Source organism: Oryza sativa, chromosome 2 (assembly GCF_034140825.1).
Source record: "Oryza sativa Japonica Group chromosome 2, ASM3414082v1".
Taxonomy (NCBI): domain Eukaryota; kingdom Viridiplantae; phylum Streptophyta; class Magnoliopsida; order Poales; family Poaceae; genus Oryza; species Oryza sativa.
In genome coordinates, this window is record NC_089036.1 from 26,782,470 (window position 1) to 26,848,561 (window position 66,092).

The 66,092-nt window shown below is 46.2% G+C and overlaps 7 protein-coding genes, 1 long non-coding RNA gene and 2 pseudogenes across 9 annotated transcripts; 2 read left to right on the forward strand and 8 right to left on the reverse strand.

The window, feature by feature from the left end:
* Positions 1-913: 913 nt before the first annotated feature.
* On the reverse strand, positions 914-4,987 carry LOC4330174 (uncharacterized). Of its 2 annotated transcripts, none has more exons than XM_015767101.3 (9): positions 4,543-4,987; positions 4,291-4,400; positions 3,861-3,929; positions 3,202-3,317; positions 3,064-3,118; positions 2,307-2,427; positions 2,119-2,166; positions 1,555-1,649; positions 914-1,406 (listed from the first exon to the last, which is right to left on the reverse strand). In XM_015767101.3, exons 1-9 carry the CDS (start codon positions 4,634-4,636, stop codon positions 1,305-1,307), a joined length of 810 nt encoding a protein of 269 aa, XP_015622587.1. In that variant the 5' UTR covers positions 4,637-4,987; the 3' UTR covers positions 914-1,304. The 2 variants fall into 2 exon arrangements, with proteins under 2 accessions (XP_015622587.1, XP_015622588.1); XM_015767102.3 differs by having other exon boundaries at positions 914-1,471.
* A 7,411-nt stretch (positions 4,988-12,398) lies between these two features.
* LOC9270104 (vesicle-associated protein 2-1) lies at positions 12,399-19,931 on the reverse strand. Its single transcript, XM_015768724.3, has 9 exons — positions 19,761-19,931; positions 19,624-19,686; positions 19,448-19,518; positions 16,164-16,245; positions 15,900-16,015; positions 15,656-15,793; positions 15,545-15,571; positions 13,493-13,567; positions 12,399-12,902 (listed from the first exon to the last, which is right to left on the reverse strand). Exons 2-9 carry the CDS (start codon positions 19,676-19,678, stop codon positions 12,765-12,767), a joined length of 702 nt encoding a protein of 233 aa, XP_015624210.1. The 5' UTR covers positions 19,679-19,686; positions 19,761-19,931; the 3' UTR covers positions 12,399-12,764.
* Positions 19,932-20,251: 320 nt separating this feature from the next.
* Positions 20,252-20,587, reverse strand: LOC136355122 (uncharacterized). The gene is made up of 2 exons (XR_010739212.1): positions 20,525-20,587; positions 20,252-20,443 (listed from the first exon to the last, which is right to left on the reverse strand). It is a non-coding gene; the product is annotated as an uncharacterized lncRNA (long non-coding RNA).
* Positions 20,588-21,396: 809 nt separating this feature from the next.
* Positions 21,397-24,288, reverse strand: LOC9272428 (large ribosomal subunit protein bL19cy). Its single transcript, XM_015768199.3, has 4 exons — positions 23,854-24,288; positions 22,976-23,062; positions 22,763-22,893; positions 21,397-21,722 (listed from the first exon to the last, which is right to left on the reverse strand). The coding sequence occupies exons 1-4, from the start codon at positions 24,229-24,231 to the stop codon at positions 21,614-21,616; spliced, it is 705 nt and encodes a 234-aa protein (XP_015623685.1). The 5' UTR covers positions 24,232-24,288; the 3' UTR covers positions 21,397-21,613.
* Positions 24,289-25,085: 797 nt separating this feature from the next.
* On the reverse strand, positions 25,086-25,668 carry LOC136355283 (uncharacterized; annotated as a pseudogene).
* Positions 25,668-26,258, reverse strand: LOC107280123 (uncharacterized; annotated as a pseudogene).
* A 939-nt stretch (positions 26,259-27,197) lies between these two features.
* On the forward strand, positions 27,198-30,000 carry LOC4330176 (putative glycerol-3-phosphate transporter 4). The gene is made up of 3 exons (XM_015768777.3): positions 27,198-28,184; positions 28,852-29,400; positions 29,494-30,000. Exons 1-3 carry the CDS (start codon positions 27,287-27,289, stop codon positions 29,529-29,531), a joined length of 1,485 nt encoding a protein of 494 aa, XP_015624263.1. The 5' UTR covers positions 27,198-27,286; the 3' UTR covers positions 29,532-30,000.
* A 9,411-nt stretch (positions 30,001-39,411) lies between these two features.
* LOC4330177 (uncharacterized) lies at positions 39,412-41,856 on the forward strand. The gene is made up of 2 exons (XM_026023098.2): positions 39,412-39,585; positions 40,672-41,856. The coding sequence occupies exons 1-2, from the start codon at positions 39,412-39,414 to the stop codon at positions 41,509-41,511; spliced, it is 1,014 nt and encodes a 337-aa protein (XP_025878883.1). The 3' UTR covers positions 41,512-41,856.
* Positions 41,857-47,455: 5,599 nt separating this feature from the next.
* On the reverse strand, positions 47,456-49,432 carry LOC4330178 (blue copper protein). Its single transcript, XM_015768111.3, has 2 exons — positions 49,115-49,432; positions 47,456-48,078 (listed from the first exon to the last, which is right to left on the reverse strand). Exons 1-2 carry the CDS (start codon positions 49,284-49,286, stop codon positions 47,642-47,644), a joined length of 609 nt encoding a protein of 202 aa, XP_015623597.1. The 5' UTR covers positions 49,287-49,432; the 3' UTR covers positions 47,456-47,641.
* A 4,188-nt stretch (positions 49,433-53,620) lies between these two features.
* Positions 53,621-57,321, reverse strand: LOC4330180 (protein ECERIFERUM 26-like). The gene is made up of 2 exons (XM_015772211.3): positions 56,757-57,321; positions 53,621-54,622 (listed from the first exon to the last, which is right to left on the reverse strand). Exons 1-2 carry the CDS (start codon positions 57,234-57,236, stop codon positions 53,945-53,947), a joined length of 1,158 nt encoding a protein of 385 aa, XP_015627697.1. The 5' UTR covers positions 57,237-57,321; the 3' UTR covers positions 53,621-53,944.
* Positions 57,322-66,092: the final 8,771 nt, after the last annotated feature.

Here is a 66,092-nt window from a genome sequence, read left to right on the forward strand (position 1 = left end):
ATTCTGGATCAAGTCCTCGTTTTTGCAGAACATGTTCCCGGATTATCTACAGCGAACCGAATATCCAGGCTAGGAATTAGTTAACTGCTCGTATGAGGTTTGGTTGGAAGAATCGTAGAAGCATAGCCGGCACAAAGCTACTAGTAGCGCGTTTACGGTTACCAGTGCAACTATAAGCTGCTTGATCATCACTTCTGTGTTTCTTTTTCTTCCATCGAGGGTTCAGTTTTCTTTATAGCGTTCCTCTTCTAACTATGCATTTTGTTTAGTAGAAAAACGCAACATCCAGACAACAGATACGGCTTCTTTAAGTCATTTTCAGAGTGTTTTTTTTTTAACGATGAGCTAGTATTAGCAGCTGCCAGCTTTAGTGTATACGCATTCTGTCGCTCATACATTATGCTACAACAATTACATGGATGCTGGGGGACCTGTTGCTTTACCTGCAGTGTCTGGAGTCTGGACCGACCAAAGAGTAGCCACCCCTGAAGTCCTGAACGGCTGAGCCCGGCAGCAGAGGCAAGCACCACCACCCCTAGGAAGCACAGGCACGCTCCAGCTTTATGCAGGGTCATATGATATCATATCCTGACCCCTGAGAACAGAATTAAGTCACATATCAAGTTTGTTCTTCGTTGATTAGTATGGTTTGTCCACTTCCTGTTGTTGGAATCCCTTATCTTTTATCTTTTCGCTCTGCATTCATTTGTTTGAGGAGAGCAGTTCAATCCAGCAGTAGCAAGCAGCAAATGAGCACTCAGAATCCATTCAATCAAGAAAGGCGTGCTGTACCACAAAAATGGTCTGCACTATATAGGAACAAACTTCATGCCCCAGGACAACTAAGGAAACAACAGATTTGCATCATTGCGGAGCTAGCAGAAACAGCTAGCATGATTTCTGCACACTCGGAGAACTGAACACTATCAATTATGCAAATATGGTACACTACAGAAGACACTCAGATTAGCTTTCACAAGAGCCTCTTGTTTATAAAGGAAAAAGGAAAACCTAGAAGCACTTCATTTCGTGGTATGACGGGCATCAACCAAACTGCAACAAAACACCCAACCTACAAACACTCTGCCCTGGCAGCTGATCGGACACTTCAGTTACCCTACGTGGCGTGCTATGACCAAGAGACCTCTATCTTGTAATTTGGAGACAGGTTAACAGAGTACCTAAACTTGAGAGGAAACAAGTGCATCTGCGTTTTGGAATTCACACTGTTTGTGGGCACTAGTTGCAACCCTTATGCAACTCAAGCCTTGCAGCACGTAGCCATGTTATGGTTCAGTTACTAGCTAGCGGGCCAAAAGCTTGTATGATGGCATGTCCTCAATCCGCTGAATATCTTCAAGCAAGAGCTCCCTTTCTAGCTGACGTCGTGTGGACTTCATGACCGTCTGCAATTTTAGTAGCACAATTTAAGTCAAGACGGATGGGTGATTTCATCAACCATTGTCTGTCTCTGAAGATTTTCGTACAAAAAAAAGGGGGTCAATAGGGGTGAGGGTGTGACGCTACTAGAATTGGGATAGAAAGACAACGTACATTGAAGTCCATGTAAGTGGCATGCATGTCAAGCCATTGCTGATCCATCAACTTGAAGGTTATGCAGTAGAGAATGTCAAAAGCCTGATCATTTTCTGGACCAAAAATTGGTGAAATCAATTTTAGGAACACTATACTGAAATAGATTTTAGGAGCACTATAATTTGGAATCAATTTTAGTAGCACTATAATATGAAACAAATATTCAGGGAATTATTACTAAATCCTTCACCAATCTAATATATGTTGTCTGTTTCAAGAAGTATGACTAGTGTGGTATACCTTAGACCATTAAAGTGAATTTAGCAAACGTAGACTATCAATAGTCATAACACAATAGTCATCTATTTGCAAAATCAATAGAGCTGGTTTATATAACAAAAATATACTGAAACACAAATTCTTGTAGCTGCAACATCTGTACAATCATACACCCTAAAGCCTGATCACAGGTCACTAATGGAGTGCAAAGGAACAAATGCATGACTCAGTTTAGGTTCAAAAAAGAAACAAACAATAAGCATCTCCTGTAGATCCTAAGGGATTATGAAACATAGGCTTTACCAGAAAGTAGCTTTAGAAAAACTGCTCCGATGAACGACCTTGGTTTAACTGCAGAGGAAATCGAAGTGAAGTGTCAATTCAACATGAATTTCTAGCACGTTTCAACAACTCTGCAGGAACTAGTATTGTCTAATAAATAGATCCAATCATCCAATAGCTGATAAGCAAAGAACTTTTGGTCAACAAACCTGATTGAAGATCAAGCATCTGGATGAGCATGAATGTTATATTTACACCAGCCACAGCAAATGGATACTCCCAAATTGCACGGTCACCATTCTGCTTCCGAAGAAGTTCCTGAAAAGATTTCTGCATGGAAAGGTAAATTGGTTAATGGGGTAACTCTGAGTAGTAATAAACCTGAAGGTATGAATAACATTTAATATCACCCGATATATACTACTCTCTCCATCCCAAAATAAATGACCACTTTGGATTCAAAATTTGTCCCAAATTAAGTGATCACTTTGGAGTACCACTTATGTCATTAATTACTTCTAATTCAAATTTCTTCCCATTTTACCCCCAACTACCCTCTCACGCACATACATCCCTCAATTAATAAGGGGCATCTAAGTCATTTACCTCCCCTCATAATTTAGACAATAAGTGGTAAGGTGGTTACTTATTTTGGGTCAGAGGAAGTATTTAACAGAACCATTTTCAGCACTCTGTTTTGTCGGATGTACTGTGGATTATTTATGTTTGGCCAACCAGATGCATGAAACGGTCCTCATTTCTTTTTCATAGTAAGGAGATTCTGTACAGCCAGAAATGGTGAAAATTAATTTCAGGTAAGCATTAAATGCTCTATAACCAGAAACGGATCTAGTAGATTATAGCTGTTATACTGAAACATAAGTACTGGGGTACATAAGAATCTCAACTCGTTAGTCATCATCAGTGCTGGTACAAGTATCTTTGGAATCAAGGATTCAAACTTACTGGGAAGTTCTTGGAGAAGTACACTAAGTTCTCCAAGGAGATGAAGCCTCCACCTCTGTAATGACAATACATTTCTTCTTATCTATTTTAGCCACGAAATACTGACAAAAGGGTGGAATGAAGGAGAAAAGCCAATACCTAAAATCTGTAGATGGATCTTTCCCTTGCCAGCCCATCTCTTTCCATTGTTCTGATATTAGTCCCCGAAGCTCAGCTCCAGGAAAAGAAGCACGCCAGAGGTCCTTCAATGCTTCCTGATTGAAGAAATGTGAGGTGTCACATCGAGTAGCTATTCCAACATTTTTCAAGTGTCATCTCCAAGAAGAAATGAACAATACTGGAGAATCACACATGATCTGGAGTTCTGTATTGCCATGCATAACTTCACAAAAGAGTTAAGGATTTAGTTCTCCAGGGATAAGCCACACTGAGAATAAGAGGCCTAAATAAAAAATACAAAATAAACGACCAAAGTTGTTGCATTGTAACCTCAAAAGACTGTCTACATCCTGAAAATCTATTGCCTCTACAAATATCTGAAATCAAATATATTCAGTTACTAACATCTAATATTTCCTCATAAATTCCACATATGTACGGACCTTTTTTTTAATCATACTTTTTCAGTTGAATCAATTCTGGTTATTCAACTTTAGAGAATGTTTCCAACTCATATCTTGTTCTGGACGTTAATATAAAGTTGTGGCACCCCCGCTTCATCAAAAGAGAAAAATATGGAACATCAAAAGTCCTATGTACCAACAGTTAGGTGTCGTGTATCAGCCAAAAACAAGTACCTGATGATCACTGTTTGAACTATCATACTGAACTTCTAACCGGTTCTGTAACCTCTGTAGGCACTCTTCCTGGGACAGAAAATGAAAATTGTTACTTCCACTGTTCCACTTTTTTTTTCAACTAACACATGCAAAAACTCATTATCTTGTGGCGCACATGTATGGTACGGAACAGTAAACTAATATTTGGAATACTTATGTTAAAAATAGAATTGAAGCCATTTAAGCGAGCATGGAAAATGTAGGCAGGACATGCCTGATAAAACGCGAGAATCAGAGTAAGGATAGTAATTCGGAGATGAATTCGGCGATGACCAGAAGCAACTTTCAAAATTTGTGAACAGAACCCAGAACTCAACACAGTATTATTAGCACCATGGAAGCAGAACTGTGGGGATCAAATCACACAGAAGGGAAAAGCCATCATCACCTGAACTGGCGTCAAATCGAAGGAGAGGCGCGCGTCGCTGTCCCTCCTCTGGGCGCACACGCAAGACAGCCCCTTCCCGATCCACGCCGTCGACCCCGTCACGACCTCCGCTGCACCGACGAGCGCGCGCGAAGCAGCAACAGCAGCAGCAGCAGCACAAAACCATGGTGAGCTTCCGCGCTACCACGAGCCACAATTCGGGCATGGAGACAGCCAAATCGGAGAAGGGAGGTAGTAGTAGTAGTAGAGTACCCGAAGACGAGTGGTGGAAGGCGGCCGCTCCCGCGGCGCGCTCGGAGCCGGCGAGCCGGCGGACGGCGACGAATGAGCCCGCGTTCGCGTCCATCTACCTCCCCCCACAAGCTCCTTGCTCGAGCAGGACGCCTCTCCTCCCGGAACCCGCTTCCCCCTCCCCTCCCCTCCTCCCTCCCTACTCGCCGCGATCCGCGCGACTGCGGGGATCCATGGGGACGGATGGACGGCGGCGCTCCACCCACGGCGAGATCGCACGGGCGGATCCCAAGGACGCAGGAAAGGAAAGGAAAAAAGAGAGAGAAAGAGATAGCCCCCCTCCTGATTAGGCAAGCGAGGGCCGCGAGGCGAGCGAGGCGGCTGCTTCAACTTCAAGAACTTCTTCGCTTCGCTCGCGTCCGTCAGTTGGTTTGGCTGCCTCTGCCACCGCGCCTCGCCTCGCCTCGTCTCGCCTTTCGGTTTGGTGCGAATAAATGAACAGCGCGAGTTGCTGCTGCTGCTGCTTGCTTCGCTTCGATTCGCCGCTCCCTCTCCTCTCCCCTCTTCTTTTCTTTTTTTTTTTTTCTTTTGTTCGATTTGGGGCATATGCGTTTTAATTGAGAGGATGGAATTTCTGTACAGAGATGCAGATCTGCATGATTTCGTCCTGATGTGGCAGATTAAGGGCGGGTACTTTTGAGCTGTTAGGTGTGGAGGCTGTGCATAGACAATACAAGTACTACTAATATATTGTCGACTGCATCTTGGAAAGGGCAAGTACAAGTTTTCTCAACATGGGCTATTTTTATTGCTAGTTTAAGTCTATTTTTGCACTTAAATTTTACCTGAAGTCCATTTTCCAACCTGAAGTACAAAACTGGTTGTTTTGCACCTTAACTTCGTAACTGGATAGGTAGCATCTTGCACCATTTTCTTTAATGTTTTGTTTGAAATTAAGGTGTTCTTTTTCTAGGTTATACTCTAATTTTGTTATACATGCTTTTGTTGATGATGTAGATGTCATTTAGTACATGATTGAAGTTCATAGTTCCACTATCATCATCACAAGTTCAGAAACTACCATGTAAGATGGTTTAGGGTGCTATTTTTTCCGGTTTTTAAAGTTGAAGGTGAAAATAACCGGTTTTTAAGCTCAATGTGACAAATAGATTCGAGCACAGTCGAAGGTTTACCCAGGCATCTTGTACCTTTTCCCTGTTCATGGATTGATATATTAAAGATACAAATGGCTAGTGTGTCGTTATTAATGTATTGTCCCCAATTCATAGGTCGTCTACTTCAACCACCCAAGGATCTCCTTGTAATTAAATCGGCGGGAAAAAGACGGTACCATTCGATCGATTTGAGCTGTCATTTTCTGAATCTGCTAATAAAGATCTTTTTTTTCCTACGTGTGTACCTCTTCAGCTTACTCAGCTGTCGCCATTGCATCATGCTAGCTTTGAGGTTACAGTTTGGTTTCGAATTCCATTATTCAATATTTGGTTCAGTGGATCTGCACCGAACGAAAACGCGAATCATATGCTCGCTGTGTCGCGCCCGCGCGCTGCCCACTGTCCTCCAACCCCATCCACCTTTTCTTCATCGGAAAGGCAGCTCTGGTCGCCGAACAAACACCTCGATCGATTCTCAGCAACCGGCATCGCTCATCTACTCTGGTCTCTTGCTTTGAATCCGTGCTTCGTGGCCATCTTTACCCCCGTGGTGGATTGGATTTTGGATGGTACGTGACGAACTGCTGTAATCTACAACGCACGTAAACAACGGATCATGTCCTACCATTGCAGCGATGCCAACTCCACAAATGGTTACAGTAACATGATCAGCGTTCGAGGTTATCGTAAGCATTGATTGAAAGCTGGAAAAAACGGGTACAGAGAAGAGAAAGAAAAGTGTACAGTTACAGGCTTACAGCTCAGAGAACAGGGGTCGCGGCATGTGATGTGGTGAGACGTCCCAGTCCACGGTTAGGCGCGACCCGGTGGGAAAAAGAGGGCGGTCGCTCGGGTAGTCGGGTCGATCGGCCGCGGCCGGCGGGCGGGCGGGCGGGCGCGTGGGGCAAAACATGGCCCGACACCGCCTCGCTGGGCTCGGCCTGCCTCCGCTTTCCGCGGCCGCGTCTTTTCTCCCCCGGGGAGAGGAGAAAAAAAGACGGCCAGAAAACGATGGATTTCCGCGGTTCGGACGGGCGGCGTCGCGTGCGCGCCGTGGCGACGCGCGGGTGGGCGGCTCTCTCCCGTCCCGTGCGAGGTGGGAGTGGGACACCAAACCGGTTGCTGGTGTGGTGGTGTTGGAGTGGAGTGGATTGGGTTTGGATGGGGGGATGCGCACCCCGGCGCTGTGTGCGCTGCACCTGCCGCCACGGTGGTCGGGAGTGGATGTGATGTGTGTGTTGTTGGCCCGGTGCATGGTGGGTGTAGCACGTACGTAGTCGGTGTCGGGGTCATCTGGGACGTCTCAGGAAGTCAGGATAGCGTTTTGTGGTTTGGAACGGAATATAACTAGAAGAGCTGTAGCTCGCGTCTCGCGATAAGTAGAAGGGTTAGTGTCCGTGCTGAATTCGCGTCAATCTGTGTTAGTGCTGGCCGGCCCATGCTTGGATGGACGTTTATGTCCGTGTTTGTTTAACTTGGCTAGTTTTTTTTTAATCTTTTAAATTGTTAATTAATCTGCTGACATGGCAAAATAACACTACCTCACCGGTCTGGCTAGTGTGACAATGTTATTTGGCCACACCGGTCTAATTAGCGTTGCGGGATAAAACAAATTTTATAAGGGTTTAAAATTATAAAATTTTAAAAATGTTGTGGCATGATAGGGTTCAAATTTTAAAAATAAATTATATAAGGGTTTATCTAACATTAAAAATTAAAAGGGTTTTGAAAATAATTAGAAAATTCAGTTTTTTGGGTACTGGTACAGCCATTTTTGTTCAAAAAAAGAACATTGGATGACGATCATGTAAACTTAGCAAAGAAAGCTGGAAAACATGATGGCTCATCATAATTTGGACCACAATCAACGTATATACCTCAACAGATGATGCTTGCTTGTGCGTTGTTGATTGCTAGCTTAGCACCACGCTTATGGACTTTTGGTTTTGGTTCGATCGTTTAGGTGTGATATACAACAACTCAGGTACTTCCCTTTTCCAAAAGGGAAAACAATAACTCAAGTACGTAGCTTGAGCATGCGAGGACTATTGCCTTTAAGTATAGTTTAATGGTGACTTTAGAACTTTAAACAATGATCATGCATAGGTAGCGTGGGTGTGATATAAGTTCATCAAAAGGGGCGCCGTCAAATATTAATAACGAGCTTGTTAAAGTTCTCCTACTTAATCCTCATATGATGGTCTCCTACCGTCCTACGTAGGATCTAATAATGTTGATTTACCCTTTCTGTGATGCCCTTTTCACTAACGAACCCAAATCAACATGCAGGGCAATTAAGCACCGTCACCTAATCAATCAAGTCGTATCTATAAACTTCTTGTGCCATTCTCAACAATGAACACATCTTTTTCAGATAACAACACTAAATTATCTTGTACTACTAGAACAATTGAGCAAATCCTCTTTCAGATATCTACACCTTTCACTTCCCTCTGCTCTGGAGCAGAGAGCCTCCGGTCCGGTATACTTCGCACGTGTATCCTCATATAACAAAGTAAAGAAAGTACCGTCTGATCTTTTAACTGATTGTTGTCACTGCCCTAATGGCTAACGCCTAAGTCCTAACGCTCCGATTTTACCGGAGAATCATGTGAAATTGTGCGCCTAAAACCTTTAATTTACTACTTGATCAGCGACAGCATGAAACATCAAAGTTGTAACATGGCATTACTACTATTAATCTGCAGAGACTTTGGTCACATATGCTGACCACCTAGATCTCGGTAGGGGTTCGTGCTCCAAAAGATTCTTGGCCTAAAATCCGTGACAAGGCCGGCGTAAATTATTGCTCCCGGCTGAGTCATCAAGGGCATAGGAATGTGGCGCGATGCACATGCGATGCGAGGCAAATGCTAGGCGTGGCCGCTCGCCGTGCAAGCAAGTGTACATAAGCTGTGTTTAGATTTAAAGTTTATATTCAAACTTTTAATTTTTCCTATCACATTAACCTGTCATACACACGTAAACTTTCAATCATATCGTTTCAATTTTCAACCAACTTCTAACTTCACCGTAAACTAAACACCATAGGCAACCTTACCTTCTTTCCATGCGTGCCACCGACGTGTCGAGGACATAGGCATAGGCATGGCAGAGTGTAATCAACAGCGGATATGGATAGATATCAATCACATCACAACCAGAGAGCGGCTTACATTTTCAGATTTCGGGTCACATGGCGCGGCATGCTTCTTCTGAATATGATGATCCTTGTCGTACTGCGTGGCAGTCGTCGTGGTCATCCGAGAGATGATGCACTGGAAGCACACAGAAGAAGAAGAAGAAGAAGAAAAGCTCGGTGGAGCTCGGTGAAGACTTGAGAGTAGCGATGAGCTCGCGCCTTGCGCCCTGGTGATCGTACGTGTTTGACTCTAAAAATCTAGATGATTTGATTATTCCCGTGCGTGCGCGCGTGCGTTCGTGCGGCCGCGGCACGGTCAGGTTACTGACGTACTCACTCAGGTGTTCGGCCTTTGGCAGTTTCGCGGCTTCGTCCTCTCCTTTCTCCGGTTCCTGAATGGCGGATGCTGCTTGCATTGTGCGTAGGGATGGCAACGGGGTGGGACGGGACCGAGTTGGGCAAGAACGGCCCCGGCCCCGCTCCCCGCATTTGCCCCCCGCCCCGCATTGCTTGTCGGGTGAAGAACCCCACCCGCCCTAGGCCCTGCAAGGGACTCGCCAGGTGAGCGGGGAGCCGGGGACCCACAGCATCAGGCTAGGGACAGGTGTGGACGGTGAGTCGGTGACGATGGAGTTGGGACTGGCCACCGACGCCAGCTAGGTGCCGGCTAGGGGAGACGATGGCGGGCTGGCCACCGGCGCTAGCGATGGACGACGACAATGCAACACCAGCTAGGAGCGGCAGTGGCTAGGATGGTGTCGGCTTGGGGAGGCGAAGGCAGGCCACCGACACTGGCTAGCGGCGGCGATGGATGGGACGACGACGGCTGCCGTCAAGTCACTGCTGGGCGACACCTGGGAGAGGACCGACGAGGAGACGAGACAGCATGGCGCAAACGACGAAGCATCAGGGCGGCATGGTGGCTTAGCGGCGGCTGCTAGTGTTGAGCCTGGGAAAGGGTTGTGGAGCGAGGGCGTGACCTGGGAAAGGTGTTTGGCGGATCACGGCCTCATGCTGGTGGCGACGTTGGCGGCGGCGCGGCGCACGGCCTCTTGCTGAGAGATAATTTGGGGATCGATCAAATCATCTGGCTGCTCGTGACTTCATCTACGGTTTTCTTTGTTGTACGCATCCATCGAATTGGGCTGCAACTGAGCTAGATGTGGCCTTCTTTATGAAGGGCTTGGTGTCCACCGAAAGGAATAAGTTCACTTTGACTCTCTTAACTAGTGGCCGAATCTGATTCGTATCCCTGAACCACAATACTGGGTATCTCAACACCCCTAACTATTAAAATCGCTGTAATTTGACTTCCTCGGTGGTTTTGAAGAACGGTTTTGTTGACGTGGCGTCTATGTGGCGTTGTTGACCTGGTATCTGTTCCACGTGACGCTGACGTGGCGCTTAGGTGTCATTCAAACAAACATATATGTGCGGGACCCATTTGTCATTCAGACAAAAAAAAAATTTATGGGGCCTACATATCATCTCTCTCCATTTCTTCCTCCTCTCTCTCCCCCCTTCTCTTCGGTCTTTACATTGGCCCGTATGCGGGGAGCGGGCGCCGAATCGGCGGCGGCGGCGGGCGCTGGAGCGGCAGCGGCGTGTGAGAGGAGGCGGAGCGAGAGGGCGGGGACTGGGGATGAGGAGCGTGCGGGAGTTATAGGGAATTGCTAAAAAAGTATCGTAAGCTTTTTCAGTAGAAAACTTTCGAATGCAACTATAGGAATGACATCAAGATTGAAAATTTTAGATCCGTGCCAGAAAGTTTTAGATATTCATACTTGTGTTGGGTTCACAGTTCGTTCGAGAGAGATTATGAGGTTTTAATTCAGAGATTATGAGCTTGGAGACGAGACGACGCGAAGCTTTTTGCGTCATCGTCGCTCGGCGAGCTGGAACGTGCGCTTCAGAAACTGGCTGGCGACCTCGTCGTCGCGGTGGCAGAGCACGCGGAGGATCGTGTTCGGGTCGGCGGCGTCCCACCGCCTCGATGTCGGCGGCACCGGCGCCACGCCGCCGTAGCCGCCGTTGCCGTCGTCACCGTGCCCCACCAACGTCCTGCTCGACAAGGACGGCGCCGCCTGTGTCGCCAACTTCAACCTGGCACTCCTTAGCCCGCGCACGCCACTGCCCGCCTCGGAGGCTACATGGCGCCGGAGCAGGAGGACAACAAGCGGCTGTCACAGCCTCACAGGAGGCCGACGTGTACAGACGATACGCTCACCGGCAAGGTGCCGGCGCAGTACCTGCAGTCGTCGCCGGTCGCTGCCTCCTCCTGCACGCCGCCGCCCCTCCAGCCCCCGCCGCCTATTCGGCGCCCGCTCCCTGCATACGGGCCAACGTGAAGACCGAAGAGAAAGGGAGAGAGAGGAGGAAGGAAACGAGAGAGATGGCATATGGGCCCACATGTCAATGGGTCCCACAAATATATTTTTATTTGAATGCCACCTAAGCGCCACGTCAACACTACAAAGAACAAATACTTCGGTCAACAACGCCACATAGGCGTCACGTTAGCAAAACCATCCTCCAAAACCATCGAGAGAGTCAAATTGCACCGGTTTTAATAGTTGAGGGTGTCGAGATATCCGGTATTGTGGTTTAGAGATACGAATCAGATTCGGCCATTAGTTAAGGGAGTCAAAGTGAACTTATTCCCCACCGAAACTAAGCTACCTCCAGATTATTTGTTTTAATGGGCCACCTTCTATGCATTGTGTACTTTAGGGGCCCACGAGTAACCAGCGGGTAATTTTTCAACCCCGCTCCCACCCCTGAAAATGAGCGGGGCCCCGCCCCGCCGCACCCGCGGGTTAGAATTTCCACCTACCACCGCCCCTATAGGGGTGGGTCCCCGGCCCCACAAGGGAAATCGCCACCCCTAGTTGCACGCTTGGGCCTTCAACAAGCTGGGCATCTAGCCTGAAGTCTAGAAAAGTGGACATTGGGGACCTGTTTAGATTGTAGTCAAAATAAACCTTATCAAATTTTGGCAATGCTAAAATTTTAGCAAGATAGCAATATTGACAAAATGGCAGAATTTCTTATGTACTGAGCAAATTTGGCAACAAACTAAACATATATATTTTTCTGGCAACTTTACCAAAAAAGATATGGTTAGAAATAACATTAAAGTGAACAAGTCTTAGGTTTTTTGGGAGAAGCAGAGAACCCAATACGCTGTTTTTTCTTTCAGTTCATCAGTACATTTTTTAACTTTTTTTTCTCCTACCCAAATGATTCACAATCCAGCCCACATGTTAGTGAGCAGTACTACTACAGAGGACCCTCAATGATTCATCGGTTTCAAAAATAAAAAGGCGATTCTCAGATGCAAGCGGAGATGACTTGCAGAGGCATACCTGATACCATCACCACCGAAGCAGAGAATAGAATGTGACGTAGATCGAAGATTTCCAAGCATTCCAGCTCTTTTGCCATGTGAAAAATTAGGGGTGAGTATAGAGCTAGATATTGAGCTGTTTCCCCTTTGATTTATTTAAAAGGTTTTTTTTTTCGTACTATAAAGTTAGGATTGATGCTGCGATCATGAAACATCCTAAAAGCGCTAACTTGACGTCCTTTTAGATTTCCAACCGGTAAAAGCATACAGCTTCTTCCTGATATATATGCCAAACTAATTATACAGAGAGATTACATAGGAGGAACAGATAAAAAACTAAGGAACGTGGGGGTGAAACATTGCGACCCTTTTATGATTTTGACGCATATTAACTACAATGGAAAGAACAAAAGAATAATTGTGGAGACTAAAGTAGAATTTTCCATATGTTTTTTTTCTCCCCAGAGCAGCTCACTCGACTCTTAACCTAGCTAAGCTTGTTTGACTGATATTGACCTGTGCGCATCACATTTTTTAGCATTAAGCTGAACACTATATCTCTTGATTGCGACCATGGCATTTAAGCAGCAGGCTGCGGGGAAGAGAAGATTAGGCTCATCAGAAGCCCAACCAAGAGACCTATGAGCCCAACAAAAGCAGCAAACGTTAAGGAGAAACCCGTATCGCTTTTGCGGCTTCTACGCCTCCTAATCACATCCTGAAAAATATATAATGCAAATTATATGTGGAGAAATTCAATATAAGGGAGCAAAGGGGTATACAAACGAATCATCTTGAAAACTTACTAACGAGGATATTCCACATTCATGAAATGCTAGTAGCAATGGGATTTTTATGCACATTTGTCATTCCCACTTTCATACTTTTTTAGACAAATCAAATCGACAACTACTCATTTTGAACTGTAAAATAGTAGGACTAGAATATGGTTTTCTTTTATTTCCTTGACAACATTTGTTTCCACAACCCATCAGAAGAAATAAATACCAAGCAAACAAACTTTGCATTTTTAATGAAGAACTGATCGATCACAATTATAGAAATATAAATAATTGCTATCCACCCAGGGCGAAGAATTTCTTTTGCATTTTGCTCAAAGCCAGATATTTTTAATCGAAACTAATTATTTTTTCTCCATACTATACATTTTTTATGACGGGTTCAAACAATAAAACGGCAGTATAAGGTTCACAGTTCAGATGTTAATATCATTGAGTAACATAAGGGCTACGGTGAAATAAAGTGGTGAGCATAAAACAAAATGAATTGCAAAAAAATAAGGCTGACCAATTCACGTTGCATTTGCTGATTTTGCTGCAGCATGTTATCTCTTTCATCTTTCAAGCGTTGTATTGTCTGTATCTGAATAGAAGAAAATGAGGTGCTAATTAAGAAAAAAACGATAACAGAACATATCACAAAGATGTTTCTTTGTTCAGGCAAATTTAGTTAAAATTGTATAGAATTACCATCAGCTAGGGCACATTTAATGAGGCAAACTCTTTAGGAAACCAAAAAAATTATCCAAATTCTTTATTTGGATTTTGGAATATGTCAGTCAAGATAAAGAAAACTATTACTTTCATAATGGACGAAAGGACAATGGATTCTAAGGGTGTGTTTAAGGAGAAGGGGATTGAGGAGATTGGGGAGATACGCAAAACGAGATGAGCCATTAGCTCATGATTAATTGAGTATTAACTATTTTAATATTTAAAAATGGATTAATATAATTTTTTAAAGCAACTTTCCTATAGAAATTTTTTGCAAAAAAAGCACCGTTTAGTAGTTTGAAAAACGTGCACGCGGAAAACGAGAATCAATCTCCCCTATCTTCCCATAACGAACAGAGCCTACGTTCTGGTCCCAGTGCACTGTTAAGAAATGCAAAGGCAACCTGCTCATAGGCCTCTAGGGCCTCACTTCTGTGGTTCTACCCTCAATTATGGATAGTTTTTCTCAAGTTCAACTTTATGATCATTTCAACCATCTTATATCGTTGCTTCATTTTTCTATACTATTTTAAATGTTGGTAGTGCTGGTGGCGACATACCACTCTTATCACTGACATGTGAACTCCTCTTTGGCAGTGAAAAATTTAAACCTCCTTGCCTCTTGCTATCAGAGCTGAGAGATAGAGAGATTTGGGCTAACTATCATAGAGCCTTTTTTTTTCCAACCGTAGGTAGATAGACTGATCTTTTCTTTTCCAAACTTGGGTCTTTGGAGTGATGAGAATGATTAAAATAATCAATCGTCACACCCACGATAAAGTCACAGTGATTATTATTTTTACATACATCTAATTAATACTCATATACTCTATATTTAATTAAAAATTACAACGATAAGCAATATAATTTTTCCACAACATTTGATTTTTCTTTTAATCCTGTAACAAAGTACTGGCATTCTGCTAGTTTTCCAAATTCCAACACTTACACTTTCAGATGATCATGTTTTTCTCATTAAAAAGGCGTTTATAACTGTAGAGGAACATAAGGTAACATTACAAAGCAATGAATCATGGTAATGCCCAAAATAGCATGATAATTTCTTGCCAGAATTAGGGATGAAAAAGGCTCAGAACAGACGGAAACCACCCTATGTAGTTTTCATTTCAATGTTTTTTTTTAAATAATAAATTAAAATTGGAAACCCCAAATATGAAAATAAAATCGAATGCGAACATAGAGAATATGATAACGGATATTTATCGGAGTATAAAACCCCCCTCAAATTAAACTTCTGAAATCAATGAAAAGGTGTAGCTCATTATTTTTTCTAAAACAACAAATCGACATTTCTAACTTTTTATCAATTAACAATAACACGACTAGTTGTAAAGAGAACAAGAACTATATTTATCTAATATGGCATGGCCTAACAAAAACAAAACAAAACAAATCTAAAGCACCGGACTAAAAAAATATATCTCCATTGAACTAACGACCTCAATATTCATTAAAATCTGAATATCTTAGAGTAGAGAAGGCTGAAACAAATCAACAGCATATAAAAATATTCCGTTTCTGATCTCGAAAAAAAAATCTAAATTTGTTTCCAGGAATAAATTCGTCTCCGAAAAGTTTCCGACCGATTCTGGTTTCCGACGGACAGTAGCCTTTGCATATTCGATTCTGTTTCCGAGAAAAAAAAAATCCAAATTTGTTTTTGTTTCTGAAAATTTCCGAAAAAAATTCCGATCGACGTTTTCTATTTCCGAAAACATGTCCGGAAATCAGAAATTTTCCTTCAATGGAGAGATATTTATTGTGATATTATTTAGGTGTAGTTCCCTGATAAAATGAGAGATGCCTTTAGGATCAGTTGCATTACCTCTTCAATGCTTGCATTCTTCAGCATCTGCATGTAGTACAGTGCAAAACATGAGTCCTTTGCACATAAGTTTGGTCAGCGTCATACAAGTTTCCAACATAGTACTCTCACCGTGAAATCGTCAGACAACGATTTGAAGCTCCTGCTTCCTAAAGATGTAATACCAGAGTCGTCGGAACTTCCACTAGGCACTGTATAAACAACCTTAAGCTTTATTTCCTCAATCACCTTATCAACTTCCTTGTTGAACTGGACACACAAAAATGGCATATAGTTTGTAGGTTAGAAGTCATGTCATTTTAACAATAATGCATCACTAAAGCTTGAAAATCATATATTTGCATTTTATGCTCACCGTATCAGGAGGAATCTCGTCCATGTCAGTACTGGCAGCTACCCTAGTGCTCTGAATCAAGAACTTATCCTTGCATTGCATATCTTGTGGGTACTCTTTCTGCGCCTGGAGCGTAACTACACCAACAAACAAGAATGCAGATATCCAAATATCAAGACGAAACAAGAAGCCTAAAGAGAACCACTGCTTGGCATACTAGAAAATGGCAAAACTGGAAACATGTATTTACTTGTTATTGTGCAAGAATTGGAAACATGTATTTACTTGTTATTGTGCAAGAATCCCATGGCTGGACGATGTTCGCGTTCGGCCGGACGAAATACTTCCTTGGTGATGTTGTTTTGACCTGAATGGAAAAAGAACAAATTTGCATCAAATCTTCTTGCCAGGTTTCAGAAAATCTGGGAGGTTTCTGTCAAGAAATATTGTAACATTTTTTTGGGCGCAAGAGATTTGTGCATCATTTTATTAAGAGAGAGTAAAGTTTCCTGGTTACAACCAAAGAGAAAAGAAAGACAAAAAAGATGAGGAGCTAAGAGGAAAATAAAAGGACTACAACTCAAGTTCTATTCTCACAACCGATGTGGCTACGAGCAGAGCTGCAGAACCTCCTTTTTGGCAAGACTATCGGGTGTGGCTAATGGGCGATCGATCCCCATCCCCCCATACACTCCTCTCCCCCCTTCCTCCTCCCCTTCTTCTCTTCCTACTACATCATAATTTTTTTTTAAAAAAATAAAGTTGGAAAAATTTATGTATAGAAATACTATATATAAAAAATATTTGAATTCAAATTCAAATTTGAAACAGGTATGTAAACTTTTAACTTATAAACTTTTGGTCTATAAACTAATATTTGAATTCAAATTCAAATTTGAATCGGGTATGTAAACTTTTGACTTATAAATTTTGGGTCTATAAACTTTAGATGTATAGAAATACTATATATAAAAAATATTTGAATTCAAATTCAAATTTGAATCAAATATAATTCAAATTCAAATTTGAATTGGGTATATAAACTTTTGACTTATAAACTTTTGGTCTATAAACTTTAGGTGTATAAACTTTAAATGTATATAAATACTATATTAAAAAATATTTGAATTTAAATTCAAATTTGAATCGGATATATAAACTTTTGATTTATAAATTTTGGGTCTCTAAACTTTAGATGTGTAAACTTGAGATGTACAAAGTTTAGGTGCATAAATTTACTAAAATAGGAAAGTAATGCGGTGCCAAAAAAAGGAAACCACGTGGAGAAGAGGGGGGCGATCGATCAAGAATCCTAATGAGCGATCGCTCGCGTCACGGAGTGGAGAGCGATCGGTCCTCATCACGGGGTGGTGGGCCTCTCTCCCCACGTTGCTTTCTTTTTTTCCGCACCGCATTACTTTTCTGTTTTAGTAAGTTTATACATCTTAAGTTTACTCATCTAAAGTTTATACATCTAAAGTTTGTATTGTTAAAGTTTATACACATAAATTTTATATACCCTATTTGAATTTGAATTCAAATTTAAATATCTTAAGTTTACTCATCTAAAGTTTATACTTCTAAAATTTGTATTGTTAAAGTTTTCCTGGTCAAAAAAAATTGTATTGTTAAAGTTTATACACATAAAGTTTATACGGTGAAAGTTTATATACCCGATTTAAATTTGAATTCAAATTTAAATATATTTTGTATAAAATATTTATATACATATAGTCTATATGTACAAAGTTAGCAATGTATATGTTTATATATATAAAGTGTATGTACATGAATATATTTTAGTGTAATATATTTATTTATTCTCTTTCTTTTTTTCACACTTATTTTCAAATTGATTTTAAATTTATGAAGAACCCACATCGTATGCAGACAGTCACGAGTGAGGTTGAGAAAAGAAAAAACGTGTAGTACTCCTTGATCTGATCGCGTGAAGTGACCCCTAGTGACTAATTGCGTATTAGACGGATCTGCGATCGATCGCCCATTAGAAGCTTCGTCTTTTTGACAAGACTATCGCGCGACCTAATCAGCGACCACAACTACAACTACAGGTATTCCAAAATAGTATGGATCCCAAGTACATCTTGAGGGCTCCTTTGCAGCTCGGGATCCCGGACAAATCCTAGGAAGCTGGTCCACGGGGAAAATTTCCACGGGTCAATTTTGTTAGCTCCATTTGTAAGCTCACAGGACGGGGATTTTCCGGCCCAATCACAGGGATCCCAAGGAAAAGTATCCTGAATGTCCGTGATCCTGCAATGGAGCATAGAATTTAACTATCTGTCACTTTACCTTACATATAGCTATTCTTTAAATGTCTTCCTAATGTATATAATTTTTCTTACCACTATAACAGGCACAACGGGTGAATCAAATTGAGTAGGTACATCGGGAAATGTGTTCTAAAAATAATAGACTAAAATATATGGCCAATCCTTAAACTTGATAGTGGGTGTCACTTAGTTCCGTAAACTTAAAACTTGCACATTTAGGTCTACCATCTTGATTTAATGAACCATAGTCGGTCCAAACCTTGTTTGACAGGAGCTGACCGCCGACGTGGCATTCCACGTAGACAATACATTTATAGCTAACCTATTACAGCAGCGAAGAGTGATGGAAGAATTGCAATTTGCCCCTTCATGCTATAGTACCATCCCGAAACCCACAAAATCCCATTTCGCCTTCGTCATCGCTATTTCGTACTTCACCGTCGCCAACCCTCCCTCATTACTATACCCCGTACTTCACCATCTCAGTCGCTAATCCAAGCCATTGGGAGAAGGCGAGGGATTTTGTGGGTTTCAGGGTGTCCCTGTAGCGGGAAGGGGCAAAATATAATTCTTCCACCACTCTTCGCTATAAAGGGGGCTAGTTATAAATGTGTTATCTACGTGGAATGCCATGTTGGCGGTCAGCTTCAGTCAAACGAGGTTTGGACTGGCTATGATTTATTAAACCAAGATGGTGAACCTAGATGTGTAATTTTAGTTTATGGATGTAAATGACACACACTCTTAAGTTTGTATATTACTCGTAAAAGTAAATCCGGTAGATAGTGGTATTTGGAGAGTAGCTATCAGTATGAGTAGCAAAAATAGTTAAATCCCCATGGAGTCCCCCGCAGCAGCAGGACGCGAGGACGAGGTGGCCGCTGCGGCCGCAACGGCCGCCGCCGCCGCCGGCTAGGCGGCCGGCGTTGGGTGGAGGCGCAACGACCAGGGCATCCCGCGAGGGGCCCTCCACCCCCAGGAACCGCATTGCCCGACCTGGCCGGCTCCGCCGCCGCCGCAGCCTCATCGACCTCGGGCGCCGCCGGACTCCCTCTCCAACCGCGCTCCAGTGAGGACATCGTTCGAGAATCGAGAGTACCGCGGGCCCGAGGAGGAAGAACCTTCGTTCGACATGGGAGAAGTCGAGAAGAGGGGGGAAGGAGAGGAGGAGGAGGCAGGTGGGAGGTGTGGCCGCCGGGGACCGGAGTGGTCGCCGGCGCACGGCGCTCTCGTCTCTCAGCTCTCAGCGGTGAGTTCGCGAGTTTCGATAGATACCTTGAATGCAACATGATGCTCGCTGTTGTTCACCACCTTGAGATTGCAATAGCACGGTTTGTCCAGCTCAACTGCACGCGAGAATTCAACGGAGAGAAGAAACCACGGATGGTTAAGGCTAAATTAACCGCTCGTAAATGTTGTTAGGATAATCTCAAGAACTCCTCTGAACTTACATAGGAAAGTGAGGTCCTCGGGGTAGATGGAGATCAGCGTTCCGCCGCCACCCATTGCCACACCTGATCAAACAAATTGAACTGAAAGGACGCCCAAATATGCATAATTCGCTGCATTACAGAAGAGATGATATTACCTTTCCCTTCGTTGTCTTCGTTCAGAGTAAAATCCGGCCTTTCTTTCCAGGAACTGAATTGAACTGAAAGAAATTTGCATGAGGAATTGGAAGAGCAGGAGCTAGGAGCGAAGGAAGAGAAAGAGAGAGAAACGAATGGGTTTGGGTTTGCCTTTTCTTGGCTTCTCGGCGACAATGACGGGGCAGCACTCACTTCTTGGGCCCGTGGCAGTTGCCTTTTCCCCCATTTTTTTCGAGTGAACAGCAAAGCTCTTTTTTTTATTTAATTGGTGGTTGATGATTTATGTTACTATTTACTATTCGGTGCATCTTTTCCAAGAATAGAAACTCATGGCACTTGGAAGTTACTCTCTCATCGTTTTGCTAGTAATTTTCATGAGCATGCTTAGTCTGGATGCCATTGAATACTCAAATGCGATAACATATAAGCATTTTCTGTTCACCCTGTTTAGTCTAAATCATAACCAAAAAATCGGTTTTCAACAGAGCAATGAGATCATGCTGTGCCATTCAATTTCTTTTTCCTAAAATGATTCAATTCTGACATAAAGTGCAAACTGAAAGGAACACATAAGAAAAAAAAAAGGATCTGAGGAATATTCTTGTCTGCTCAGGGTGTTTACCCGTTAAACAAACATTAGCCATTTTGCTCTATATTTTCCTCAATGAATCATTGGAGCATCCTAGCAAAAAAGAATGGAAAATAGTTGGTGTCTATGTAACTGTTCTCTACTGATGGAAGTAGCTCTACAGTTTTTAAATACCTGGCAGATGAGGTTCCAATCATTTTGCCCACTATGAGACATGGAATAACCTACAAAGCAAAAAGGTTATGAAGAGTGTCACTCAATTGTTGCTTAAAGAAACTAAAGCCAAAACTTAACTTCAACTGGAACTAGTGTAATCAAGTAGGGTACAATTCAGGACAGACTGCACAAAATGATTAAGTCTTCAGTTATAAAATGTCAAACCAGTAAATAACATCTTCAGCAGGATGCTTCAGTAAAGAATAACTGTTTTTTTTTACATAAGAAGGTAGAGCCAGCTCTACTTATAGCCATTTCATTGATAGAAATTATAAGTTACATTGTTACATGAGTAAGGGGGAGATGAGAGAACAAAGAAGAGGAAAATGGATATAGAGGTAAGGGAATGTACTAAAGTGAAAAAAAAAACTGTAGAATGGCCTCAGCAGATTAGTTCAGTAAGAATAACTAGAACTTTACACTAAATGTAAACCATTAACAGCAATTCTCGCCTTTGGGAGTTTATATTTAGTTATTAACAGCATCAATTTGGGAAAGTAGTTTGAATTCCAGTGGCAGCCGTGCCAAGACCAAATAAACATCTAATGTCGTGTAGTGTAGGCCCTGGAGACAACACAACTCTTCCAACACAAGAGTATAAATGGATACGGTCGATGGCTCATCAAACCAACCAGTGCTGCTGGAAACTTCAGTTATAATTTATTACCCGTCAATTCAACTACTGATCCATAAAAAATGCAGATGTACTACTCCACTTAACCAGAAGTTAGCAACTTTCCATTCATGATAGTAGTGTACGTGCTTATTAACCATCAGTTAGATAGGCAGCTGAGAAGCCAAATTTCAAGAGAAGGATGTCAACAAATTCATAACAAAATGCTAGTAGGAACTTTATACAAAGCGAAGAAAGTACATTTCCACAGAAAGACAAAAATATATGCCAAACAGAAAAGGTGTAGATATTACACATTTGAAATTTAGTGATTACAGTGAAAAGCATAGGTTTGAACAAAAAAATAAAAAAGCATTTGCTAGAGAAAGTAACAATGCTAGTGAGAGAAGCTCTTCTGCCAGCATATCTAATTTTTACTTGAAAGTTGAAAAGCGGGGAAGCTTGTGCTTCAAATAATATAACTTTGCTCTTCTCACTTTCTTGTGCCTGATTACTTTAATTTCCTTGATCCTGGGTGAATATCTGGAATGGAAGATACCAGCTGCATTATTAACATATTATAGAGAACACTACCCGACATGTTATTGCAGAAGCTGTGAATGATGCCAATCATGAACGAACTGTTATTCTTGCATTTTTATCCCCAGATATACAAGAAGCAAAACATCATCTTTATCGTGAGCTTAAATCCTAGCAATGTTTCTGTATCAGGAAGTAGGGGATCTATCTCCTTTTGTGAAAGGAATTATAACAGACATCCACGTGGAAGGATAATAGTTGCTTTTTTATTACCAAAAATATAATTACATGCAGCAATAAGGAGCATATTAAAATAGAGCTTTCAACTTCATTTTGCTAAAGGCAGTTATGAGCAAAAGGCAAATAAAAGAGGACACAGACTCTGTAGAGCTAACTCTGAAGCTTCAAATAAAAAAATGAGGTAATGTAATTAATTGAATGAGACACACCTAGTTGATAGATTCAATCTTGCTGTTGCTGATAAAGTTTGAACTACTGAAATAGCAACCTTAAAAAAAAATGAAATACTCCTAAGCTGTAAGACAGTATGTTCTGACTTCTAAGTTACAGGCTTACAGCAACTATACCGGTTCTGTAAATCTGCATAAGTGATGGTAGATAAACTTGGATTTTGCACTAGAATGCTTAAAACCTAACTCAACTATTAATTTAGTACCTCAAACTGAAAAATAATCATTAAATAGTAAATCAACATATAAAAAATACACAGGAAGTTTTATAAATAGTGAATTATCTATAAAAACACATCAATCCAGCTTAAAGCAAATGACAGAAACCTGGTATATCCTATTCCTACTATCAGTTTACATGAAGGAACAAAGGCACATAAAGCTGCATGATTCATTATTACTATTTATATTTGAATGATAAGCATGTCCCACATTTATTGTAGTTATATAGAAGTATGGACATGGAATTTTATGTTTCAAGATTTCAGTATGAGTTCAGTGTCATCATGTGATACCAGGTGCAATATCCACATTGCATAGAAAAAAAAAATGAAACCAACAACTCTGACTTACATAGGGAAGGTAATCTCAACTCCGACACCAGCAATAATCCTTCTGACACGGATTGTGGTGTGAACACCAGATTTGTGTTTTGCTATAATTATGCCCTTAAAGAGCGACAATCTCCTCTTGTTGGGCCGTTGCTGTAATAGCATTTGCTTCATATGTCAATAGCTTTCAAATTGGGAGCATAAGAAAAACATTCAAGAGTAGCGAAAACCTCACCATTCTAAGCTCAATGATGTCACCAGGCCTAAGATCTGGTAAAGTCTTCACCTTTTCAGCCTCCTCAATGAACTGTTTGTTCAGAATCTACAGCACAAAACAATTCAAGTAAAATCGTGTCACATGTAAACAAGTCCAAAATTGCCATGGATGTAGCTGTGAAAAAAAATGAAATTCTTGTTACGGGACAAATAGTGATTGCACAGAATCTCAAGAAACCACCAAATCCAATCGAGACACGCTCATGAGAGCATACAAGAACAACAAAGAATTAAAAGGGAGTCACAAAAGAATGGTGGCTCCCAGAGGCCTCTACTGACTTATCTGCCACCAAACTGAAGTGAACCCATGTTGAGAAAAATCAATCCCCAATTCCGTTTACTAAATAGGTTACCCTTTCCATTTACGAGAAAAATCAATCCCCAATTCAGTTTACTAACTACTTCATCCGTTTCACAATGTAAGTCATTCTAGCATTTCCCACATTCATATTGATGTTAATGAATTTATATATGTCTAGATTCATTAACATCAATATGAATGTGGAAAATGCTAGAATGACTTACATTGTGAAACGGAGGGAGTAGATACTTTCCATTTATTGAGTAGCAGACTATGTAGTAACTAACTAATTCTGCCATAAGTGTTACACACAATGAGTTGCTATTTCAGCACCTGCACTGTCAACAACTCAACAGAACAGAGAATTTATGTTCTGCAAACAAAAGAAATGCTACTCATATAGTCATAGATAAATTGTTGCATTCTCCCCTAATAAAAATATGGTTAGCTGATGTTTTTCTCACCTGCATTGCTCCACCACCGATAACCCAATGTCATGAGCAGTTTATAAGAAGATTACGCAAGGAAATGCTCACCCCAATGATCTCCCCGAACTTAACCGGGGGCTTGCTCGGCGGCGGAGGCTCATCTTCTTCCTCCTGCTCTTCCTCCGCCACCGCGACAGCCGCCTCCGCCTCACCCTCCTCCACCTCAGCGTCAGTCGAGGCAGCAACAGCCTCAGCCTCAGCCTCAGCGGCGGGCTCCGGTTCTCCCGCTTCTGCGCTGGCGTCCGCGCGAGGGACCAGGCGGCTGGCCCGGCGAGGGGAGGCGGTCAGGGAGAGGCGGCGGAATGAGGAGGACACCGCGAGGAGCTGCGGCCGCGGCGGCAAGCGGTGGCATGCGACGGCGTGGGGGAGTAACGCACCGGAGATGGCGGCGGTGGCGGAGGCGGCGGCGGCGGCGGCGGCGGCCATCGGAAGGTTTACTTACGGCGGGTCGACGGAGGAGCCGCGCGCCGGACGGGGGGGAGTGGGGGATGAACGCTATCCGCCTATCTTTTTGAGGCAGGAGCTGTGCCGCTGTAAAGTGGGTCCCACCTCCTATCCGAAGGTTGCGAGCAATCTGAACCGTAGATTCGGTGAGTTGTGAAGGCAGAGAAGGCTTTCTTTTTCCCCCATTTTTGCTTGTAATATGGAACAGTAGTGTTTTTCTAATGAAAAAAAATCCAAATACTCCCCTAAATTTTGGATGGAAGTTTATCTAGCATATTTAACTTTAAAACCGGATATCTAACCCCCTAAAATTCATAAAATCGTTCATATTTCCTCTTAAGGTGTTTTTAGATGGTGATTTTGCATATTTTAAAAGTTTAAACGAACAACATAAATAACTAATATGACATATTTCAATGACATCGGTAGTAAGTCATAAATTTATACTTATACAATGATACCATACTACTATTATGTTGATACTTGTTTGTAAGTGAGAGCTAATAAGAAAACGGAAAGATTTAAGTGGAGATTTTAATATATATTTCTAATGTATAGGTCACGTGATCAAATTTATTCAATTTATATACAAATTAGATGAAACCATTATACAATAACACATGCTTGGCTTAAATCTGAAATTATGTAATCTATTCGACATTATCATCTAATAAGATAAATATGTATCTCTTTATACTCGACTATTATTGATCATGCTAATGCTGAAGTTTGTCTACTTTAGAAACTCTGGAAACTTGCCACACAATGCTTTTTTTTAACGACTCGCACGAGACGGTACGAAGTTCTATTGATAGAGCAGAAAAAAAATTATAAGATTACAACCCTGGAGGGTCGTAACCAGGAAAAAGGAATAACTATACCACCACCCATACATCGACAGCTTCAACACACAATCCGGGAGAAGGCTAGCACCGAATCGGCCGCCGCTAAGCGTGATCGACCGCTGCTAGACCAACAAAGAAACACAGACGAACATCGCCCTCTAGGGGATACCAAAACGACGTCTTCAAAAAGAGAAGCGACGGAAAACCGTTGCCGCCGTCCGTCGGGGCCCAAGGAGCCAAGACTGGGCTTACGCCCAGCAACCTGCGAATCCACGGCTGACGCATCGATGCTCCACCACCACTCAAGCTCTGCCGACATGTGGGACCCCTGTACCGGCGTCCCCCGCTGGCCAGCCTTCGTGCGTCGAAGACCGCGCTACACCCACCGGCAGCTTCTCACACAGAGGTCGCCTCATCCACCGCCGGCCGCGCCTCTTGTGCCAAGCCAGCCTCCTCCACCGGACGCGCCTCTCGCACCAATCCGGCCTCCCTCCATCGGCTGCGCCTCTCGCGCCAAGCCGGCCTCCATCTCCGCCGCCCGTGCCTCTCGCGCCGAGCCGGCCTTCGCTGCCATCGGCTGCACCTCTACGCCAAGCCGGTCTCCGATCCCTCCTCCAAACGATGCCATGCCGGCCAGATGCAACCGTCTGCCACGCCCTCGGCTAGCCGTCCGAAGCCGCCATGCCTCCAATGACCGCAGTCACCACCATCGCAGCCGCTGCTGCCAAATGCCCAGCCACCTCGCCATCGCCATCCTCACCTCCTCCGCCGCAGCCACGTCCACGGTCGCCACGGCCATCGCCGCAAGCCGTCCGCTGTCGTAGCCTGCAGCCACCAGCACCCGCTGTCGCTGCCCGCGAGCTCCATGTCGCCGGCCGCGACTCCACACTCCCGCCGGTCTCCATGACGCCCTCCCGCTGCCGCACAACGCTGGCCTCCACGACAGCCACACGTCGCCGGCCTCCACGACGCCTGCACGGCAGGCCTCGCCGCCCACGAGGCCGCGCGACCGCCTCCACGATGCCTCGACCACCACGGCCGCTGCCTCGCCAGCCAGTCGCCACAGTCGATGCCGCCACAGCCGCCGCCCGTCACTGCCGCCGTCGGCAGCCACAACCACCGCCAGCCAGATTTGACTAGAGGCGTCGTTGCCTCCTCCTGCATCGCCGGCGTCACCACCGGCTCTCGCCGCACCTCCACCGCCGCATCTGTCGTCCGGCCGCGCATCCGTGCTCGGTACCGGAGGCAGCTCCGGCAGCGTCTCCCGCTAGGTCGCCACCGCGCCAGGTCGCCGCCGCCCAAAACCACCGCCAAACCTCGCCGCCGAGCTGCCAGGACGCCACCGCCTGTCGCTGGGGGACCGGATTCGGCCACCACGGCACCGGATCCGGTCGGCGCCGACGCCATGCCCTGAGCTCGTGCCGTGCCGACGTCCCGACCGTCTTGGCCGCGAGTGAGGGAAAGAGAGCCCCGTCGCCGCCGTCCTTGCAGCCGCCCGGCTTTGCCGGCGGCGGCGAGGCTGGGGAGGGGAGGAGAAAGGCGGGGACGGCGCGGCTTGTTCGCCGCCTGCGTCGCCCCCGGGATAGGGCGACCGGGCGAGGTTTTCCAGTCCTTACCGACGTTTTCAAAAGAGAAAAGATGCCACGCAATGCTGAAAACGAGGAGAATAGAGAAGAAACGAGACAAGAAACAAGACACACAAAAAAAATATTACCTCCAGCCTAAAATAAGTGCAGCCGTGGATATCTGTGTCCAACGTTTGACCGTCCGACTTATTTAAAAAATTTGTGAAAAGTTTAAAAATATTTAGTCACACATAAAGTACTATTCAAGTTTTATCATCTAATAGCAATAAAAATATTAATCTAAAAAAATTTCAAATAAGACAAACAGTCAAACGTTGAACGTGAATAGTGCAAAACTACACTTATTTTGGGACGGAGTGAGTATTCTTTTTTAAAAAAAAGTTCCCGCAGTGAAAAGTCGATCACAAACACAAACTCGCATAACCGCCCCGCCGCGTGTCGTCTCCCCGGGCCGGCTGACCCGCTGACCCCGCCACGTCCTCCCTCCTGCGCCCCCCCCCCCCCCCCCCCCACCCCCACACACACACACTTCCTCCGCCTCCGCCCCCTCCCCGCGAAAGCCTCCGCCACCCGTTACCGGCCGCAACCCCCGCTCCGCTACCGCCCATGGCGAAGCCACCGCCGGCGCCTCACCGCGCCAACCGCGCGCCGCCGGGCCTCTGCGCCCTGCCGGCCATCTCCTACAACTCCCACCGGGGCCTCGTCCTGGGCCTCACCTTCGTCGCCTACGCGCTCTACCACGCCTCCCGCAAGCCGCCCAGCATCGTCAAGCGCGCGCTATCCGAGGCGTGGCCGCCCTTCCACGACCCGGCGCTCCTCGGCGAGACCGACGTCGCGTTCCTCGCCTTCTACTCCCTCGGCATGTTCGTCGCGGGCCACCTCGGCGACCGCCTCGACCTCCGCCTCTTCCTCGCCGTCGGCATGATCGGGAGCGGCACCGCCGTCGCGCTCTTCGGCGTCGGGTACTTCCTCTCCCTCCACTCCCTCGCCTTCTACCTCGCCGCCCAGGTGATCGCCGGATTGCTCCAGTCCACCGGCTGGCCCTCCGTCGTCGCCATCGTCGGCAACTGGTTCCGTGGGCGGAGGCGCGGCCTCATCATGGGGATATGGAACGCGCACACCTCCATCGGGAACATCAGCGGCTCCCTCATCGCCGCCGCCGTGCTCCGCTACGGGTGGGGGTGGTCGTTCATCGTGCCGGGCCTGCTCATCGCGTTCGGTGGCGTTCTCGTGTTCTTCTTCCTCGCGCCTTACCCGGAGGACCTTGGCTTCTCTCCGACGACGCTGCCCAAGGCAGTGAGTGAGGCGAGCACCGACGAGGAGGACAGCAGCAGCAGCGCGAGCGCCGCCGGTGGCGCCGGGAAGGAGGAGAGGAGGGACGCCGTGGGGATGTGGAAGGCGTTCGCGATTCCTGGCGTCATCACCTTCGCGCTCTGCCTCTTCTTCGCGAAGCTGGTCGCCTACACGTTCTTGTACTGGCTTCCTTTCTACCTGAGCCAGACGGGTATGCACAGGGATTTATTTTTCACTAGTTCATTTTGATTGACAGTAATTGGCCACAGCGATACACATTATCACACTGAATTGATATCACTTGTCTGCTTGAAGATTTATTTGTCCTGTGGTGGATTGGCATTTCTTTTTTCAGTACTGTCAAAAACACTTTCTTGCAATCGAATTTTGCTTGCAGACTCTTACCTTAGATTATCACAGTTTGTTGTAGTACATTAGCAATTGACTATGATAGGGTGTGATATTGTGCATTTTGGTATATATGATTAGAATACAGGAGATAGCCACATGATAAGCAAAATGTAGTGGGAAATTAGTGGTCTGCTGGTTTATCAGGTTGTACATATCCGGTGTTCCCTGTGTTCTGTGTGTGGGTATCTAGAGAGTATCATTGTTTTAATACATTTAATTAATAATAGAATACTGCTAATATATATGGCCCATATTGTTATGTTATGCTATCTGATTGCGGCAACATGTGTTCTTCATGTCAAATGGTACATTGTGTTGTGCATACTGCACAAGAAATTTGACAGGACGATTCGTCTCCAACTATTTTGGACACTTCCGATCATACAAGAAATTGTAGTTTTACTATATTTTTCGTATTTTTATCATTTCAGTTAATCATTCGATCACTTTGTTTTGGCATTTTCCAGCTATTGGAGGCAAGGAAATGTCAGTCACGTCTGCTGGGTATCTCTCAGCTTTGTTTGATGTAGGTGGAATCATTGGTGGAATTCTTGCTGGGTTCATATCTGATCATCTCAATGCAAGGGCCACCACGGCAGCAATCTTCATGTACTTGGCTATTCCATCTCTTTACGCCTTCCATGCATATGGCAGTACTTCAGAAGTGGCAAACATTGGCTTGATGATGATCAGTGGCTTGTTTGTTAATGGACCTTATGCTCTCATAACAACTGCAGTTTCTGCCGATCTGGGAACCCACAAATCTCTTAAGGGGGATTCCCGTGCGTTGGCCACCGTCACATCAATTATAGATGGAACAGGATCGCTTGGTGCTGCCTTAGGTCCATTCATTACAGGTTTTATTTCAAAACGTGGATGGGATTCAGTTTTCACAATGCTTATATTTTGTGCATTAGCTGCCGGCGTCTTATTGTCACGTATTGTGAAGTCTGAAATTGTTCATATCATTCAGAATCGGAGAAATCACACACTTGACATGCATAACAGAACTGCAGGTGAGGACTTAAAACACACTAATGTTGCATCTTTCTCCATTTTGGATATGTCAAACAATGGTCTGCTAATGTTTTCCTTCCTGTTCCTCATAGATTCTGGTGCTCAACCACTTTTAGAAGGAGACACTTGAAGTCGAGGCAGTTCATATGAGCTGGTGGTGTGGAATACAGTTTTGCAATGCTGCCGTGATTGGGATATGCAACAGTTGATTCTAGAGAAAGGCAAACTAGATCGAGCTTATGATCTCAGTTTCTACAGCTTGGTGCTTACGATCACAGCAAGCAACATGATCGCGGTGGCATTTGTAGGTTTTGTTTCGTCAGAGGAAAATATAGTCATCGGTTCATTATCCATGGTGACATTCTTTTAGTATGCAAATGTGTTGTAGTAACCATGTTCTTTTTTCCTCGTATCACGGTTTAGGTGCTAGATGAACATAGATATACACCAATATCTGCCTCTCCCAAGTACTGGTCCTGAAGGCTGTGTACATAATGTTTACTGCTATTCGTATCGCGGTCATCAACATCGGTGAAGAGAGATCCTGATGTAGCGCCTCTGCTTATGTATTAAGTATTTCAGGTTACTCTTTTGAAAAATCTCTCAGGTCAGAACTCTGAAGTCCCGATTTTTCTGCAGTTAAATTGAAAATGACTTTGTTCTAAATGAAAAATGCGATGCACCAAAGTTTTCCCCTGCATGCGGAATACTCCAGGTTGCAGCTGCACCACAGCAGTATGACAGGCGGAATCCGCCGAAGAATTAGAAACGTTTAGCAGTTTCAGATAAGTGAAGCCAGAAATACCTCGTAAGCCTTTGCAGTTTGCACCTCAGAAACAGAAAGCTTCCACTACCGTTCCTGGCCTCCGGCGATCACTACCACTAACAGGAGGCATCGGTTGAGGAAGAAGAGGCGCCGCCGGTCAGGTCAGGTCGGCCGCCGCAGCACACAACTCAACCTTAGGATAGCGGCGGTCGGTGGGTGGAAAAAGTATTAAGTTTACATTGACTCCCTCAAATATTGCTTTAATCTAATTCTTATCCCTAAACCGTAATATTGGATATTGTAATATCGGAGAGTCGGCGGGGCGCCTCCACATCACCGCCAAGGCCAGTGCGCCTCCACATCACCATCAAGGCCGCCGACAGCATAGCGTACAAGCACGACGCTCTGCGCAGCGACGGCGAAGCAGCGGCGGTCGTGATGGGAATGCATGGGGTGGCCACCGAGTCCCCTAGAGAGGAGAGAGAATGAGAGAAGAAAGGGGTAGGAAGAAGAAAATGTGACGTTGACATGTGGATTCAACATGCTGCATTAGCTGGTTGGACCGAGTCAAAGTGACACGTTGGTGAAACCGTCCTCCAAAACTGCTAAGAGTGTTAAATTACATCGGTTTTAGTAGATGGGGATCAAAATATCCGGCAGTACAGATCAGATATACGAATTAGATTTTGGATATATATTGAGAGATTCAAAGTGCTCTTGTTCCACTGAAAAACGTGCAGCCGAAATGTGCAGCCCAATAAAGTGGCCCAGAACGGGGATGAATCAATGCGGTCCGTGAGGCCCATACATATTAGGCCGGAACGGGAGTGTCGGCCGGAAAGGAATGCGGCCTACTTGAGGCCCATAAATGTTCGCTGGGCCATACGTGTTGGGAGGGTCCGACTGTACCTGCCTGCCCTCGGGCCGAGGCCTCTCAGCCTCTCAGGCTAGCTTTAGGGTGAGCAAACTTTTACTCTCTTCAGCGTGCTACCACGGCCCACGACAGATGGCAGCGTGGCTCTCCCAGCTGCGAGTTTAGCGTGATCTTCCGGCACAATCGCATGATAAGGAGCTGAGTTACGTGTGACACGGTTCAGGCAGATGAGTACATATACTGGTGTTTGGCTCTCTTATCGCGAAGTTATAGCAAAAGTAGTTAAATTGAGTTCATATGAAAGAATATTATGTTTACCTCGCGGAGCTGTTCAGGATGAAGTGAGAGGTAAGCTGGGATATTTTAGAGCAGAATGAAGGGAGATGTAGGATGAGATATTAGAGCAACCAGTAAACATGGTCCGAGTAAACAAAGGTCAACCTGTATCCATATACTTAGAATATTAAACTAATTTTCAACGATTTACTATGATGATGGGATAAATAATAACACCCGACTGTGGGATAAATGATGACACTGACGGTTAAAATGTTTAAAAAATAGTATGAGTAATTAGATATGAATTATCTAACCATTAATGTTGGATAGAAATATATGTGTTATCCATATAATAGAAACTAGCATGATGGCCCGCGCAGATTGCGCGGCTAGTATTATTATATTTTCTCTCATATAATAGCATATATATTTTCGTAATGTATTATTCAAATATATTAAAATGAAAACATAATTTAAATTTTGTACTAACTTTACAAAACTACTAATGTGTAATATTCATATTGTATTTTATATCCGTGTTAGTTATTAATTATTTTTAATATTAATTTTTAGTTATTTGTAAATTATATTCCTATATGGACCCTAGAATCGTCTTTCAATATTTCTTTTTAAAATTCCGAATTTTCGTTATCTGTAAATTATATTTTTATATAGACTCTAGACTCTTCTTCCAATATTATTTATTTTTAATTCTAAATTTTTGTTATTTCCAATTGTATTTCTACGTGGACTCTAAACTCATCTTTCAATATTCTTTAACTTTTAATTTCAAATTTCAGTTACTAAATTGTATTCCTATATTGAATTTAGACTCTTCTTCCCATTTTTTTCTTAATTTGAATTTAGTTATTTGTAAATTTTATTTTTATATGAACTCTAAACTCTATTTTTAATTTTATTATGTTTATTCCGAATTTTAGGTAGTTTCAATTTCCTATATGGACTCATACTTACTGTACTTCTAATATTCCTTATTTTTAATTCTTAATTTGTATTATTTCTTAATTGTATTTCTATATGGACTCTATACTCTACTTCTAATATTCCTTATTTTTAATTCCAAATTTCTATTATTTCTTAATTGTAATATTCCTTATTTTTAATTTCAAATTTCTATTATTTCTTAATTGTATTTATATATGGACTCTATTCTCCTCTTCCAATATTCCTTTTTTTAATTACGAATTTCAACTATTTCTAAATTGTTTTTCTACATGGACTCTGTTTTACTTTTTTTTTTTTGATTAATATGAGAATTTCTAAACCGTGAGAGTGAACGTGGAGTCTCCTTTTTCTATTTCTTTTAAGTTAATTAATAGATTACTAAGGAAATTTCTGAACTCTAAATCAAAATATATATGTATTATCCAATATGTGAATTGAAATAGATGTATTATCATTGTAATACTAGGAATTACCTATAAAGTATCCAAAATTATCTAATGAGGTTGTATTAAAATATAAGCATATTTTCTATTCTTGAGGAGATACTATAAGATACGAGATAACAATTTAATCTAACTGTTGATTTAGTAAAGGTATGATTGGGCTAAACAAATTTAGGGTGGCGCTAATCACCGCCCATCTCAGCCGCTCAGCCAATAGCACCTCCGTGCCACATCGAATTCGCCGCGGCCGCCGTCGCATCGCAGCTAGTCCGCCACGGCCGATGTCTCATCGAGGCCGCCGCAGCCGACGTCGCATCGAGGCCGCCGCGGCCGCGCGTCGCATCGAGGCCGGGGCATCCCGTCGCATCGAGGTCACAGCGGCAGCCGTCGCATCGAGCCCACCACAGCCGCTGCCATCGCATCGAGCCCGCTGTGGCCGCCGTCGCATCAAGGCCGGCGCATCCCGTCGTCGCATCCACCTCGAAGACTCTGGCGTCGCTTCCACCCCGCTGCTGTTGTGGACTCCGTTCTTCCTGTGTCGTCTGGTGCAGACCAACCATCGTCGTTTCTCTTGCTACTCCTGACACCATCGTCGTTTCTCTTGTTGCTCCTGCCCAGCGATTCGTTTTCTCTCGCGAAGATATGACGATACAACTCGAAAGTAAAAAACTACCCCCACCCACAGTACCACTTCATTGGGGAGGTGCGGTAGCATGAGGTACCGACGTTTTTTTTTTTTTACTGTTGGATGATGCCAAATCAACGGCCACGATTTAGTACTGCACAACCTCAAGGACAGTAAAAAATCTCTTAAAATATATGTAAAGTTATAAAGATCAAAGACATTTAGAGTTGAATTGTATTTATGATTAGGAGTAAAATACACCGCCGGTTCTTAAAGTTGAAATGTGGTGTCACTTAGATCCATGATTTTGTAAAATTGACATTAAGGTCCACGAACTTGTTTAAGTGAATCATTGCGGTCCAAAGCATATTTAACCGGGTTGACAGTCCTATATGGCTGTCTAGCGTGACCACATATTTGCTATTACATCCCTCTGTGCCCAATCCACCCTCTTCTCCCCCAAATCCTTTTCTTTTTCTTCTCCTTCTCTCTTTTTTCCTGGTTTTTCTCTTTGCCGCTGATGACCACCGACAAGATCCCCATGGCCGCCGCACCCCTCCTCTCCATAATGCGCCCTTGTCCCTACAGGTGAGCTGGCCGGCAAGCTCGCCCCGGTCATCGTTACCGAGTTGGCCCCTGCCTGCGTGCCCTCGAGATCTTGCCGCTGCCGTCAGGCTCAAGCTTGACGAGGTAGCCGTCGGGAGCTCGATGGAGAAGAAGGCAGTCGCGGTCACGGCCTGATTCGATGAGGGGGGTAGTGGACGCTCGGTCTAGGTGCCCCGTGCCCTTGCCATAGCCATCCCTCCACCACCGCCGGAGAGAGTAGCACCATCGGGGAGAACCGTGCCTCACTGACAGCTAGGAGTAAAAACTGTACGGAAACTTTCCGGATTGCGGAGTTATTTTTGAAAACAGAATCTGTCAGTCAGAATTTTTTTCGGAATTTTTCAGGAACGGAAACGGATTCGGAAATATTTTCTCGGAAACGAAATCGAAAATGATAAAATTTCTGGAATTTTTCTCGGAATTTCCAGAAATCACAAAATACCCTGGATTTTTTTAAGCACTAAATAGTTAATGCCATGGTGTTTGGCTGTTATTTATTAAAAATATTTGTTATGCAAATTACATAAGAATATTTTTTTCCTGCATTGGGATTTATCAACAACGTTACTAATTTATTCCATAGATTGTGTTTTGTGATATACTGTTAATACTTTACAATTGGACTTATATGATTGTGTTTTATGATGAATTGTTAACCGTTGAGACTTGAGAATTGGGTTTATCAGTTTGAGGGGTTTCTTTATTCTGATAAATTTTCGTTACCATATCCGCGTCATTTTGTTTTCGCTCCGTTTTCGGTTTCGATAATATTTGATTCCATTTTCGTATCCGAGGTTTCCAATTCCGAAAAAAATATGAAAACGAAAACGATAAAGATGATTTCCGTCCGTTTCCGTACCGTTTTCACCCCTACCGACGGCCAAATCTGCCGGTCTCCCTTCCCGCCGGTTGTCGGTGCCGGATCAAACATGTCACCGGATCCGCGCCGTGATGCCTCGCCTCCAGAGTGATGGATGCCGAGCTCCGCCTAGTCGCTTGCTTTGGATCCGGCCTTCTCGCCAGTTGTCGGCGCCGCATCTGACCTCCTCACCGCCGGATCGGCTCTACGCCGCCTCGCCGCCGGAGTGATGGATGTCGAGCTCCGCCCTGGCACCGGTGTTGGATCCGGCCTTCCCGCCAGTCATCGGCGCTGCATCCGACCTTGGATGGCTAGTGTCCACATGCCCCTTGTCCCCACCGCCGCCGCCATGTTTGCTGCGCCCTGACTATTCTGCCGACCAAACCAGTGGTGCAAAAGTGGAAGGGCCTAATTGAAAATATGTGGCCACGCTGGACAATCAACCTAGTCAAACATGTTTTGGAACACAATGATTCACTTAAACAAGTTCATGGACCTTAATATCGATTTTACAAGATCATGAACCTAAGTGACACTACACTTCAACTTTAAGTACCAGTGGTATACTTTACTCTATGATTAGTCTTAAATACTAATAAATATTCATGACTAACACTATAGATTTACCCTATATTATCTCTATATTATTAGAAATTAAGTAGGGTTGTGCAACCTCGTCTGAGTAAGGTTAAGGCCTGGTTTAGTTCCCAACTTTTTCTTCAAACTTTCAACTTTTCCATCACATCGAAACTTTCCTACACACATAAACTTTCAACTTTTTTTTTCGAACTTCCAATTTTAGCGTGGAAGTAAACACACCCTAAATCAAAATGTATGTAAAGATAAAACATCGTAGAGTTGAATTCTATCTATGATTAGTCTTAAATACTCATAACTAACACGCCATTGACCAATTCAATTTTTAACATGGATTTAGAGGGGATTTTTTTTCATGCTTACATTTTGTACTAAACATGTTTTTCCAACTACCTACTATCCTCATCGTTTTTTCACTCTGATTAAAAATTTCCTTACCCTATGAATCTCTCCAAAACTTTTTATCAAGTTCTATGAACACCTTAGAAGATTGCCTGGCCGCACAGCCTATCTTGATTTTGCAACGACCCACTATCCTCATCTTTTTCTATTATAATTTTGCGTTTCGACAATCACTACGGCATCGGCGAAGATTAAAGGCACAGCCAGCATTACTCAATTAACGACGGGCCTAAACAACGGGTTCACAATTGTTGTGCAGTCATCAGTTTTCGATCGCCGCAAGGTTGTTGCCTTGTCCACCTACGTATTGTCTGTGTACAGAAACAGAACACCGCTCTCACTGTCCATCTGCTCCACGCGTGGTGGAGGTCAACAACAAGAAGGACCATTGATTCAACCAGCTGTAGGAGCGAAGTAACTTCTACTGAATGTTTCTCTAACCTCATACCAACTCTAAACACTACAAAGATCAGTCAGTAATACCGGCAACTTTCACTTTTACCTTTACAGAACGACCACGAATGAAGTGCAATTGAATTAACCACGGATGTCATGCATTTCCCGTATGCTGCTCTGGAGTGATCGATCAGTGAATTAAGTTAACCTCCCAAGCTACATTACACAGCGACAGCTCACTCGGACTGTAGCTAAGCTAGCAGCAGCGACTTCTGACGAGCACTGGCCATAGCGGTGGTTGGTGAAGGGAGGAAGAAGAAGAGGCGAAAAGGTGATGTATGGTAGCTTTGCTTCCCTTGCAATGTACCCCACCCTCCCAATCTTGTCATCACTCCGCCACGTTGCTGTCGGATCAATCAGAAGGGGAATTGTATATTTTCTTTCTACTGATCAGCTAGTGGTAGTGGTGCATGCAGATGCAGTGCCACTAATGCATATGCAAAGGATCGATGCCCTTCTCATTATTAATTTGTACCGGACTTGAATCGATCAGCAATGGAGGTGTGTGTGTGAGTGAGCATAGCTACTAGGGCAGCCTCATTGAGGAGATCCAGGCTGTTGGTAGAGAGGCTCATGGACCATGATCTAATCTAGTGGTTTGCGAGTCCCTGTCAGGCATAATTGCGGGTGAACAGAAGCTGGCCGCGGTGGCTCGGATTGGTTGGTAGGGGGATCAGATCTTGTGAAAACTATGTGTGTTTAAATTTCCAGCAAATATATTGCCATTAGCTAGAATGTTGTAATTTAGCTACTTCCTAGAGACGGCTCCTGTAGTCCTGTGCCCGTGTCTGAACTCTGAACTGAAAGATACGCACATGTGGACTTGTATCCATTCCAAACATACACTTTGCTCTCTCTGCATGCAGAGCAGAATGAAACAAAACAATTTCGACCTGAAACTCGACTGATCTTTGTACGTATTTGCTCGTGAGTCGTGAAGGGAAATGATGGGTGAACGGACCGGCACCGGGGAGCAGAGACGTGTCTGGATGCTTCAGATCAGTGACTTGAGAATGGGCTGGCTAGCTGGCTGGCGCCTAGACTTTGCTTCAGAATAGAGCATAAAATCGCTGTCAGTCTTTCTCGGTCGATCCAAATGATCAGAAGCTGCATTCGGAAGCACCACAAGATGCTTAATTTTGTTTCTCTTACCTCTCTCTCTCTCTCTCTATATATATATATATATATATATCCATTTTTGTTGCTGTTCAAGCAGTCGGTTGGCGCTTCAAATCACCACCCTGATTGCCATTGCCAGCTGAGAAGGGGCTCGTTTATTCGAGTGACTGCACATTTGATTACTAATCATCATGCATGGCCACTGTTGCGATGCATCTATTGTGTGTGACTAGCTAGCTAAGCTTGATGCTAACCTCACACTATTGGTTGAGGAAATTGATAGAAATGACATTGTATGATTACGAAAACGACGTATGAGGAATAGGTGCGGATGCCATGCAAAATCAAACCTAAGTTTTCAAAATCCTTAGTACCTTTGTAAATAAAATACAAAAGTTGGTTGCTTTACCCTTCACCTTTAGTTAGTAGCCCCTTTTCTTTAATTTATTGGTCTTAGGAGTGGTGTAGTCTTTATTGATTTTTGCATTAACATTTGACAGCCTATCATGTGGTAGTTCATGCCAATATGTTTTGCTCTGAGTGGACTATTGCAAATAGTCTTTCTGTATAGTATCTCTCTTTCAGACAGGAGTTCGTGCCAGTAGGTAGATATGTATGCGCCAGCTAAAATATAGCCGCAGATAAAATACGGCATCGATCGATTGGGTCACAATTAACCTGGAAATTGAAAGTCTGAAACCGTCACATTCACTACTGATTAGAATCTCTTAAAGGGACCAATTAACTTTGCAAGGGGAGCTAATATAATGTTCAGACATTCAGTGCCTTGATGCAGTACTACTACATGAGATGTCCTCCTTTTGGGTGCTGTCAAAACTGAAAACTTTTCACACACACTCACGTAAACACGCTGGATTATATTATATGGCCCTTAATTAACTGATCCAATTAATTGATCAAGCAGACAGGGACAATCGGACAAATCAATTGGTTGAACCGCCGGAGAAGAACCATCCCTCTCGCGCCCAAAAAGACGGCAACGAAAAGGTTCAGTGCTGTCGTTCGCAATTGCACCAACCAAATACAATTACGGATGCATTTGCCCTCCCGATCTGTGTACGTATATGGTTGAGACCACTTCGTACTGCGTACGCCCAATTTTTTGTTTTAACGAACCGACGCTTTCATTGAATAGAGCAGGAAAAAAACTGTACAATCTAAACGGGTTATTTACGAAAAGTGAAAAATATAACCCCTAAGGAACAATGCTAGCAAGGCCCCTTGCTCCTGCCAAAGTCTAGGACTTTGCTTTCTCTTTGATCTTAGGCACTAGGCACGATGCCAATAGCTATTTGTATCTGAATATCTGCTGGTTTCGCTCTGTCCATGTTTCCCAAGAAATCAGGAGGAAGGTTGCAAGCCTTTTTTGCACTTCTGGGTTGGAATCCAGGTCCAACCACCACTCATGGACCGTTGCAGGGTTACTCCAAATTACTAGATCGATTTGATCTTGGGAGGTCCAAGTTGATATCAAACCCCAAATCCTCCTCGTATATCTACATTCCGCCATGAGGTGTAGGGCCGTCTCCAGGGTATGCCAGCAAAGAGGGTAGTAAGCATTGTTTTGCCAACCCCGTATTGTGAGGCGGTACGAAGCCATACTCTGTTTTGGATGATCACCCATGTGCCCAGGGCTTCATATGATCGTCGTGTAGTTTGTACTAGTAGAACCAAGGAACTGCGCTTTGTATGTCGATATCACCGTATATTCCCCGTGGGCTGTAAGTTTCCAAATGATTTGGTCTGGCCAGTTGATGAAATACACATTTTGAACCATGCTCCAGAGAGACACTAGTTGGTCCAGGAGTTCAATGGGCATGCCACCACTGATTAGGAGGTTAAGATCTTCTATCCATGTGTCGCCCTTGCAAGCTTCCCTCAACGTCCTGATTTTCCTTCTAGATGTTGCATGACACTTGGCACCAGGTCTTTCAGTCTTCTACCTTGCAACCAAGGCGAGTCCCAGAAGCGGGGCTACTGACCCATCTCCCACTGAAATGGTGGTGGCCGCCGCAAAGAGTTGCTTGTCCTTCTCGATGCACGGCATCACGTGCCCCGTCCAAGGTTTTCTTGGGGTCTTCCATCCCTGCCAGAGCCATCTTACATGGAACGCACATATGAACTCCTCCAAGTCGAGCGCTCCTATGCCGCCGTTAGCGATGGGGGAGCAGGTTCTTGTCCACTTGACCTTGCATTTTCCTCCCGTCAGGTTTACACATCCCACCCAGAGGAAACGCTTACGCTGCTTGTGTAGGACCTCCAATGACTCCTTGGGCACTTTTGGTGCGGTTAGGAAATACACCGGCTGCGAGAAGAGAACCGCTTTCACGAGTGTCGTTCTCCTAGCGATTCCGGCCTCTCCAGGCAGCCAAGCGCCTAGTGGACTTATCGAAGAGGGGCTGGAGGTCGGCCCTGCTCACCCGACTAACCGCCAGCGGTAGGCCGAGGTACTTCAGGGGAAAGGAAGCCCTTGTGTACATTGATACAAGAGCTTTTTTTTAAAAAAAAGTGGGAAAAAGTTTTGCCTCGTATATATTGATAGAAAAGAAGTTAACCAATGATTATAACTTTACAGGGCCTTTAAAGAAGGGTCTAAAAAGAAAAACGTCTTACGGGACCTCTCTTGAAACGGTGAGCTCTGCGAGGCTTCTTGCCCTGGCTGTTACCCATGTTATCGATTATTCCTTTATTTTTGCTAGGAGGGCCATCAGTAGTTTTTCAAAGTGCCAGAAGAGACTAGTATCAGTGTATCACCCGTGGCTTTAGTACGTTCGCCAGGTTATGTGGTATGTGAAGAAGATTGTACCACCATTCCTCCACCGAGACACAGTTGCCCCAGCTTTGGGGATTTAGCTGGAGAACGGTCCACCTTTGAATTTCAGCCCATACTCTCTGAGAGAACCTGCAATATGCTAGGAGATGCAAAGCCGTCTCTTGGATGTTGGCTGGCATAGCGGGCATAACCGTTGATTTACCCAACCTCGTTTCTGTAGTCTGTACGCTGTCAAAATCTATTTTGCGTACGTCCAATATGTGCCCTTCGGTATTCAGATACCGACGCGAATTTGCATATGAAGCGGAGATCGATCGAGTAGGTGTGGTGAGTGGTGGCATTTTGCGTTTGCACGGTTGCAGCCGTGGCGTGGCCGTGCGAGACGACGTATAGGTTTGAATTGTACGGCGACGTAGTTAGTGTCAGTGTGGCTAGTGGGTGAGTGAGGTGAGCCGGGCTGAGCTGGATGGTGGCGAGCTACTAGCTGCTCGCGCTTATCGCCAGCGCGCGCGATCGGGAGCGTGGTCACACCGCGCTATATATAACTGTGGCTCGCACACTCGCTTCCTCCCACTGCTCGAGTAGACGAGAGATCGACCTTCCCAGACACCGGCGAAATGGCGCTCCTCCCGCTGGTCCTCGCGCTCCTCGTCGCCTCCGCCGCCGCGCAGCAGCCACCGACGCAGTCGCCGCCGGCTCCCAACGCGCCGCCGTCCAATACCCCGCCGCCGACGCCCCCGTCACCGACCACGCCTCCCCCTGCACCGCCGGCGCCGACCACCCCTCCTCCGGCTCCCACCACGCCGCCTCCGGCACCGACCACGCCACCCCCGGCGCCCACCACCCCGCCGCCGTCTCCCCCGGCGACGCCCCCGCCCGCTCCCACCACGCCACCCCCGTCGCCGCCGTCGCAGCCTCCTCCGGCCCCCGCCACCCCGCCGCCGTCTCCCCCGGCGACGCCCCCGCCCGCTCCCGCCACCCCGCCCCCGTCCCCGCCCCTGGCGCCTCCTCCCGCCACGCCTCCTCCCCCGGCGACGCCTCCGCCGGCGCTGGCGCCCGCGCCCACCCCGTCCACCGCCCCGACGGTCGCCCCCACCACGGCGCCGACCGTCTCCCCGATCAGCCCCAAGACGCCCGCCCCCACCGCGGCCACACCCTCGCCGTCGCTCTCCCCCACCGCCACCCCGACGACCGACAACTCCGGCGCCACGACGACCGCGCGCGCGGCCGGCGTCGCCGCGCTCGTGGCATTGGCGGGCGCCATCTTGCTTTGAGCCTTCGAGTAGTGTCGCTGTTGCTTTCCTTCCTCCTGTACCACAGCTAGCTGTGCGCGGCGGCACGGCCACGCTTCAGCTCGCTTCTTTCTTTAATTTTTTTTCTTCTTCTTCTTTGTTTTTAAATTTTTTTCTTTCGTGTTTGTTATTTAAATTTTTACCGGTGGTATGATCGATCGATCGATTCTTGATGTACGATGCATTGGTTGTCAGTCCGCATTTCTTCTGGTGATCAGCGGGTGGTTGGTGATGATGGTTAGTGAAAGATCTCTTGGTGTCAGCTCGCTATGTACGTTAATTACTACTTTTTTTTGGTTCTATAGAGGGAAGATTTGTGTATATTTTTGGTGTATCATTTTCGGTGGCAGTTGAATAAAAAATCTCCATGCAGCTCATCTACTGCGCTCCATGCTCAATTACTAATTACTGTCATACTGTTCCATGCTCTCTTTTTTTACTCAGCATTTTAACTGTGTAATTATGGGGTACATGTCAAACTGTCCTGTGTGGCTGTGTGGAGAGGGATCAAGATGTCAGGGCGCATTTGAGACGACTGACGCGACCAGACCATCAACTATCCATGTGCAACTGTAAAAGAAAAGCACGGACGCTTTAGATCGCGCGTGAGATTTTCCCCTGCACGGCTGCACCTAAGCAGAAAAAAGAGGGAAAAGAAAGGGCCATGTGTTGCACTAGTACACAAAAAGCTGGCGGAAAGCGATTTTTTTTTCTTTCTTTGATGGAATGATTTGGAACATTTGTCTGATTTTTTTTAAAAGAGGGGACAGTGTTTAGTTGGGCCCTTCTCTTTTGATCAAATTGACACTTGAGAGGCCCATCGGCTGTCCAGTAGATCTAGGCTGCTGAATTTGTGGCTACCAACCGAATTAGTTTTTTTAAATTTTTTTTTCAATTTTCACATAGTAAAATCACACAAAACTCCTACGTTCCGAAGTGAACTGGTTCTGTAAAAATAGTCTTGCAAGTTGCAAGAGGCCTGCCTTTGGTGTGAAACTAGGAATGCATCAAGTAACATTGTTTTGTTTGTAAGCTTCTAATCGAACAAAGAGGCACATTTATTTTCAGAAAAGTTTAAACAAAGAAAATGCTACTTTTAATTTTATCCAGATTTTCCAAAATTTTAAAATGTTGCATTGATTTTTGCTTTAGTACTACAGCACTGCAGTACTCCAAAACTTGCCAAGTGACAGACTACGCAGATACGGTGGCACGCCATAATCAAGAGGCGGTAGAGTCATTGATCACCCATTGAATTGTACACCACCGAGTAGTTAAATTAGTACAAGCTCAATTCAAAAGCAGGGTTGTTCAGTTTTGTACCATTTGTACCACGATGTGCTTCTTTATATGGTTGTACCGCGGTGAGAGATCACTAGATCGATCAGGGATCTGCTCTGATCGATTCCAAAACAATCTTTTCGAATTGAAGCAGTACACAGCATTATTTCTATCGTGCATTACAGAACTCCACAGTCCACACACTGTAGTCCGTAGCTAATTTACAGAGAAAATCATGTGCGGTGTGATGACCTTGTTACTGTTAGAAAGTAGAAACCCCTCTCACCGAACACCAATCAAGCTCAGGAGGAGCCCCTGCTCGTACCAATCACGGAGTAAATTAAGCAGCGAGACCCATCCATGATCCACCGGCACGCATATACTACTGATGTAGTACTGCTTTTGCTGCCAATGATGCGTAGTACCAAATGCCTTCGGAAAAAAAAGGGCTCGAGGCCCTCGCGAGTCGCGACCCCGGATGCAGATCGGAGCAACACGCACGGTAGGTGGCGACTTGGCGATGGCGAGAGCTTGGAGGGGTCATCTCATCCCCCATCATCGCGAATGATTTGCGAAATGGAAATGAGAAGGGGGAGGAGAGACGATGGGTGATCGATGGACCCCGGCCGATCGTCTGGTGAAGCTCGCTAGGTGGTATTCTCCTTGTCCCAATATAAATTGTACCTAGGACTAGATATAATATCTAAATTCGTTGTAATATTATACTTTCTCCGTTTAAGATTAATGACGTTTTGACTTTGCTCAAAGTCAAACTACTTTAAGTTTGACTGATTTTGTAAACAAAATAGTAATATTTTTAACCCAAGACTAATATTATGAAAATTTATTCTATTAGATTTAATGAAACTATGCTGATGTTGTAAATATTACTTTTTTTCTATAAAAATAGTTAAATTTAAAGTAGTTTGATTTTGACCAAAATCAAGACGTGTTGTAACCTGAAATGGGAGTATATAAAATGTCACGTCTAATCATAGGTGAATTTATATTGGGACGGGGGAGTGTGAGCTAGTAGACCGCCACGCACCAACTCAGAAACGATGATTAAAGGCGAGGCACAGCGCTGTTGGGTACATCGATCAAGTACAGCGCCGTCCTCCGGCGGCCCAGGAGGCCGCGAGTGGAGACGATCGGAGCGACACGCCATGGGCGGCTTGTCGGAGCTGTCAAGAGTAGCTTTCACGCAAGGCATGCTAGTAAAGTAATTTGGATCGATCGATCACAGCTCATCATAATTTGGTTTTACAATCACTGATGACTTGGTGAGTAGTAATTTTATCACCGGCCAGGTGCTGAAGCGACAGATCGGCATGGGATTGAGATTATTCTTTCTCCAATCACAAGAAACCGATACACGCAGGCGCATATCCGCGTCAAATCTGTCAAATTTTTTTTCACCGCATGAAAAAGGCTCCACACTTGCGCGCCTCGTTTCACGGCCATGATTTTGCACATAAATAGGGAACAAGATGTGGTTACGAGGGCCATCCTCCGGATGAACATCCGGTAGACAGCATGTAATGCTGGCTGCGTGCGTGTGGGCCAAAATTAAAGCACGCAGAGGCGCAGAGCAGAGCGCGCGCCGGGAAAAAATGAGAATACCCACAACTGGGCTGGAACCTGCAAAGATCAATGTTCTTCTACTGCTAGGAGTATTAATTAATTTAGCTTGGTTTGATGAATGAATGCTGCTGAGTAACGCCTAGTCGAGTCGTTGGCTCGTTGCTCACCGGAGCAGAGACGGTAAAGTTTTGCCCGTGTGCTCGATCTCCAAACGAGACTACACAGATCTAATCTGTTGGCTGCAGCAACGGGGCCGGCATATAATTGTAGAAATCCGGGTTGCCAACCTTGGTTGAACACTGAATTCCAAGAGAGCGATAGTACTAGATGATGGATCGACCGGACAGAAACTGCAGGTGGCCAATTAAATTCACAGGTAAGTGCCAGGTAAATAACTCCTAGCTAGAACACCGCCAACACGTGAGTGAGTTATACCCATCATGTGAAGTCTGGGTTCGTAGCATACAGCGTATACGTACTACACTACCATGAATACTTTGCTGTCTGTACGTTATGACTTTATGAGATCGACGGGCATACTGGGTATTCATGTACGGTGCATGCGATCCAAGAAAACTGATCAAAACTAGTACCTACACAGTGCTCATGGCGCAGCTAAATGCTAACGAACTCATACAACGTTCTTGGGGAGTCTGGACTCTAGTTAAGGTTGTGTTCTATACAATTACTGTATTTTCTGAACTTATACTACTCCCTCCGTCCCATAATATAGTAATCTAAAACCGGACGAGACACTTCATAGTACAACGAATCTGGACATGAAGATTCGTTGTACTATAAAGTGTCTCGTCTGGTCCTAGGTTGCTATATTATAGGATGGGGGAGTATCTTATTTTTCACGCACACGTTTTTCAAATTATAAGAATGTTTTTTTTCTTTAAAAAATAAATATATGGTTGCTTTAAAATTATATTATTCCTTTTCAAGATTCCTTAATAGCACTTAATTAATTCTATTTAATGTGTTAGGAGGAAATGATTCTTAACCCCACAAACGAACACATCTCTTAAGGTCAAAATGCTCATATCGGGACTATTGCTGTAAACGAATCCCTGTCCTCTGTCTTGTATCGCTGATTCGCTGATGTGGGCAGCCCTAATACGCGATTGATCGAGCGCGGCCGCCAGCGCGTGGTCGATCCGCCTCAGTGCGCGCGGCTGGGACCGCTTTTTTAGCCTTTTCGGCTGATGCGGGTTCTCCATGTTTCTCGCATTACAACATTGGACGGGCCAAAAATTGGCGTTGGCTATGTGGGCTACCAGCCTATGAATAAGTTCATTTGAGGTTACTTAACTTGACGACGAGTTCTATTTTTGTCCCTTAAACACAATAGCAGATATGATAGGTCCCTTAACTATCAAAACTAGTTCAGATGAGATCCTTCGGTGGTTTAGATGGAGGTTTTGGGGGCTTATGTGGCTGGTTTGACTTGGTCCTCGTCCTACGTAGCGTGATGTGGCACTGAAAGCAAAATTTAAAAATTTAAAAGATTTTTTAAAAATGTGAGGCCCATATACCAGTCGGAAAAAACAATGGGACCGACTTGTCACTCCTCTCTATCTCCACAGTGAGTCAGCACCTCCTCTCTCCCTCATGTCAGTGCGGGCAGACAGCGGGGCCAGGGGCAGCGCTCCATAACCTCCTTTGCGCGATGTTGCGACCGTTGGCAGGGCCAAGAGTGACGCCATCCTCTTCAGCCTCCTACCTCAATGACCTTGGCGGCGGCGGCCACCGTCGCGTTCGAGCGGGATGGCCAGCGAGGAGGGGGCCGCGGCTGTCTGTATCTACGAGTGGTGGTTGCGGTGGAAGTCGCCGATGAGGACACGACGACAAAGACTTGAGATGGAAGAAAGCGATGGTTGCTTGGCAGCGGTGGTGGCGTGCAAAGTTACGATCAACGGCAGGCAAAACACAACATCGATGCGTAGTTCATCCAGTCGTACAACACCGCCAAGCTACAGCTTCTTCTCGAGCAGCTCTTATTCCACCTGTAGCACCGCTTACAAGAGCAAGCAAGGGCGCCGCTGTCGGTGACGACGACCTTAGCCGCATCAAGGCCGTGGACGTCACCGTGCCAGGCGGCGTCGCGCTCACCGACGGATCCCTTCCTAGCGGCTGCGAGGACCGCGGCTACGGAGGCGGCGGAGGAGGTGACCGTGCGTGCTACAAGTGCGGCAAGGAGGCCCACATGGCCAAGGACTGCTCCCAGGGCAGCGACAACGGCGCGGGAGGAGTACAACGGACGATGGCCTCACCCAACACGGCCTCGACGGCAGCAGCGTCAACGGCAGGGTCACCTCCTCCACTCTATTCGGGTCAACGAACCTCGACTCTGCGTCGCCTGCGGCGTCAGCGTTGTTATAGTTGTCCTCCGCTGCCTTGCCCTACGCATGTGCCAGCTTGCTCCGGCAGTCGTCCGTCATGCTTCGCGGGCCGGCCGCTTCGCCCCGCCTCGGTCGTCACCTGCTCCGGCCGCCCTACGGCGTCTAGGTGAGAGAGAGAGAGGATAGAGAGAATAAGGATGACATGTGGGGCCAAATGGCCCCACCATTTTTATTATTTTGTGTGTGACTAACATGTGGGCCCCACGGGTTTTATTATATTTCCAGATAAAATTGTCACTTAAGCGCCACGTGGGACGAAGACCTAGTCAAAAGGATCCACGGAGGCGCCACATTAGCCAAAACCGCCATCTAAACCACTAAGGTATCTCATATGAATCGGTTTTAATAGTTGAGGTGGTATTGCGGTTAAGGGATGAAAATCGAACTTGCTGTCAAAGTTAAGGAACCTAATATGAACTTATTCCACCAGCCTACCACATGGTTGCAGAAACGGGCTTGGAATCAGACCATCTCGTTCACACGCCCATGGGCCAAAAATCCACCAGTCCTTCCTCACGCGTCGGGCCACGAAGCCCACGATCTACGCATTCACCCGCCCAACGGATGATGGCTATGCGATCGTGCGTGCGATTCGATGCTATGCACGTAGACAAGTACGTGCGGTGCACCGATATTCGTATCACCGTATGCCGTATGCGCACTCGTTGATAAGCAGCACTCGCACGGGGTCAGGGTCACCATCAAATAGTGCTAATATTACGGAGTATTTTTGCAAAGGGAGTAATCAAAGTTCCAATACGAAATCGCGGTCGTAGTAGTACAATACAAAGACGAGTTCACGGAGCGCGTAAACTAATAAGGAAAAATTAAACGTCGCGGAGAAATAATAGCCGAACTGGATGAAGATGAGCAGCACTGCCTCTTGCCTAGCCTAGCCCATCATGGCGAGGCCGACGGCCCCGACCAGCAGGCCCATCACCGAACGGGCCTCGCTGCCGCTGGCCCCGCCGGTGCTGCCCGTCGACTTCGTCGTCGTCGTCGTCGGCGTCGTGGTCGCGTCCGGCGTCGACGAGGGCGTGTCCATGCCGGGGTCCGATGACGGCGTGGCGGGCGTCGCGGTGGACGGCGGGGACGACGACGCCGTCGGGGTGGGGGTGGTGGCGGCCGCCGCGGAGACCGTGACGGCGAGCTTCATGCCGCCGGAGCAGTGGCCGCTGGTGCCGCAGATGAAGTAGCGGGTGCCGGGCTTGGTGAGCGCGATCTTGGTGTTCTGGTCGCTGTAGGACTGGATCGAGTTGCTGGCGGAGCACGCGCTGTAGTCAGCCGAGCTCACCTCCGCCACCGTGTGCATCATGCTGTACTGGAACACTGCACATAGCCACACACCACGGCAAAACGTGCGTGTCAGTGTCACGTTTAGTTTGGGCACAGAGAGGACCAGCTTGCACTGGTCATCTATCAAGCGTCAATTTATAGGTAACCAGAAATGGGTGGAGTTATGTTCCCACGTACAGTACCCCTCTTCTGTCATAGTACACATTTAACGCTTTTAAACTTTTGTGCATTAAGTTTACGATGCTATGATAGTACTGCCCTATTCTTAGAATATATCATAAAATGTAGTTATTTTTTCACCTACTCATTTCAACCAATCGCAATCATTTTTTTCACATATTTTCTCTCATCGACCAATCACACACTTCCTCCAATTAATTTCACCTGCTATCCTAACACATGTGCTAAACTTAAAAATGCTTATATTTTGTAACGGAGGATACAGTAGTACTACTTTTCAAAGTAAATTTATCTACCAATTTTCTCTTAAAAAAACTTAAACATATCAGAAGTACTCTATTATCGTAAAGTTTCAAAAGTTTAATTAAATTTTGTAATAAACATAGAATATTGCCAGGCTGGCAGTTTTTGCCTCGCAAGCCGATAGTGATACACTACTACACAGTACTACCGCTACTATAGCTCTGGACAAACCAAATTTGTGGTCCAGAGCAACATGAAGGGCTGGTTTGGTTTGTGATCTAAATTGGCCTTACCAATTTTTATCGATGCCAAATTTTAGCAAGTTTTGTCATGGCTAATTTTGACAAGGCAAAGTTGTGTTTGGATTGAAACCAAAATAGCCTATGTTAACTATTGAAATGACATATTTTCTTAGGCATGTCAAAATTTGACTTCAAACCAAATAGACACTGAACACTGTTGAAATTATCAAATATTGGTAAGGCCAATTTAGGCCTCAAACGAAACCGTCCCGTAACATCGATCGTCTAGCATTGTTGGTAGACGGCACGTCGATCATTAACAACAACTGTTTCGTACTACTTGATACTGAAAGTATTGTTGGTTAGTAGTATTAAGCTTATCTAGAGTAGTAATGTAACTTTACCGAGCGAGTCACCAACGCTGAAGGTTTTGCTCTTCGCCCAGGTATCGTAGTCCACGCCACTGCTCCAGCCGGATGTGTCGCCGACGGTGTAGTCCACGGCGAAAGCCGGCGCAACGGCGGCGAGGAGTAGCACCACCAGACCTGCAGCTGCAAGTCCATGTACTCCAGCCATGATGGCAGAGTTAATTAGCAAACGCGAACTGATTAGAGCCGTACTAGTACTGGTGGCTTCACTGAATTAGTGAGATGACTGCAGGTCCACTGCGGGTTATATAGTGTTGGTAAAGAGATGCAGGTGGTAGTACTAACTAAAGCGAACTGAAATGCTGATTAGTTTTTGGGTGCAGTTGGGTTTAGTTGTGCTTGGCACCAACTCTCTCCTCTTTTGCTGCTCCCCTGATTGCCTGAGCTCTGTCCGTACGTATTCGGCGCCAGTGGCACAGTTTAGCTGTTGTATTTGTATATAGAAAATACTCTCGTTAAATTAGTACAGATTCACTAGTATTGCTCATATACGTGTACTGATAATTAGCTGTCTGCTGTCACACACAATTTAAACAACAGCAACTGCGATTTCTGAATATAGTGACCTAACAACAACTGCAGATCAACTGAGAATATCTTCTATTTTGCTCCCTTCTTCCGTCAAGGAACTACTCCACTTTTTAGTTGACAGAACAGATGGTACGCCGCGGAATCATGGGTCATCAGAAATACGATTATCATCAGTCTTCACCATATATCGCTCGTGATTTCCGTTGCAACGCAGAAAAAAAAAAGATTACAAATTAAAGCAGAAATATATATTGTTATAAGTGATGTAAAGAGAAGTTTTTTTTTAGCAAAATAGCATAAAGAGTCAAGAAAGGTGCAACGAAAAGATGTTGATGGCAGATGTTGGTTGAACCGTTGAACAAACCTGTTAATTTAATTAGTGAATGTACACTGACGGACTGACCTGGCTTAATTTGATTAATCAAACCATTGATTGATTGATTAGCTTTTCCATTGTCGGCAGTTAATTGATTGACTATATGCATACATAGGGCAATAATTGCCCTATATGTAGTTCCGGAGTTACTTCGTACTCCCTCCGTTTCAAAATAAGTTTTTCACTATTCATGTTCAACGTTTAACCGTTCATCTTATTTGAAAATTTTTTATAATTAGTATTTTTTGTTACTATTAGATGATAAAACATGAATAGTACTTTATGTGTAACTAAATATTTTTAAATTTTTCATAATTTTTTTAAATAAGACGGACGGTCAAACGTTGGGCACGAATATACATGGCTGCACTTATTTTGGGATGGAGGTAGTACTGTACCATTTCTTTGTGGAGGGTGATCATGCATGGTACTGCTAGCCGCTAGGTGACCATGGGTCATCAGAAATCATCAAACTTAACGATTATCAGCAGATAATTTGATTAATCGAACAATTGCTTGATCATATGCATGATACGTCTAGGCATCCTTCAGATTATAGAATGGAGGAAACTTTTTAACATTTTAAAGGAGAAGAATTAATTCATGCGAAAATTCTACGTACAAAATTCCCATGTTTCAAATGAGTCGTAAAAATGTTTCGTTTCACTGCTAACGTCTCGCCAGTCCTTGGATGATCCGCTCTCTGTGCTTTCCCTCTGTTTGACCTTTGACCGGATAAGTGTTGTGTTCTACCTCCGTCCCAAAATGTTTGACGCCGTTGATATTTTTAAAAATGTTTGACCGTTCGTCTTATTAAAAAAATTTAAGTAATTGTTAATTCTTTTTCTATCATTTAATTTATTGTTAAATATACTTTTATGTATACATATAGTTTTACACATATCACAAAAGTTTTTGAATAAAATGAACGGTCAAATATATTTAAAATGAAGGAGGGAGTATTTGATTTACGGTTATAATGGGATCTTTTTGTGTTAGTATCAAGTTGATAACCGATATATTCCCAACAATACACCCTGCTTCTTCTCTCCTGGTCTCGCTTAATAAATTGGCCGGCCGGCGAACTTTTGTTGGCCCAGCGAAAACAACATTCAGGGTGTGTTTAGTTTACGTTAAAATTGGAAGTTTAATTAAAATTAGAACGATGTGATGGAAAAGTTGGAAGTTTATGTGTGTAGAAAAGTTTCGATGTGATAGAAAAATTTGAAGTTTAAAAAAAAAGTTAAAAACTAAACGACCAGGCCTCATTTACAAATCGAATTGCCGACAATTTCCTTGATCAATTTTGGAGTAATTAGGGGAAGCACTACTGGTGCACTATACCTACCAAAGTTCAAATCATAGTATCTACGGATATTACGCATATACAAGTAGACTTCTAACGGGATTTTGATGAGGTCAGTGATATGATGTTAGTTTTCGTGTCTTAGAGAGTGTGTTAAAATGATGTATTTGTGGGGGTGTGAGTATTGTGTTGTGTGTGTATACGTCTACCGTATAATCGGAAAAAAAAGTACAAATTAGTCTGTACTAACTAGCAGATTTTCATGAACAGTTGAATTCAACTCTGAGGACAAACAATTTTACAACCTTGGTTCATTATAAACTGAGTTTGATTTTTACAACTCGAGTGCATACACGCTCGATCAGTTTGTTTCTCTTCCCTTAAATACCAATTAAATGGTTACAGAAATTCTAAAATATCCAGCACCTTGTAAGTTTTCAATCCCAAATTATATGTACACAATTGTGCGGGTTGTTTAAAAAAATTATATGTACACAATAAGAAAGTAAATAGAAAAAAATAGGTATTTACTCCGTCCTAAAATATTACAACTTTTAACATTAATTTTTTTTCCAAAATTATAACATTTTCTTCACCTAAATTTTTTCATCCCCTTGTTTTTCTCAATTAATCAAAATATTTCTCTATTTAATTTCATCTGGTTTCTTAATGCTTGTATCCAATCTCAAAAGTTCTTACTTATATTGTTCTAATGTTTGTGAAGTGATGTACGGCGTTGTAAATTTGTAATATGTGTTATTACCACTACTAAAAAATGATTTTTTATGGTGTTACCTTATAATTTTCGCTAGCGGCTAACGCATATTCCGCCAGCAAAAACATAACGAGGGGTGGGGGGCTACGGACTGCCAGCGAAAACCGATTTTCGCTGGCGGCCACGCTAAGATGTCCGCTATAAAAAATAACTCTATTTTTAGAGGACGATCTCTTAAGGGTCCCACAGCAAAAAAAAAACATATTTTTATTGGCGGTAGGGTAAGAAGTCCGCTTACATAAATAATTCTATTTTTATTGGCGGGGCTCTTAATCTACCGCCAGCGAAAAAAAATCGGATTTTCGCTGGCCGTACTGAAGAGCATCACTCTTAAAAAAAAATCACGCGCTAAAATATCTCAGCCCATTAAAAATCACCACCCACCACACCTACCCATCCTTATCCCTCCTCCTCCCTCCCTCGTGGCCTCCTCTCTCCAGATCCACATCCTCTCCTCCTCCCAAGCTGTTCGGTGGCACGGCCGCGACGAAGGGAGGCGGACGTCGGGGGGCGCGACGATGGCGACTGCGACGGGATGGCGACGGGGGCCGCGGCGAAGGGAGGCGGTCGTCGTGGGGCGCGACGATGGCGACTGCGACGGGGGGCGCCGCCGCCTAGTCCCAGCTCCTCTCCCTCTCTCTCTCTCTCTCTCTCTCTCTCTCTCTCTCTCTCTCTCTCCATTCGGCCGGCGTCACAGGGCGGCGGGGGAGGGGGTGGCTCGGCGGCAGCGCTTTTCTCCCGGCGGATCTGGCGACGAGGAGGCGTGAGGGCTGCGGATCTGGCAGCGGTGACTCCATCCGCCGCCGCCTAGTCCCACCTCCTCTTCCTCTCTCAGAGTCCCCCCTCCCCTTCCCCCGCCGCCACCACCCCCTCTCCCTCTCTCAGATCTGGCGCGCGGGGAGCGATGGCAGTGGCGTCGTCGAGGCGGAGGCTGCGGCGGGGCTCGGTAGCGGCGGCGTCAAGGCGGATCCGGCGGTGGTGGTTCTCACCGGCCACTTCAAGGACGACGACGGCAACCTCCGCAGCTGGTTGGGTTCAGCAGCTGCTGTTCTTGCGATGAGGCAATGGGTGATGCTGGGAACATTTTTTTTTCTGCAGGATCGACAATATCGTTGGCCCTCTTAAGAACGCGCTTGCGAAAATTGGTTTTCGCAGGCGGTTTTATGACCGCTTGTGAAAAGCAATGATTTTCTCTGGCCTTTACTTATTGGCGGGCTGCTCAGCCGCCAGCACATACCACTTTTTGCCGCCGGCGTAAATTTTTTCGTAGTAGTGTACCTTTTCTTTTCTGAAAAAAACATTACATTATTTGAATGACTTGAAAAAGATGAGTGTACGTGCACGCACTTAGGTCGTAAAGAGATTGTCTCCATTTTAAACTCGGTCACTCGGAAGTATTTATGATGTTGGCTGTTTGTTGTTCATTCCATGAGTGCACTTTCAGGGAACGTGCAGTTTTTTTTTCTTCTGAACATTTCAAACTGTGCTATAGTCAAATACAAAGATTTTTTTTCCCGTTTTATTCATCCTTCAAGAGTACACAACAGATCATGCTCAGGATTTAAATAGGTTTACATTATCCCGCCAAGAAAAAAAAAGGAAGGTTTACATTACATTGGTTTTCGATCTTGACGAGTACAATCTCTGAAATTTCTCTCATTGCAACAGTCGTAGTCATACATAACAATAATGTGTACTCGCTCCATCCCATAAAAACCAATCTAATAGTTTCATCCAATACTAGATTGGTTTTTATGACATGAAGAAAATACTATGTTATTTTACGATTGTCATCAACATACACATCTGCTTCTTCTTCTACTTGGGGAGAGTGGCCATGACAAGCAACGACCCAGCGCCGTCGTCGGGCATCACGACGACGAGCCCTTCGTCTCCGCCACCGCCGGTCACGATGCTGCAGGAGACATGCACGGGCTTGCTGCCCCTGAGCACCAGCTCCTCCAGCCCCAGCTCGCTCCACTGCACCGCTTCCAGCGAGGCGCCGCCGGCGGCGGCGCCACCACCGGGCGACGCCGTGCACGTCTCGATGGTAGTCTTTCCGGCCAGGGAATCGTCCCCGCCGGCGGCGTCGACGACGACGACCGAGAGCCTCGACACCTTGTCCTTCTTGCCGAGCGCCTCGCTCGCCTTGTCGACGCAGGCCGCCGCGAGCGCGCGGTGATCACCGTGCCCGCCGTCCGCCGCCGCTGCCGCTGCAGTACCGGCCCTGAAGAGCACGGTCTCGGCGTCGCCGTCGCCGTCGCCGGCGAAGGAGTCGATCGGGACGGACCTGACGCGCTTGCGGGTGGTCTCCGGGCGCTGGAAGTAGGCGAGGTACTGCGCCATCGGGAGCGGGGTGGCCTTGCCCTGCGCCCTGATGCGGGCGTGCGTGCGCGCCCACGACAGGAGGAACCTCGCCAGCGTCAGCGGGTCGGCCAGCACCAGCGCGCAGCTCACGCCGACGGCGTACCCGCCGTCTCCCTGGAACCGTGTCAGCTGCGCACACATCAAAGCAGACGAACATGTACGCGCATCAAGATCAGAGCAGTGCACATACCAGTACCATACCACCTAAATGATCTCATGTACACATGGAGCTCGTACTGTGGCGTGCTGCTGCCGCCGCGTGCGCCCATGCCCCATGAAAAGGCATGGAGCTCGTGCTGTGGCGTGCTGCTGATCGAACGAACGGATGACACATGTTGTGCGGCACATTTAAGATCTTTTTAAAATTTATTATTGAACATTCTTCATTTTAGAATAAACCTTTCCTAAACATATTTTTCAAAATCAAAACCGTATGGCCACGCCAGCTGAACTAACATGTCATGCTTGGCTGACATGGTAAAACAATAACTACCACGTCAGGTTGACTGGTATTACATCATTATTTGAGCATGTTGATATGATTGTCGAAGTATTATCCTGCCACACCACTCTAGCTAGCATGTCAGTACAAATCGGTCACGCCTGCTATAGGTGATGTGGCAGTGTTATTTTACCAAGTTATGTGAGCTGGCGTGGCCTCACGTAGAAGGTTCAAATTTTGAAAAATTAGAATTTAAAAAAGGTTTAAAAAATCACATTTAACGTGGTCGGTTACGCGTCTCGGTCGTATTGGATACGTGCATTTATTCGCATGATCGGTGCGTACTTCACATACTTCGATCTAAAGTTACTCGATCCGTACATGTCAAACACCTGAGAGACTCCCTTGAAGGTTGCAAGTGTCTCGTGCAAACAGCCAGCGGGTCTATCTATCTGGAGGTGTACTCCACTACTAGTACTATCTTGCAACCGAATGCCTAACGGCGAAACTGACTACACCTTTCCAGCAAGCAGCATCAAAGCAGCAGGCCGGATGGGTGAGACGCATTCGAGTATCCAACCCCATAAACTCCATGGACGTACACGCATTTAACTAGGCACCGAAAATACAGTACGTACTAGTACGTAGCAATAGTGTTTAGACGGAGGGCTCAGACTAAGAATAGTGGATTTCCTGTCCCTAAACTTATAATATACGAGCTTTATAACAAAATGAACCCATATAATTAAAAATTGGTTGGATGGATGGATTAAGGATATATAAAAGATGGGTTAGACCCATATATTGAAAATTGGCTGGATTGGTGAATTGAGAAGATACTGAATCTTATGATAGTTACGCGCAGGGGCGGATCCAACGTGGGTGCAGGGGGATTGGACTCGAGTCCCCCCTACACCACAAGACCCATAGATGTCTCCGGAGCACCTCCTTCAATTTTTTCACCATGAATGATAAACTAAAGATCCTTAGATGGCTGGAGGTTGAATAAACTGTGTAATTGAGCCCCTCAAATTTTTGTTCCTAGATCCGCCCCTGGTTACGCGCATACAAAAGAGCACACGACCTTCAACGAAGGTTAAGAAGATAACATGGGAGATATGGAAGGAAAGATGACAGAATGATAACAACGGCGATTTATAAGTAGAAGAGATGAGCTACAGCAGAACACAACCTCGTACGAATCTTGCATTAACTACTTCGTAGGAAACCGCTCAATTCCTAACTGGAGCTTGGGAAATTCCTGTGTGCCAGTCGTGAGAAATTTTGGTGTGAAACTAATTCACATCATTGAAACTAGTTTTTTATTTCCTTCTTCCTATCGATCGGCAAAGGCCATCAGGTTTCGGACGACGACGAATGACGACCCAAAACTACTTTTTTCATGTGGCATCTAAGCTCGGATATGGATCGACGTCGGACGATATGGTTAACGCTTGATGGACAATTATAAGTCCTTATAAGTCATATCATTGTCATGCTAGTGACCAACAGATGGACAGATAGGCGTTTGATTATGATGGGCCCACCTGCCTGTGAGGCGACAAGTACGTCTACCACCATATCATGGATGGGCGCGACAACGACGACGAACAACATTAGATTCGATCGAACGAGTATTCCACAATTCGAAGTAGAAAAAGAACTCGAGAGATCGATCATGCCATCAGTGGGCTAGCTCTGTTTACCGCCACGCCACGGATCCCGATCGCATGATGGATGCATGATTAAGCTATTATATTCATGCTTGTTTGGATGATGCGATGGGTTGGTGGTTTTTGATGCATGCATATGCGCGCTCACCTGCATGAAGAACGGGGGGCACATGTCGGGGTCGTCGGCGTTCACGTCGGTCCACGGCGCCAGCGCGGCCTCCCGGCGCGCCAGGGCGCCCTTGCCGGCGAGGAACTCGTCGAGGGTCGCGTCCACCGTCGCCTGGAGGAGGCGCACGCCGGTGTCGTTCAGCTTCACCTCCCACGACCCGTCGGCGCGGCGGCGGAGCCGGCCGGCCATCTCCGGGTGGTCGGCCAGCGCCTCGCTCAGCGACTCCTTCACCCACACCCCGTCCTCCCACGCGCCCGGCGCCGCCCCGCCGGCGCCGCGGTAGTAGAGCACCGCGCGGACGCGGCGCTGCAGCGCGGGCGCCGGGAGCGGCGGCGCCGCCACGGCGACGAGGCGCGTCCTCCCGGGCTCCACGACGCGCGTCGGCACCGCCGTCTGCACGGCCTCGATGTGGACGACGTGCGCCGCGGCCGCTGCCGCTGCCGGCGTGGTGGCGGCCATCTTTGCTGATGTTCAAGAGATCGACCCACTTCTACGCGAACGCAACACAACTACAACACGAGCAAGAGGACTTTTGCACAGCCGCAGCGGTTGGCTGGCACCCCGCGCCCCTACTTATAGTTGTATTCGCGCGCTTGTATGGTTGTATTCGCCGCAGCGGTGCATGTATGTAATTATTGTACACTGTTAATTGTTGTTTTTATACTTTTGTGGAACTTGTGGTGGTGGACCGAATGAAACTGTTGTGACTGACGAATTATTCATCATTTTTCGAATGGACATCCAACCGGCTATAAGGTGGGCTGGGACTTGTTAAAATTGGGGCTGTTTGGTTGGATACTAAAATTTTGTCAGAACCCAACTTGATAAAAGTATGTAACACACAAAAAGTGTGATCAAGTGTGGTAAGATGCGGCTAAAAAATAAACTTATGACATGTGGGCTAGTGGATTAATAAAGTGTGGCTAACAACCAATCAAACACTTACCTAATAAAACATGGCTTGTATAACATATAGCGTGGTAAACTATGATAATAAACTAAACAACTTCATCAGTAGATTGTCTTTCTGTTCCGAGACGCCTTAAAAGTTGCAAGTCTTAAAAAAAGACTTAAAAGTAATACGACTTAAAAGTCTTAAAAGTACAATGTTTCATATGCAACCGTGTGACATTCTCGGAGTGCCTTTCCCACTGATGCTTTGAGGCATGAAAGGAGGGGAAAGCACAGCACAAAACCTGCGGGGACTAGAGCTTTGATGCTTGCGGAAAAAGTTGGACTGAAGGAGGGAGAGGTAGACAGGTAGCTAATCTCCCAAAATGAAGACTGGTCAAGAAGAGAGTACAGGTATTATCACATCAGGCAACGGTTTCTATTGATTGTTAGGTTTGCGCAGTTGGGGGTTGCATTTACTTACTTCTGCCTGCTTATCTGTTTTCAAAGAAAATCCCCCAGCATTATTCTCTGCCACAACTCTCTCTCAAAAAAAAAAAAAACTCTTTCACAGGAAAGAAGCAATACTAGAAGGGGTCTGCAGTACATTGATATTGGCAGGTGTGAAGCGGCGGATGGAGTCTTCATTTTGATGATAGTCAGAGAGCAATGGAGAGGTCATGTATATTGGGGTCTTCTGTGACGCGAATGATGATGAAGGAAAAAAATAATGGCGTGGGAGCAAAAACATCAGCAAAATGTGGGATTTGTTTCATTTTTGCCAAACAAGTCCTAGCTAATACGGAGTGTACAACCTCACTTGGTTTCCAGAGTTTAGGGCTGTGTTTAGTTCACACAAAAATTGGAAGTTTAATTGAAATTGGAATGATGTGATGAAAAAGTTGGAAGTTTGTGTATAGGAACGTTTTGATGTGATGAAAAAGTTCGAGGTTTGAAGAAAACTTTGGAACTAAACACGGCGTAGGTGTGTAATTATTCAGTTCTACAGTACGGTGGGTAATTATTAAAAATTTACCCGTGCTAATGTTACGGCTCTATTTTACAATACAAATAACCAGTCAAAAGAAGACATATTCTGGCAACATAAGTATTTAAATATATTTTGAATCGCCAAACAAATATATGCAGCTATTTTTTTTAGAAAAAAGTAAGAATTACCCCCTAAACTATCGTGGTCGACTGAATTAACCCCCCCTCAGGAACTCAAAAGCTAGACATCGCTCACCCTAAACGACGAATTACCATCCCCCTCCCTCGATCCAATCCAAAGCGGTTTTGTCCTACGTGGCGATCTAGTCAACATTTTATTTTTTTTAAAATAGTAGGGCCCACATGCCATACCCCCTCTTCCTCTCTTCCACATGACACACATGTCAAACGTGGTCAGTGGTCAGCAGCACGCACGGCACGACGGGGAGCGGGGACAAGCGGTGGGCAGCAGCGCGCGGGCAGGCCGGCCGTCGGCGCGCACGGCAGCACACGGGGAGGTAGAAGGGTTGGGGGAGGGGGAGCGGAGGTGGATAGGGAAGGATATGAAATGCAGGTGGAAGGGGAGGCCGGCGCGCACAGCGGCGGCCATGGCGCAAAGGCAGGCAACGTCTAGAAACGTTGGCTAAGTGGAGACAACGTCGCTGCCGTGGCACTGGCGGCCGCCGCGGGCGAGGTTCGCGAGGAGGCAGCCACGCGAACGGGACCGTGCTGGCGCCCGATTGGTGTCACGCCCCGAACTAGTCCCGACCGGAACTAGCCCATGACGCTCCAAATTAACCTGTTAATCGATACCAGTCCCAGGAAACAGTGCTGGTATCACAGGGAGACAGAATATCACAACAACAGAGGTCTCTTTATTATAGAGTAGATGTACAGTCATGTTGGGCTGCGGACAGATCCCGAGCTCACAACTGCATTACAAAAGGAAAGCGGAAGCCAGGACTTGGACCAATCAACACAGGCGCGACTTGGGAACTAGGCCGAAACCCTAAAACTCATCGTAGCCGGCTTGCTCCTGAAAGAACTCCTCATCAGCAGGATCCGCTTCATCTTCTTCAGCAACTGGGGGGGATTATTTATATAGAGCAAGGGTGAGTACGGGAGTACTCAGCAAGCCAAGGGAAGTAAGTGTTTAATGCAGGCTTCAAAGGAAGGGCTGTTGTTTTTGCAATTGATTTTATTTAAACTCCTTTTTGAAACAACTAAATGTGTGCTTCTCAAACGACATGGATGAGACAGTGCGTCTCGTCCGGTCGGAGTATGTGCAATGTATCAGTCTTTAGAATTTAAACAAGGTTGGCACCCGGCCAACAGCTTTTTCAACGGCCACCCGGGCCAACAACTTTTCAAACGGCCACCCGGGCCAACAATTTTTCAAACTGCCACCCGGGCCTAGCTGATCCCATCAGCTGCAGATTTTTCAAACACCGAACCCCTTTTCACACAGCAATTTCACAAGCAGTGGTCAAACCAAACTACGCTAGGAATCACCTCACATCCGCCCATAACCGTGGGCACGGCTGTTCGAACAGTTTGTTAACCTCTGCAGAGGGGGTACACTTTACCCACACGACATTACTAACTCGGATCACCCAGCCCGTGGGGATCAGCCACGTCGGGAGACCTCCAAGCTTTCATGACAAGGCATTTCCAAAGCCGACATAGGTTTACCATATGCCGACGAGAGGGGTCCCAGACCAACAACAGGTTAGGTCCCAGACCATACTGTGCCAGGAAGCCCAGGGGTCCTCCCCGACACCACCCCGGCGAATCCACATGTCTCTCGGCATCAAGGCTCCCCTGATAAGCTAGTTACTCAGCCAGGGGTGTCCCATTCCACCCATGTGGTCGTACTTGACTTATGTTTGGATGAAATTCCAAGGAATCGGTCCTTAAGTGCGAGAGCGGGAAACCGTACACCCGGTACGTTTCCCGGTCCGCGGTTTTGGAAATTCATTTAGTTCGCAAGCACCGACCCAGGTGTCGGGTTTTCCAAGTCTTTTGTAAAACTCCAGTTTTACCCAAGTTGTTACTCAGATTTTAAGTTTGAAGGCGACCGTCGATACTGGCACAGGGTGCACGAATATCGAGGCGCAACTGGATGGTTACAAGGGGACATGGTATAGCAATTAACAATGGAAGGATCAAATGCAACAAGTTAGGTAGGTCTGCCAATCTGCCTTGCAGACGGAACAACAGATTAAGTGCAATCCTATCAATGCATAATATTTTGCAAGCAATATAATTAGATTTCAAATATAGGCTCAAGATGTTCAAAGGTGGCTTGCCTTGCTCGAGATCTGGAGCTTGATCCTCGAAATCCTCGCACTGCGGGTCTTCGGGCTCCGAAACTACACGCGAAACGGGACAACTCAACAAACGGCGAAAAATAAAGCCCTATTAATGACCTCTAAGCGTGCCATTAGATAGATCTCGAGATTTGAGAAATTTTGGAATTTGAACGGAGTCAAACGGATTTACGGTTGGGAAGATATTGAATTTCTAAGATTATTGGATTTTTGGTCTAAAGGAAAAGGATTTAATTAAATCCTTTTTGGAAAAGAAAAAGAAAAGAAAAGGGAAAGAGGGAGGGATTATAGACTTCTCCTCGGGCGGCTAGGGCGCGGTCCAAGGGAAAAGGAGTGGACCGGCCGAGCTAAATGGGCCGGCCGGCCCAAGGCGGCCCAAGTGCGCGCGCGCGGGAGGGGAGGAGAGAGAGGGCCGGTGGACCGGGCTCACCGTGCGCGGTCCCGGGTGGGACCCGCTTGTCAGCGGCTTGGCTCACCGTGCGGAGGGAGCACGCGGCGCACGCGCGCGGGCGGGGGAGGGACACGGTGCACGCGCGCGGTCTGCGGAGGAACGGATGCGGCGGGCCCACGCGCAGCCTCACGGCTCGCGGTGGAATGCGCGCACGGGAGGGGCTGACCGGGGTTGGCCCGTCCCGACCTCGGCTGAGCTAGCGCCGACGTGGCGCCTACGTGGCTGCCACGCGGGCCGGCGGGAGGTAGACGACGACGCCGGCCGGAACGGACGGCGGACAACAGCGGCGAGCGGCGGAGCGAACCACGGCGATACCGGCGAAAGCGAGCACACCGGGTGGTTGCACGAGACGAGGGGAGACGAGCCAACGGCTCGGATTCGCCGGAGGAAGCTTGAGGGCGGCGAATCGCGGCGGCGGCAACCGGCGGGGAGGGAAGAGGGAAACGGCGACGAGGTCACGAGGGGCCGATTCCCGGCGGTGAGAGCATCCACGCGACCACGGGAATCCGATGCTAGCGCCGGATTGGACGGAGCTACGCCGAGCGAGGCTGGCGACGTGCGGGTGCTACGGAGCTCGAGCGGCGAGCACGCGGCGAGCGACGGCAACGGTCGGGGCGGCGCCGGCTAGCTACGGGGAGGCTACTTGTGCTACCACCGAAAACTAAGGGGGGGAGATGGAGCGAGGAGGAAGAACGGAGAGAGGCACTACCGTGCGGGTCGGGGCGCTGTGACGAGAGGCCGACGGCGCGGGAGTAATCTCTCCGGCTTCGGGCCGGGGAAGAGGAAGGAGAGAGCGCGGCCGAAGTCCCCTTCCGCGTCCTTGCTCGTGCCGGCTCCTCCGACACGCGCAACGACAAACGGCGACGGTGAAACAGAGGGGCGGCAATGGCGCGGAGGTGAATGGGAGAGGAAAGGAAAAAGGGGGAGGGGAAGCTTGGGTTTATAGGATGGCAATGTCGGTTTGGGAACCGACTTAGGGCGGTCAAAGGAGAGGGCTAGCGCTCGGCGGTCACGGCCAAAGCGGCGACAAGGAGGAGGGAGGAGGATGACGCCGGCGGGAGGGAAAAAGGGGAAAAGAGGGAGAGAAAAGGGGGCTTGTCCCCTTGCTTCTTCGGGAAAAGGAGGAGGGAGCGGGGGCGTCGCGGCAGAGGGAGGAGGGAGGCTCTGCCTCCGTCCCTTGGAGGCTAGCGCGGGAGTGGCGGGGCCGAGGCGATGACGACGGCGATGACGGCGGGGCGGTTTGGAGCGGCGCGACGACACGGGCGACAGGCGCGGGCTGGCGCGGCAGAGGGTGACGGCGGCGGCGACCAGGCGGTCGGCCACTCGGCACGCGTGCGCGGGAAACAACGGGCGGCGCAGCTGGGCACGCGCGCTGGCTCGCGGGGCCGAGCGGCTGCAGGCGTGGCAGAGCAGCGGGGCCGGGCGACGCGGACGGCGCAGACGACGCGGCTCAGGCGGGGAACCACGCGGGCGCGCGCGCGAACGACGGCGCGCAGGGGCCGTCTTCGCGAGCGGAGAGCTCGCCAGGGAGAGGAGAAGGAGAGCGAGGGGAGGGGGCGCTTGCGCACGCGCGGGCAGAGCGAGGGGAAAGGGAGGGGGGCGCTCGGCGCGGCGCTCGCGTACACGCGCGCGCGGCGCGCGGGCGGGGCGGAGCGAAGCGGAGGGAGAGGGGGAGAGGGAGCGCGCCGGGGGAGGGGAGGGGGAGAGAGAGAGAGAGAGAGAGAGAGAGGGAGCGCCCGGGAGAGGGAGAGAGGGAGATGGGCCGAGCGAGATTCGGCCCATCGACCCGGGGGAGGCAAAATAGACTTTTGCGGAGGACTTTGATTTGGAAGGATTGGATTCGGAATTGGACCCGACGATAGATCGGGGATTGAGATCTTGAGATGGCACGGACACTAGACAACAAGCAAAGAAACAAATTTCGCAATTAGGGTTTTTAAGAGATAATTTTCCCCGCTAGGCACCACGACGGAACGGGCGCTACAATTGGCCTCCGTCTCTCTCGCCAACCACCCGATCGGCCTCCACCACCGGTGTGGAGCTCATTCCCTAGCCGCTGCTGTGGCCGCCGCCTTCCTCCCGCCGCAGTCTCCCGGTCGCCTGCCTCTCTCACCTCGCACACCCAGCCACGCCGGCCGCGCTCGCCTCGCCGACCCAGCCGTGTCCGCTGCTGCTCGCCACCGACCGGAGCCCGCTGACCAGTTCCCCCTCCTCACAGAGGGCCAAAGGTGAGAAGAGGGTGGCGGTAGCCGAATTTGGGGGAAGCGGCTCGCTCCGCCTCCGCCTCTACCGCCGGCCAACCGAACTCCTTTCCCCATCTCTCTCATCCTTCTCTCCTTGCAGTGTGGAGAGGCCCTCCCGTCGCCGACAGCAAGTTGATGGACGCCACGGCCTCTAGCGTCCTCCTCGGCGCACCCCTTCACCCGCTGTGGAGCGCTCTCCCGCGACGCAACCTACCATCGTCGCCGGCCGCCCAAGCTCTCCCCACCTCCACCGCCAGCTGCCCGAGTTCTCTCCACCTCTGCCTCCACCGCCCGCCACCTGAGCTCTGCCTCCGCTGTTGGCCACCCGAGCGATCGATCGATCGATCGATAGATAGATAGATAGATAGATAGATAGATAGATAGATAGATAGATAGATAGATAGATAGATAGATAGATAGATAGATAGATAGAGAGAGAGTAGAGGGATTGGGGAGGGGAGAGGGATGACAGGTGGGTCCAGCTGTTTTTTTAATTTTCTTTGATGACTGGATTGCCACGTTAGCGCCACGTATGCAAGCTCAAGTCGAAAACAACTCAAAACAATGCTTAGGGGGGTTATTTGTCCGATTTGTATAGTTGGGGTGAAGGATGTTTGGTTTTACGGTTTAAGGGGGTAATTCGATCGACCATGATACTTCAGATGCAATTCATACTTTTTCCTTTTTTTTATGTACATCTGATTTAAAAAATAATTTCAAATTCTCATATATTTATTATATTCCATAGTATCCTCTAACAATCAAACATAGGATCATAAGATACGTCAGGACATCCATAAATTAACCATGACAAGTTCCATAATATATAGTAATCATTCCATAATTCAAAATAGATGCACAAGAAATTCACTTTATACAACTTTTTTTTATAAAGTTAGACTTGGAGCTGAAATAAGTGTAGGGTAGAATTAAAGTCGGACTTTCTCATATGCACTCTCTTAAATGGAGAAGGGGACAACACAATATAATCATGACGACTATAATGTAGCATAAACACGTAGGAAGACGATGGTGATAAGGCCATAGACTCGTAGCGGTTAGATGCTATGTTGATCGGGGAGGAGCGCCCATAATCAGAGCCCCGTGATGTAAGTTTCAGCTAAACCTCATTAACAAATATCGTGTGTTCCTGTGTCGTCATCTTGCATGTATCGGGTGATCAGTGGCTGAAGCGAATGAGAAGGTTAGTTGGTGTTCCGCTATATCGACTAACTAATTTTGGCGTGGGAACACCAAATAGCAGATGATGTCAGTACCAAATATAGATCATCATACCATATACGAGATCGGAACGTGAAGCTGGAGGCCAACTCACCTACATCGAGTCGGATAGCAGCCAAAGAGGAGTCGGTACTCAGGCTAACTCGGGACTGGTGCGACTCGCATGTGGTGGAAATATAATTCCACAATTTACATGGCTCTGAACATGGTCAGACATTAGTCTTTTTTTTGGGTGGGTGGGGAGGGGGGCGAGTAGATCGACAATAGTGATTTCTAGGGATTTAGCGACAATCTCCATATATTTGTGCATGGTTGGCTACATGTATCTCCTATCCACACACGAGTTGTGCATGATCAACATATTGCGTGAATAGGGCTACGTGTATGTGTGCGGGTTCAAGTGATTCATACAATTAATGGTGTTGGAACACGTGGCAAGCTCTGATACCAAACTCCACCACCTTGACGAATATTCGCCACACAGAAGTAGTAGAATCACCATGTCGATCCACCGGTTATTCAGTCTTGAGTTGTTTCCTTTTTCTTCAAGAGACTTCGCTATCTCCGTAACTTCTTACTCTAGAATCCACCTGCAACAGTGTTCCACCTTCTCACATATCACCGTAACTGTCTTACCAAGCGAAATTGAACTCCTTCTTAGTTGGCACATATGTAGGATCGAGATGTCGACTAGAGGGGGGTGAATAGATGATTTAAAACTAAATGACACCTAATCAAAACTAACCTAAGTTGCTAGGCTTGGTGAGGGTCAACTCTAACTAAGCAACTAAGTTATGTTTTGCAAACCTAGGGTGATAGTGGCTCAATTATATCTCTAGGAAAGTAAATCACACTCCTATGTCAATGTTTAGCAATCCTAGGGTGATATGATCTCAGGTTTGTCTCTAGAAATGTAAATTGCACAAATGTAAATGCGACAATCAAATGAGACAAGGAGACAAGAGATTTTTCACTGAGGTTCGGAAACTCGCCGGTTTCCTACTCCCCGTTGAGGCGAGCCCAACTCCACCGCTCAACCACGAAGCCACCGCACGCCCCCTTCGTCAAGGGGTGGGCAAGGCGGGAGCCGGCCCACGGAGAGGACTACCCAAGCCTCGATCACAAGGGTAGTTCTTCCTTCACTCCGAAGGTGGTGAACTCCAAACCA

Coding starts and splice junctions, on each gene's coding strand:
- LOC4330174 (XM_015767101.3), bottom strand. CDS start 4,636: ATGGACGCGAACGCGGGCTCATTCGTCGCCGTCCGCCGGCTCGCCGGC. Junction 4,401..4,542: donor CTTCCACCACTCGTCTTCGG/GTACTCTACTAC, acceptor TCGTCGGTGCAG/CGGAGGTCGTGACGGGGTCG. Junction 3,930..4,290: donor TCGATTTGACGCCAGTTCAG/GTGATGATGGCT, acceptor TTTCTGTCCCAG/GAAGAGTGCCTACAGAGGTT.
- LOC9270104 (XM_015768724.3), bottom strand. CDS start 19,678: ATGGGTGGCGGCGGAACGCTGATCTCCATCTACCCCGAGGACCTCACT. Junction 19,519..19,623: donor CGAGGACCTCACTTTCCTAT/GTAAGTTCAGAG, acceptor TCTCGCGTGCAG/TTGAGCTGGACAAACCGTGC. Junction 16,246..19,447: donor AGCATCATGTTGCATTCAAG/GTATCTATCGAA, acceptor TTTTCCATTCAG/GTCAAAACAACATCACCAAG.
- LOC9272428 (XM_015768199.3), bottom strand. CDS start 24,231: ATGGCCGCCGCCGCCGCCGCCGCCGCCTCCGCCACCGCCGCCATCTCC. Junction 23,063..23,853: donor AGTTCGGGGAGATCATTGGG/GTGAGCATTTCC, acceptor TTTGTGCTGTAG/ATTCTGAACAAACAGTTCAT. Junction 22,894..22,975: donor ACATCATTGAGCTTAGAATG/GTGAGGTTTTCG, acceptor ATGCTATTACAG/CAACGGCCCAACAAGAGGAG.
- LOC4330176 (XM_015768777.3), top strand. CDS start 27,287: ATGGCGAAGCCACCGCCGGCGCCTCACCGCGCCAACCGCGCGCCGCCG. Junction 28,185..28,851: donor TTTCTACCTGAGCCAGACGG/GTATGCACAGGG, acceptor GGCATTTTCCAG/CTATTGGAGGCAAGGAAATG. Junction 29,401..29,493: donor CATGCATAACAGAACTGCAG/GTGAGGACTTAA, acceptor TGTTCCTCATAG/ATTCTGGTGCTCAACCACTT.
- LOC4330177 (XM_026023098.2), top strand. CDS start 39,412: ATGGTGGTGGCCGCCGCAAAGAGTTGCTTGTCCTTCTCGATGCACGGC. Junction 39,586..40,671: donor CGTTAGCGATGGGGGAGCAG/GTTCTTGTCCAC, acceptor GCGAGCTACTAG/CTGCTCGCGCTTATCGCCAG.
- LOC4330178 (XM_015768111.3), bottom strand. CDS start 49,286: ATGGCTGGAGTACATGGACTTGCAGCTGCAGGTCTGGTGGTGCTACTC. Junction 48,079..49,114: donor CAGCGTTGGTGACTCGCTCG/GTAAAGTTACAT, acceptor GGCTATGTGCAG/TGTTCCAGTACAGCATGATG.
- LOC4330180 (XM_015772211.3), bottom strand. CDS start 57,236: ATGGCCGCCACCACGCCGGCAGCGGCAGCGGCCGCGGCGCACGTCGTC. Junction 54,623..56,756: donor GCCCCCCGTTCTTCATGCAG/GTGAGCGCGCAT, acceptor ATGTGTGCGCAG/CTGACACGGTTCCAGGGAGA.